At 42.1% G+C, this 72,089-nt stretch overlaps 1 pseudogene; it reads right to left on the bottom strand.

Moving 5' to 3' along the window:
• Window positions 1-28,005: 28,005 nt before the first annotated feature.
• LOC131747511 (small ribosomal subunit protein uS15-like) lies at window positions 28,006-47,183 on the bottom strand (annotated as a pseudogene).
• Window positions 47,184-72,089: the final 24,906 nt, after the last annotated feature.

Genomic DNA, 72,089 nt, shown 5'->3' with positions numbered 1-72,089 from the left:
AACAACAGAATACACTTTCTTCTCAAGTGCTCATGGAACATTTTTCAGGATAGATCATACCTCGGGTCACAAATCAAGCCTTGGTAAATTTAAGAAAATTAAAATTGTATCAAGTATCTTTTCCGACCACAATACTATGAGACTAGATATCATTACAGGAAAAAAATCTGTAAAAAATACAAACACATGGAGGCTAAATAATACACTACTTAGTAACCAAGAGATCACTGAAGAAATCAAAGAGGAAATCAAAAAATACCTAGAAACAAATGACAATGAAAACATGATGACCCAAAACCTATGGGATGCCTCAAAAGCGGTTCTAAGAGGGAAGTTTATAGCAATACAATCCTACCTGAAGAAACAAGAAACATCTCAAATAAACAACCTAACCTTACACCTAAAGCAATTAAAGAAGAACAAAAAATCCACAAAGTTAGCAGAAGGAAAGAAATCATAAAGATCCGATCAGAAATAAAAATAAATGAAGGAAATGATAGCAAAGATCCATAAAAGCTGGTTCTTTGAGAAGATAAACAAAATTGATAAACCATTAGCCAGAATCATCAAGGAAAAAAAGGGGAGAAGACTCAAATCAGTGGAATTAGAAATGAAAAAGGAGAAGTAAAAACTGACACTGCAGAATACAGAGGATCATGAGAGATTACCACAAGCAACTATATGCCAATAAAATGGACAACCTGGAAGAAATGGACAAATTCTTAGAAAAGAACAACCTTCCGAGACTGAACCAGGAAGAAATAGAAAATATAAATAGACCAATCAAAAGCACTGAAATTGAAACTGTGATTAAAAATCTTCCAACAAACAAAAGCCCAGGACCAGATGGATTCACAGGCGAATTGTATCAAAAATTTGGAGAAGAGCTAACACCTATCCTTCTCAAACTCTTCCAAAATATAGCAGAGGGAGGAACACTCCTAAACTCATTCTATGAGGCCACCATCACCCTGATACCCAAACCAGACAAAGATGTTACAAAAAAGGAAAACTACAGGCCAATATCACTGATGAACGTAGATGCAAAAATCCTCAACAGAATACTAGCAAACAGAATCCAGCAGCACATTAAAAGGATCATACACCATGATCAGTTGGGGTTTATCCCAGGAATGCAAGGATTCTTCAATATAGGCAAATCAAATCAATGTGATACACCATGTTAACAAATGGAAGGATAAAAACCATATGATCATCTCAATAGATGCAGAAAAAGCTTTCGACAAAAATCAACACCCATTTATGATAAAAACTCTCCAGAAAGTGGGCATAGAGGGAACCTACCTCAACATAATAAAGGCCATATATGAAAATCCCACAGCAAACATCATTCTCAATGGTGAAAAACTGAAAGCATTTCCTCTAAGATCAGTAACAAGACAAGGATGTCCACTCGCCACTATTATTCAACGTAGTTTTGGAAGTCCTAGCCATGGAAATCAGAGAAGAAAAAGAAATAAAAGGAATACAAATTGGAAAAGAAGAAGTAAAACTGACACTGTTTGCAGATGACATGACACTATACATAGAGAACCCTAAAGCTGCTACCAGAAAACTGCTAGAGCTAATCAATGAATTTGGTAAAGTAGCAGGATACAAAATTAATGCACAGAAATCTCTTGCATTCCTATACACTAATGACAAAAAATCTGAAAGAAATTAAGGAAACACTCCCATTTACCACTGCAACAAAAAGAATAGAATACCTAGGAATAAACCTAACTAAGGAGGCGAAAGACCTGTATGGCAGAAAACTATAAGACACTGCTGAAAGAAATTAAAGATGATACAAACAGAGAGATATATATACCATGTTCTTGGATTGGAAGAATCAACATTGTGAAAATGACTATACTACCCAAAGCAATCTACAGGTTCAGTGCAATGCCTGTGAAACTACCAATGACAGTTTTCACAGAACTAGAACAAAAAATTTCACAATTTGTATGGAAACACAAAAGACCTCGAATAGCCAAAGCAATCTTAAGAAAGAAAAACGGAGCTGGAGGAATCAGACTCCCTGACTTCAGAATATACTACAGAGCTACAGTAATCAAGACAGTATGGTACTGGCACAAAAACAGAAATATAGATCAATGGAACAGGATAGAAAGCCCAGAGATAAACCCATGCACATATGGTCACCTTATCTTTGATTAAGGAGGCAAGAATATACAATGGAGAAAAGACAGCCTCTTCAATGAGTGGTGCTGGGAAAACTGGAGAGCTGCATGTAAAAGAATATTAGAACACTCCTAACACCATACACAAAAATAAACTCAAAATGGATTAAAGACCTAAATGTAAGGCCAGTCACTATAAAACTCTTAGAGGAAGACATAGGCAGAACACTCTATGGCACAAATCACAGCAGGATCCTTTTTGGCCCACCTCCTAGAGAAATGGAAATAAAAACAAAAATAAACAAATGGGACCTAATGAAACTTAAAACCTTTTGCACAGCAAAGGAAACCATAAAGAAGACAACACTCAGAATGGGAGAAAATATTTGCAAATAAAGCAACTGACAAAGGATTAATCTCCAAAATATACAAGCAGCTCAATATCAAAAAAACAAACAACTGAATCCCAAAATGGGCAGAAGACCTAAACAGACATTTCTCCCAAGAAGATATACAGATTGCCAACAAACACATGAAAGGATGCTCAACATCACTAATCATTAGAGAAATGCAAATCAAAACTACAATGAGGTATCACCTCACACCGGTCAGAATGGCCATCATCAAAAAATCTAGAAACAATAAATGCTGGAGAGGGTGTGGAGAAAAGGGAACCCTCTTGCACTGTTGGTGGGAATGTAAGTTGATACAGCCACTATGGAGAACAGTATGGAGATTCCTTAAAAAACTAAAAATAGAAGTGTCATTTGATGCAGCAATCCCACTACTGGGCATATACCATGAGAAAACCATAAATCAAAATGAGTCATGTACCGCAATGTTCATTTCAACTCTGTTTACAATAGCCAGGACACAGAAGCAACCTAAGTGTCCATCAACAGATGAATGGATAAAGAAGATGTGGCACATATATACAATGGAATATTGCTCAGCCATAGAAACGAGATTGAGTTATTTGTTGTAGTGAGGTGGATGGACTTAGAGACTGTCATACAGAGTGAAGTAAGTCAGAAAGAGAAAAACAAATACTGTGTGCTAACACATATATATGGAATCTAAGAAAAAAAAAAGTTTCTGAAGACCCTAGGGGCAGGACAGGAATAAAGACGCAGATGTAGAGAATGGACTTGAGGATGTGGGGAGGGGGAAGGGTAAGCTGAGCCAAAGTGAGAGAGTGGCATGGACATATATACACTATCAAATGTAAAATCGATAGCTAGTGGGAAGCAGCCACATAGCACAGGGAGATCAGCTCGGTGCTTTGTGACCACCTAGAGGGGTGGGATAGGGATGATGGGAGGGAGGGAGACGACGCAGGAGGGAGGGGATATGGTGATATATGTAAACGTGTAGCTGATTCACTTCGTTACGTAGCAGCAACTAACACAACAATGTAAAGCAATTATACTCCGATAAGGATGTTAAGAAAAAAAAAGAATTGCTCATGGTATCTCCTAATCAAAAATTCTTATGAAGTAACCTGTCATGGCACAAGGCAAACCGAAAATTTCAAATTGTATGTTTCTTAGTAGCATTGGTGGCCACTGTGTAGCTTTTTCTAAACTTTTTTTCTTTCATCACTAGAGGGCAGTAACGCTCCAATATACAAAGTTAGTGGGCAGTGAAGTCTCTACTTTGAATATTTTGTGGTTTGTTGATGCTGTTGTAGACCTACTAGATAGATAATCTTCTCCCAGACTGCTACTGGATGATGGGGGTTGCTTATATTACTGTTGTTTTTCACATGAGATGTTTCTGACATACTATTAGAACCAGTGTCACTGTCCCCCATTTTCTGTCACATAGGACTTAATTCTTTTCTATACATAAAAACAAACCCACATTCTGATGACATCTGATCTTTTTCACTGTCGCCACTCAGGTTCACGTCACCATCATTTGTCACTCAGTGAGGTCTACTCCAACTACTTGCATCCATTAGGATAGCCCAGTAACAAATAATCCCCTATTCCCACTGGGTTAAATCAAATGAGTAGGGGCTTCTGCTCATCAGAGTTACTCAGGGATTCTGGTGCACAAGAGCTTCATTTCAGCATGTTCTTCTGCTGTGGCTTCAGCAGAGGGAAGGGCATGTGGAGAATCATGCACTATTCTTAAAGCTTCTGTCCAGAAATGACATGTCATTTCTGCTCTTCATTGGCCTAACTAGGTCACATGGCCATGCCTACCTTTAATATGGTAGGGAAGTACAATCCTAACATGGGCCTGGAAATGGAAAACCAAATATGTTTACTAATCAATAGTAATGAAACCAAACTACTCTGTTTTACAATTTTAAATAATTTCCATCTCCCCATTTCTGCCCCAGGACTTTGCATCTTCCTTACTCTCTTGCATGTTTTCCCCATAGCACTTATTATCTTCTAACTTATTATATACTTTATTATTATTTTTTCTACCTCTTCTCACTAGAGCAGAAGTCCCACGAGGGCAGGGATTTTGTATATATTGTTCAATACCATATTTGCATTGCTCAGAACAGTGTCTATCTTACAGCAGGCATTCAAAGAACACATACTGGATGAATGAATAAGCAATTGATCACATACCAGTTTTGTTCTCAGACAATAGCCCACTATATATGCTCTGGCTAGCAAGAGAGGGACAGTGGCATGAATTAGAGAAATTACTTCCTACAGTTATTCGAAACCATATTAATCAGGAAAGTCTTTGCAAGTAGGAAATCTTACTGGGAGAATTAATTCTTTTGAACTTGGGAGCTCCAAAAGCATCATGACAATAAACAGATTGATAGTATTACTTATTGTAGTATCTTGACAGCTGGATTCACATATAGTGGCAAACACATAATCAATTACTTTAAATACATGCTGTTATGGTCCCTGAAGAGGCACATGGACGTCCACCCAAAGTGTGGATTGGATGTCAAGACTGATGATGTCTCACATACACAAGAGGGTATAAAAACATTTATTACTGACATAATTGAGGTGTCTTGGGAGAATAGGGCTGGCCTCTCAAGCAGGTTTGAAATGAGTTTTAATCATAATTAGGGTGTGAAGCTGGGGTGAGAGCTCCTATGCAGGGCCAGGGACACAAGGGAGAGAGGGAGGGGTGAGACTTAAAAGCTGTCAGCAGTCAGACATCAAAAATGCAGTCAGACTCTTCATTACATAGACAGTATTAGTTTAGTATTGCTTAACTTGATATTTGTAAAGTGATTCACAATTTGTTAGTTAATGGATTTCATGGAAATGAAAGGATCTACTGTCATTTTCTATAGGGCAAATGCAGCACTGGTGGGAAATAGACAAAGACACTCTTGGCTGGCTTCCATCTTTAAGTGTTGTGATGGTTAGATTTATGTCTCAACTGGGCCATGGGTACCCAGATATTTGGACAAACATTATTCTGTGAGGGTGTTTTGGGGTGAGATTAACATTTAAATCAGTAGGCTCAGTAAAGCAGATTGCTCTCCCTAGTGCAGGTGGGCCTCACATAATCAGTTGAAAGTCTGACTAGAACAAGAGGGCTGACCTTCCCCCAAATAAGAGAATTCCTTCTCCCTGACTGCCTTTGAGCCGAAACATCAGCTTCTTCCTGGGTCTCGAGCCTGCCAGTCTTTGGATTGGAACCATACCATTGGTTCTCATGGGTGTCCAGCTTGGCAACCCACCCTGTAGATCTTGGGACTTGTCAGCCTCCATTCCAATACTACCTTTTAGAAATAATAATGTGAAACTTGAAATTGTTTTGTCTCCTTGCTTTCCTCTCCTGCTTCACCCTGTAAACCTGGACATAGGAGGTAAAAATAGTGGAGTGGAGAGGTTTGATGGTTACCTTGATTTCAAAGAAGTCACAGAAAACATTTTTTTTAATTTTTATATTTTAGGCAGACAGGATATGGGGTATGTGTGGGATCAAATTGAGACCAGGGCCCACTGGAACAAGTATTAGGATCTTTTTTTTTTTTTGTCCGCACCATGCAGCATGTGGGATTATTAGTTCCCTGACTGGGGATCGAGCCTGCTCCCCCTGCATTGGAAGCATGGAGTCTTAACCACTGGACCACCAGGGAAGTCCCATAGTATTAGGATCTTAAACGGCCAGATTTCCTCAAATTACTGACTGCCTGTTCAATAACAGCAGAAACACCTAGTAACTAAAATTTTGAGTTCCAATAAGACAAGCTTTTAAAAAATAAGACTCCTCTTTTGCCTTCACTTAAAAATATGTGAGCACATAACGCATATAGATGGTATCTAAAAAAATGGTACTGATGAACCTAGCGGCAGGTCAGGAATAAATATGCAGACGTAGAGAACAGACTTGAGGACACGGGGTTGGGGGAAGGGTAAACTGGGATGAAGTGAGAGAGTAGCATGGACATATATACACTACCAAATGTAAAATAGATAGCTAGTGGGAAGCAGCCGCATAGCACAGGGAGATCAACTTGATGCTTTGTGATAACCTAGAGGGGTGGGATAGGGAGCGGGGGAGGGAGGGAGACGCAAGAGGGAAGAGATATGGGAACATATGTATATGTATAACTGATTCACTTTGTTATAAAGCAGAAACTAACACACCATTGTAAAGCAATTATACTCCAATAAAGATGTTAAAAAAAAGAAAAAAATATGTGAGCATCATATAAAGTATGAATTCCAATCTCCACTTTTTTTTTTTTTGGCTGCATCACGGGGCATGCAGGATCCTAGTTCCCCGACCAGGGATCGAGCCCGAAGCCCCGTGTCCTAACCACTGGACCACCACGGAATTCCTCCCAATCTCCATTTTTAAAAATTGAAGTATAGTTGATTTATAATGTTGTGTTAGTTTCAGGTGTACAGCAAACTGATTCAGTTATATATATACATATATAGATATGTTCTTTTTCAGATTATTTTCCACTGTAGGTTATTACAAGATATTTAATATAGTTCCCTGGGCTATACAGTAAAACCTTGTTGCTTATCTAATCTCCTTTTTTAAAAGTAGCTTTCATTAGTGTTTCTGAAAAATTGCCCTGTATATTCCCTATCCTCTACTAGTTTTGGCCCATCTGATAATCCCCTACTTACACCGACCCAGCTCACTGTACGGCCCCTGGGAAACGGTCCAGTCATGGGACCTCCTCTCCTGTCTCTACTGTCTTCCATTCTGTTTCCCTCACTTCTTCTTTCTGCCTGTGGCCACTCCTTTCTTTTCTTTTCACAGTATTAGAGGGTAGGCTCTGGGGGAGTGTACATGACTAGGGTTGGTAGAAGAGCACAAGAGGTAGTAAGAGGGAGAGGAAAGATGGAAACATCAGCTCTCCTGGCTGCACCTCTCCCTACCCCACTTCCAACCACCATTGTCAATCACTGGCTCCAGCACTGGGAGTGGCCTCCTCTTTCAATCCCTCAGTCTTTTCTCAGTGTCTCTAATATGCCCCACTCCCAGGCCTCCCTTTGGGGTGATGACTGGCTCTGAGTAGCTGTGGGAGGGAAAGAGAGAGGAAGCAGTCAGGAAGCTGCAGAGGCTGTCCAGAAGGCGTCACCAGCCCTCACAAACCACGCCCCAGATTAGGTATAGGACTGGTTCTCTGGTCTAGTCTGGTTAGGAGGTCAGATGCCGAAAGACAATGCCTTATTTTTTTCAAACCTTAGGTCAAGGTTTTGTTCCCTCTGATATGAGGAGGAGAAACACGTGGACTTACAGCTGACAAATCAACAGATTATCATGCTGCTCCTAACCCACAGCTAATCTTAGTTATTTTAAAATATCGGGGTTACTCTTTTGGAAGTGTTTCTCAAATGTGACTTTTCTTCCTCAGATATGGTGTAGAGGAAAGAGTATTGAGAACCTCTGCCCTAATATATACTATATCCATCTTCCTTACGTACCTCTTAGTCTGATTTCCTCCCCATTCCAGGTGCTAGGCTGTTTTCTTACTAGTGACATCACTTATGATAGGAATTTTGTGAGAACAGGTGGGGAACATCTGGACGCCTAGTTCTCTCTCCTGTGTCAGATGTAGGCAGAGACCGAAACAGTGAATTCATCCTCAGTGATCAGTTTTACATTTTCTTGTGAATAGTTATTAACTTAAAAATACATTACAAAACTATCAAATATGAGAAAAGTATGGAGAAAAGTATATCAAATATTCTTGTATCTACTACCCAGGTTTATCAGATCTTAAAATTATATCTATTTCAGATCTATCAATCTATCCACCTAATAAATATTATAATCCATTATATATGTATACAATCTATATGTATCTATTATATATACAAACTATTATATAAGATATTATATTGTCGATGGTTTTCTTTGCTGTATGAAAGCTTTTCACTTTGATTTGGTCTAATTATTTATTTTTGCTTTTGTTTCCCTTACCTGAGGAGACAGATCCAAAAAAATATTGCTAAGACAGATGTCAAAGAGACTACTGCCTATGTTTTCTTCTAGGAGTTTTATGGTTTCCCAGGTCTTACATTTAGGTCTTTAATTTATTTTGAGTTTCCTTTGTATCAATATATGGTGTGAGAAAAATGTGCTAATTTCATTCTTTTACATGTAGTTGTCCAGTTTTCCCATTACAACTTATTGAAGAGACGGTCTTTTCCTCATTGTATATTCTTGCTTCCTTTGTTGTAGATTAATTGACCATATATGCATGGCTTTATTTCTGGGCTCTCTACTTTGTTCCTACGATTATTCATTTTTATGCCTGAAAAACTCAGTTCCCTTCAAAAACCCTCCAAAGGCCTGTGCATTAGGTTGAACTGTACTAAACTGCCATGATCGTAAGTCAAAAAACATCAAAAATCGGCAGTTTCATAAGGTTCGATCTAATACTTGCTTCAGAGTATAAATTCTATTTTGAAGTTACGAGAGGAAGGAACATCAGAAGGATGAAATTTTGATAACAGAATACAGATGAAGGCTCCATCTCTGGGGACAGACAGTCAAGGCCCCACGTACTGAATTTGTGTCCATTTGAATTCTTCAATTCTGGGCATTTCTTCAATTTTATTGTAATTTAGTGACTCAATTTTAACGTGGCCTAGTTTAGATAAAGTTTTATCAGAAAGTTACCGAAAAGTTACATATTTCAGTGTGTTGGATTGGCCCATGTATTTGAAATGTAAAAAATCCCATTTTGGAAGAAATCATTAGGAATAGGAGTCCGCCAGCTTGCTAGTTAGTTGGCCGGTACCTCATTAGTGAGCTGGTAAGGTGGCCTGCTGAGTGATTTGGACAAAGAATCGAGAGTGAATTTACGTACTTCTAGATCTGATCTTCTTGTTAACACCAGAGAGCTGATTAATAACTGTGGAGAAAATAAAGGTCCTGCCGGGTGGCCCACGGGGAGCAGTACTAATTAGAAGCAACATCCTTGCCAAACAGACAGCTCCTGCTGTAGGGTTGATGAATAACCTTCTGACACCGGGAGCTGGAATCTAGCCGAATTCTTGTCACTTGCTCCTATAATTTGACTGTGTGATTCACTGACAAGAAAAGTGGCTCCCCGGAGGTAAACCCTCCCACATCCAAGCCCCTCAAATGCTGTCAGACGCCTTTTGAATGCACTCCTCTTTCAGAGATTGGCGATTAGGTAACCTCTCTGATTCAGTTTTTATGATTAAGGTAAATTAGAAAATTAGTGACAATTAAATCTGCTATGGAAGAGGCTTGAGCCTCTCTATACAGCCTGTCAAGATGTAGTTATTATATTCAGTAGCACTTAATATGATCTCCTCAAGACTTGGGCCCATCTAGTTTCGTGGCTGGTGGAATTTAGTATCTATTCCGGCCCCCAAAGGGAATGGGAGCTGTATGACAGTGGTCTGGTGGGGGGAGGTATTACCATATCTCTAAGCCTGTCAGAACTTTTAGAAGACAATGGATCATACCTTTCTCTTAAATTATTCTGTTAAATAAGTATATAAGTAATCAGTGATAACTTCTATAATAAAGATAAACAAAAGGAAAAACCAGACTCAGTTGTCCCATGATCACTCAGACCTAGCTTATAAACACCTTGGGTGGACAGTCAGACCCTGAGTGGAGAGAAAATTCAGTCCAGAGCAGATATGAAGAAAAATGAGTTTCATGAAGGGTAAGGCACTTCCTCTGCATAACAGAAAGAGAAAGAAGATAGTAGTTGCTAATGGAGGTTTGGTGGCTGAAATACGAGGGACTTGGCTTGGAGGGCTCTATACTCTTCATGAAGTGTGAAGAATGAGTATCAGCTGAGGGTATAAGGGAAGGAGAAAGTCGGAATTTTAGTGGAGGGGAGTGGTATGAAATCATGAAAAATTGGAGAGGTCCTCTGCAGAGAAAGGAAGATTTGCAGCATGGTTGAGTGTAAGTTTGAGGTTGGTCACTATGATTTGACCTTTTACCATTCTGCCTAGTTGGGGTTTTTCTCCAGCAATAACTAGTGTTTCAGGTTGAGGCACAGAGGAGTTAGGTGGTATTGGATCCATGCATAGTTAGGGTTTTGATTTGGAAGCAGGAGATCAAGGAGTTGCAGGTATTTGCAAATGCAGTATTAGATTCTGGAATTGCAGCTGGATGAGGAAGAACACGCTGGATAAAATGTTTGGAAGTGTCGGTGTGTTCAGGACATTGATGAGGTCAAAGAACTCTTGTCTTGGGATTGGAGGAACTTGAGAAAGTGATGTGAAAGCAAAGGTTATGGTAGGCGATTGGGATTTTCGAATTAGTGCCTTTATCTTTCCTCCCTCCCTCCTTCCGTCCCTCTTTCCCTCCCTTCCTTCCTTCTTTCCTTTTTCTGAGAAGCTCAATGGAAGATGAAGTATCTTCTGCTGGGGTGATTAGAAAGGGTCAATCAAGGTGAGATTTGAGCTGGCCTTGGAAAGATTTGTATGGGCAAAGAGGCTGCAAGTTCTGTGGAGCTGTAATTTTGGTGAATGCATTGCACAAAGTGGAAATTCACAACATTTGCTTTCCCTTGCAACAAATAGCTTTCCTCAGTCATTGCTGATGCTGTTTTAAAGAGGAACTAATATGCTATGTCAGACAGGCTGTCAGGGGTGTGTGTGTGTGTGTGTGTGTGTGTGTGTGTGTGTACGCGTACGTGTGCATATGAACAGGATCTTGACATTTTAATTCATGACTTCAGTTTGTCATTTTATCAAGTATTTTGCCTTTAGGGGACTGAGTCATTCTAGGCAAATCTAAAAGAGATTGATAAATTACAAAATTCCTACCAGTAAAGTTTCAAGACAAGAAAGTTCCTGTGGGCTGATTAGCACACTCTTCACAGTAGGAGTCTGTTTCTTTCTTCTCTTTCTCTCTCTCTGTATAGGTATCTATTTTCTGTGCATTCAGTTATGTTTTGCACTATTTACTGAGTGCTTACTATGTTCTAGTCCCATGGTCGTTCTTTACTTTCATTAGCTCATTTAATCCTCATAACAACACTATGAGCAAGGCATGATTATTATCCCCATTTTTTACACAGGAAACTGAGACTTAGAGAGGTTAAGTGTTTTGCTTTCATTCACCTACCTGGTAGGGCTGGGTGTCAAATACAGCCTATGGACTAACCACAGTTTGAATAACTTAATCCTATGCTATGTGTGTGCACATGCACACACACACATTTAAAAAATTGAGATAAAATTCACATAACATAAATTCACCATTTTAATGCGTACTATTCAGTGGCTTTTAGTACATCACAAGGCTTTGTGACCATCACCACCGTCTGACTCTGACCATTTTCATCCCTCCAAAAACACACTCCATGCCCATTAGAGTCACTTCCTGTCTTCCCTTCCCACCAGCTTTCTGCATCCACTAGGCTTTCTGTCTCTGTAGATTTCCCTATTCTGGACATTTCATATAAATGTCAATATGTGGCCTTTTGTGTCTGGCTTCTTTCATTAGTTTTCAAAGCTCATCATGTAGCACAGATCAGCACTTCGTGCCTTTTAATGGCAGAATAATATTCCATTATATGGATATGCCACGTTTTGTTTATTCCTTCTTTAGTTAATGATATTTGAGTTGTTTCCACCTTTTGGTGGAAACTTTTGGCTATTATGAATAGTGCTGTTCTAAACACTTGTGTACAGTTTTTATTTCAAAATACATTTTTCAGTTCTCTTAGGTAATACCTAGGAGTAGAGTTGCTGGGTTGTATGGTAGCTCTGTGTTTAACTTTCTGAAGAGCCACCAAACTGTTTTCCACAGTGGCTGCAGCATTTTACATTTCTACTGACAATGTATAAGGGTTCCAATTATTTTATTTTATTTTATTCTATCCTAATTGTATTCTGCACTGCGTGGCTTGTGGGATCTTAGTTCCCCGACCATGGACTGAACCCAGGCTCTCAACAGTGAGAGTGCAGAATCCTAACCACTGGATCACCAGGGAATTCCCCAGTTTCCAAAAATTACAGCCATCCTAGTGGGTGTGAAGTGGTATCTCATTGTGGTTTTGAGTTGCAGTTCCTTAATGACTGATAATAATGAATTTAAAATTTCATTATTGTACTTTATTTTTTTATTTTATTTTATTTTTTTTGCTGTACGCGGGCCTCTCACTGTTGTGGCCTCTCCCGTTGCGGAGCACAGGCTCCGGACACGCAGGCTCAGCGGCCGTGGCTCACGGGCCCAGCCGCTCCACGGCATGTGGGATCTTCCCGGACGGGGGCACGAACCCGTGTCCCCTGCATCGGCAGGCGGACTCTCAACCATTGCGCCACCACGGAAGCCCTGTACTTTATTTTTAACTCCAGAGTATCTATTTGGTTCCTTTCTATAATTTTTAGGTGTTTACTGATATTCCCTATCTGGTGAGATATCATTCTGTTTCCTTTATTTCTTTGTATATAATTTCTTTTGTCTGCTTGAGCATATTTAAACTAGTTAATATAATGCTTTTGTCTAGTAAGTCCAAAACCTGGGCTTCCTCAGGGGAAATTTCTAATAATAATTTCCTTATTTCCTGTTTATTGGCTTCTTCTCTCTTTTCACACCTTATAAGTTTTAATTGAAAACTGAACATTTTGGATATTAGGACATGGTAACTGCTAATCTGATTCTCCCCCACTACCTAGGGTATTTTGTTACTGCTTGTTGGAGTTGTTGCTTGTTTAGTGACTTTTATGGACTAATTTTATCAAGTCTATATTCTTCGTCATTGTAGCCAATGAAATCTCTGCTCTGTTAGTTTAATGATCAACGAGTGATTCTACAGAGATGTCTTTCACGCCTGGAACCATAACAAAAATCTATTCTTTGGAGATGGTCTGGGTATGTTGGGTAATGTCTTCAGCACTCCGCCAGGGCATTTACAGCCCTGCTTTATCCTTCATTTCCTGCTTGTGCAGAGCCTGAACACCAGCCAGAAGTGAGAGATCAGAGCTTTCTCTGGTCTTTTCCAAATGCATGTCCGGCCCTGGACATGTGTGTAGCCTCCTAGGTTCCTAGGAATATGTGGGAGCTTTTCAAAGCCCTTATTCTACAAAGCATTTCATACGCCAGCCTTTCCTTCTAAGCTTTTCAGTTTGTCTATTGTTTATTCCAGTGTTTATTCCTTGCCCCAGGTGGCATCAGCTAATATATTTTCTTTTAAATGTTTTTAACAAATGAGTCCCTCACCCACTCTCCTGGCTCCAGGTAGCAGTCTCAGCCCTGGGAAAGTTGTGAATTTCTTGAAATAAAGGCAAGCCCTTTGAGCTAGTCTTTCAGGGAACTACCAGACAGGTTGAAACAAACAACCACAATCTTTAAGAATAAAGCTGCTCTTCCCCCTCCAGCACTAGGTACCTGTACTGGGAATGTGGACTGTTGCCTTCAAGGCCACTGCCAAGCTGGGCCACTCAAGGATGGCGCCAGGGTAAGTTAAAAGTGCCAGAGAGCTCTTTTTTCCAAGGGTCGGCCGTTTTTTTCTTGATTAATGGTTACTGTAAGCTGATTAGATTGCGGCATTCTGAAAAACTTGATTCTGACAAATTTTGCCACTTTATTCATTGCTTTTATGGAGAGATGGACTTTTAGATTTCCCTACTCTACCATTTACACTGATGTTACTCAGTAATCCTATGGAATCCTATGGTATATTGTCACTTTCAGGAAACTAAATTAATACCAGATGTTTACTTGATCTGCAGAGTCAGAATGTGGATTTGGATAATTTGGGGGATTCTGCCATGGAACCGTGAAGGCTTGGTCATTCCTATTTTATACAGACCCACAGTCTAGGAAGGAAGTTCTGTTCCTTGTAAGCAAGATGGACCCATTCTTGTTTCACCCTTTTTCTAGACGTTTTGTAGACTACAACTCAACCAATGATAAATGCACATCATTAGTATGCGATGATTACTTCAGTTATCTTTATATGATGACCTTCCATGGGCTGAGATAGAAATATAATTGCAATCTACAAGACTGGGGTATTTCAGTTAATAACTAATAACACCCATCTTATGTTAATGTTTGTTAGCTTAATTTCCAGAATACGATGTTTTCTGATTTAAAAGAAACTGTGTGCTGGTAGCTTTCAAAGCAGCTATAAAAATCCATCTTCTATTGTTATAGGAAAGAAGAGAGTAGGCAAGATAACTTTTTGGTTGATTTTTGTGTGTGTGTGGTTAATTCCTTTGATTTAGGGAAATATTTTTACCAACCAGTGCATTCCAGAGAATTTCACCCAAGGAACACATGACTTTGGCTGAAAGGTGAGACTTGTTTCCCATTAGGGTATAGTTAGAGGTGAAAGGCTGGTCCACTGGTGGCTAGTTGGATTTTTCTCATGTCATAAAGGTCTTATCCTGAAAGTCCAACTTTTATCCACTCTGAAAGTCAAACAGATGTGCACATGGTGGAGGACAGTGAATGAGCCCATTGAGAGTTCATTTTGTGAGGGCAGACATACCTCTTGGCAAAGAACTCATCCTTAGGGATGAACAAGTCATGTGTACATGCTTCCTTCAAAAACAATGGGCAAAGTGACAGAGAAGAAGGGATTCTGAGCACAATTTGAGGTCTGTTCTTTGGTTTGCTCCCGCCCCCTGCCAGCCTCATAGTCTCATGACTGAATTCTGTGGAGAAAGAGCTGCAATGGAAGAGCAAAAACGAACAAAAAAGTGATTGTTTCCATCAGTGACCTCGGCAATCTTGGGTCTCATTTGTTAAATGAAGGTGTGAAATTAAAGCCCCTTCTAACTCTAGGGGTTAGATCTGTGATTCTATAATATTATCTGTGAATATGTGATTCTATAATGCTATCCATGAATATGCACATTCTGTGATTCTATAATGCTATCCATGAATACACTCCCCTCCATTTCTTAGGTTTCTCTGTTAAGTTTCAGAGAGATCACCTGCTCCCTCTGCTCCTGGACTCTCCACACACACCCTTACTGGGTGGAGAGTCTTCTGTTCCAGCAGAAGCAGGAGGCAGGAAGAGTGGTCAACTACGGGTTCTGTTTCAGTCTCGAGGGCTAACCATTCCTCTATGGAACCCCCCTACGGGTTCTGTTTCAAAGTCTCGAGGGCTAACCATTCCTCTATGGAACCCCACTACGGGTTCTGTTTCAGAGTCTCGAGAGCTAACCATTCCTCTATGGAACCCCACTATGGGTTCTGTTTCAGAGTCTCGAGGGCTAACCATTCCTCTATGGAACCCCACTACGGGTTCTGTTTCAATCAAAAGTTCTTGCAATCCTTCAGTGACAAGTCTCTGCTTTGTGAGAAGCTCTTGCAGTCAGGCTTTTGTTGCTGATTCATGCAAGAAAGGCTTCAACATTGACATTCTTTGAAAAAGTGTGGCAGAGATTTCTAGGGCTACGTGATCTCCAGTTTTCTTCCCCCTTCTGGACACTTAGGAGGAATACTCTCCCTTTTCCCTTGCATCTGACTAGTTCTGGCTAATGGTATGTGAATAAAAGCAATACTTGTCACTTCTGGGCTGCAGCACTTATCTGTTGGTGTGAGGCACTCCATTGCTAAGATATATGTCTAGAAGCAGACTTGCTGGGTTGTGTTGTCATGTACAACTTCAACATTATTATATAATGTCCAGTTTTGCTCCCCAGACTGGTTGTAATAATTTACATTTTGACCAAGGTGATGAGAAAGGGCCATTTCTCCACATCAGTACCCAATTTGTGAAAAATTTAGAACATTTTGCAATCTATTGGCTATGAAATACTCTATTTTTGGTATACATCTGTATTTCCATGATTAGGAGTAAAACTGACAATCCTTTCACATATTTACTGGCCATTGAGGTTTCATTTTCTGTGAACCATTTGTTCCTTTCTGTAGGGATTATGCTTCATTTATCACTTCTCTAAGTATTTTCTCTACATCTTGATAACTGTCCACATGCAGAATCCTGCTTTCACAAGAATGATGTCAGAAAACCTGCATCCCCAGGCTTTCTTGCAGTGAGGATGCAGTGTTTAACCTAGATTTTTCCCACAGAAGACAATTGAGAAGTGAGCAACGTGAGTGGTATCCTTAGGGTAACAGTAGCTGCTGTATCAGATAAATCTCTTCCTCAGGACTGAAACACAATATACACTTGCTTCTCACTCATAACAAAGTCTGATATCGGAGTTCTTGGTGCAGCAGTCTTCCACGTGCGCTCTCAGAAACTCCGGCAGTTGAAGAAGCAAGAGAGAATCATTTTGTAGGAGGTTTTTACAGGCTCTTCCCAGAAGTGGTATGCTTCTTTTCTTCCTACAAACTATTGGTCAGAACTCAGGCACATACCACACCTAACAGCAAGAGAAATATAATCTAGTCATGGGTTTGGTGAGTGCATAGGAGTTCTGCTACGTGCTGGAATTGCTCTTTTGACTAGCGTGGTGGGAGATGGCTGGTTTCTTGGGAAAGTGATAGTGAGCTTTTGAACGTTCAGCCTTGAGAGCCATAGGAATGAGCCGTGCGGCAAGGGTGGTTCACCGGAAGTCTCTGCAATGTGGTTGGGTGTTGTTCCTGCCCGCATAGTTTCAGTGCCTGGCCTTCTACCCCTCCCAGGAATTCTCTTGGCTGTCTAATATACTTCAGCAAGTTCCTTTTCTGCTTAAGTAGGCTGAGTGGACTTCACAGGTTGTAGCTAAAAATTTTGAGTGTTATAGTTTTCCTTTTTCTTTTGGTTACTTGTATTTATCTTTGAGATAGGGCCTCAGAGACTATCTTTACTGAAATAAGTAATGGTGTTTTATTCCTGTCTGCATAGTAGCTTCCATGCTCAACTTGTGTTAAAACAAGCTGTGCTCACATGTGTACAAAAGCATGTCTCCAGTGGATCCATTCTGCAAGTTTCAGGCCCCAAGGCAGCTCTGTAAATCCGAACAAGGTACATTTTCATAATTCTTCTGCAGCTGAGGTAGGATAGGCTCATCTAATCATCAAGAGAAGTTTATTTGGAATATTATTATTGCCACAAATGATAAGAGGTGGTGTGGAGAAGGCAATTTTCATTCCAGCAGGGGAGCTGCTGCCTCTGCTTCCCTCCCTGTTGGGAGTCCTTCAGGCTGGGCAGTGAATTTGTGACAAATAGCCGTGAATCTGGCGTGTGATCTTGGAGATCAACCAGGTAAAGAATCAAGACTGACTAAGAGATCATGATTGATCTTTTATAGATTCCTGGGTTAAGGGAGAGACAAGAGTTGAAAAGTATTAAGGTGGATTACAACCCCCCCACCCCCCGATAACTGAGGTTCTTCAAAACCAGTGTCTCGGGCTTCCCTGGTGGCACAGTGGTTAAGAATCCACCTGCCAACGCAGGGGACACGGGTTCGAGCCCTGGTCCGGGAAGAGCTCACATGCCGCGGAGCAACAAAGCCCGTGCGCCACAACTACTAAGCCTGTGCTCTAGAGTCCGCGAGCCACAACTACTGAGCCCACGTGTCACAACTACTGAAGCCTGCATGCTCTAGGGCCTGCGTGCCGCAACTCCTGAGCCCGCATGCTGCAACTACTGAAGCCCATGCACCTAGAGCCTGTGCTCCACAAGCCACTGCAATGAGAAGCCTGCCCACCGCAACAGAGTAGCTCCCACTCGCTGTAACTAGAGAAAGCCCGTGCGCAGCAAGGAAGACTCAATGCAGCCAAAAATAAATAAATAAAATAAATAAATTGATAAAAAACAAAACAGTATCTCCACTTTTTGGTTCATATTGGATTTAAATCATATCCAAGTGTGACCTATTTAATAATGCAATTACTTGATTTTTTTCAGCTTAGGCAAATCACTTAAATTTTCTGGGTCTCAATTTCATCACTTATGAAAATAAATGGTCTCTTATAGTCACCACTTCTGGGATTTGATTTCACTAGCAGATTTTCACTGATTCTTATTTTTCTTGGTTGTTTTCAATATTCTCCACCAGGTGGCTCTATTCAATCAATGTAAACCCCTGCCCACAGGTGGCTTTTGAGCCAGGCTTGCTTTTGTGGGTTATTCCCCTCTGCACAATTTCTACTCTTCTCGAAGTCTTTAAACAAAACCACTTCATACGTTTGAAGGCATCTTCTTCTTCCTGTCTTCCATAGCACACTACTCTCCTTGCTTAAACCATACATCAACTCAAATAATAATCGAATAATTTATTATTATTATTTTGACGATACCAAGCTATTTTCTACCATAATTTCTATGGTGGGTTGTGACCAAGCCTAGTCCTCCACACCTGAAGTTGGCCCACTGGTGCTATTCGAAATAGAGGACAGACATATATCCCTCTGTGCAGCAGGAATTTCCCATATGGCTTAGGAAGTTCCTATGAAAGTCAACAAACTGAGATTCTGGGCTCTTCCATCTTGGTGGATTCCTTACTGTACTTGACCTGATGAAACCACTCAGTTCTGGGGGGCTCCCTGTGAGGAATTAGGAGGCAACAGGAGTATTCTACTCAACCGTAGTTTATTTTTGTGCGTATTCACTTCACTGCTCATTGGGTAGTTGGGTAGCAAACAAAAGCAAAAATAACCTTAAACTAAGTCCAAATCACCATTCTGAAAATCATATTTGTGATGTGGTCCAGCTCAGACCCTAATCAACTATTCCGTTAAAATAATCCTGACATGAAAGATATATCTGTATATATATATATATGTGTGTGTGTGTGATAAGCAATTGAAAAATTAACTTGAGTTTTCTTCTGCTCTGGACTCAGCTTGAAAGCATGAAAAACACTTTCCCATTTTCCACCCGAGTTATGCTGTTTTTGAAGACGCGGATCCATTAGGGGTGGGGGTCTGTTGGCAGAAGAATGGTGGATAGTATAAGGAAAGGAGGAGATTGGAGACCCGGCATACTCAGTTATTCATTCAACAGATATTTATCACTGGCATGTGCCAGGCACTTTTCTAGGCATTGGATATATATCAGCAAATAGGATTGGCAAAAATTTGGCTGTCATGGAATTTATGTTCTTCTGAAGAACCCAGAAAACCATAACAAAGTGGTTATGGAAAAAAAGTCCATAAATCAAATGGTTTCTGATACTGATCTGTGCTATGAAGAAGCTATGACAGGGCTGCGGGATACAGAGTGCCCGGAGGAGCTGTTTGAGCTGAAGCCTGGAAGGACGGGGAGGCAGTGGCTAAGTCCCCCAGGGCTGGAAAGAGGCTTGTGAGTGTCATAAACAGGGAAGAGCTGAGCTCACTTGAATTCAACATCTCAGAGGTTGAAAGACCTGCAAAGGCAGTGGCTGCTGGGCTGTGTGAGGACTCTCCCTCACGGTTGAACTTGGCATAAAGGAGGGATTAAGACTGCCTGTCACTGAATACACCTAGCATACAGCCTGGACGAGGAGCAAGGCAGTATACATCATCCTGGGGTGATGGGCAGGATCCTCTTTTTTTAAAAAACCATATAAGCTCCATGGTTTCTTATGCTCATGGGAGGGAAAAGAACCTTCTGAAATGACGGACACTAGACTTTTTATCACTTTTGGAAAGGAGGGTCTTATTAGATTTAATTTGACTAAAAAATAAATATGCATTTTTTATGCCTCTTGTGTCATGGAGCTGTGTGAACCAGCTACACATATATTACCTATAGCTGCCCACCTGAATTTTCTTATGAGAACATAGATGTCTTGAGGTCAGGTACTTCATTTCATGCACAGAAATTTCCAGCGATTTGAAGATTTGAAATTTAAAAGCTAAAACTCAATAGCCATTTCAATAGAAAAAAAAAAATCTTTTTTTTTTTTTTTTTTTAAATCCAAACCGTTGCGAGTGTGGGGAGAGCTCTGTGAAAATTGGGCATCATTTGGCTGGTCCAGGGTGGGACAAGTAAGTGGTTCGATTTGGAGACCTGTATTCCAGAGGGTCCCAGAATTCTCCTTTTGCTATTGCTGTTGTCCTGCCCAGGCATGATGATTTTCCTCCTCGAGGCCTCCATGATCTGGGTCTCTCCTGTACCTGGTTGTCTCTGTGACCCTCAGGAGCTGCAGGCAATGAGGCATAGGCAGAGGTTTCCATGACCTAGAAAACGCAGCGCCCAGTTCCTGTGGGGTGAGTGCCAGATCCTGGACGGTTATGCTGAAGGGGCTGGATCTCGCCCCAGGAAGCAAGCTCCTGTGAGCGCCTGGCTCAGGAAGGGCCGGAATATGCCAAGAAACCTGCAAGGAGAGTGACGCTGCATCTGCCGTTGGGCGCTCAGCGCATCCGCCAGAGGCCGCGCTTGCCACCTGTTTCTGTGCGCCCCACTGATGGGGCCCGATGGGACGGGGGCCGAGGCAGCCGATGCAAATGTGAGCGCCCGAGGCAGCCACGTGGCCGGGGGACCAGTCCACTGGGCCGTGTTCTTTCTCTCCAGCATCTTGGCATCGCGGGAAGGTGCGGTGTCAAAATCGTAGATTCTGTGCCGGTCCCTTGACGGCGCGCCAGGTTTTTGAGTAAGCAGGTGTTCGGAGCTAGTTGCTAAGGTTTGAACCCAGACCGGGAAAAGGGTGGGAGTGGAGGAGGGTAGGATGGGGAGGGAGAGCAGCTGCAGGGGGGGAGGTGAGTCAGCCGGAAAGAGCCTCCCCCTTCCTCGCCTGCCCACCCCGCTGGCACTGGAACCGGGAGGCCAGTCCAGCCTCCCTTCCTGGCCCTACCAGCCCTCGACCGCCCAGACCCCCAGACCGGCTCTAGGCTACACTGGACGCGGAGACTCTTCCGTGCGCTTAGGCGAACCCAGACCTGCTAGTCCTTTGGGGTGTAGATGGAGCTCTCCCCAACCCCCCTCTTTCTTGCAGGCTCCTAACACCCGGAGAGAGGAAGCCTGCAACCAAAGCTTAACCTGATCCCTTGCTTGGGAGGCTGCTTTCCCTGTTTCCATTAGCTCCCGGCTCTGTGTAGGGAGATGGTGGCCCCATGAGTGCACGTTTCCTTCCTGGCGTCCTGTCTCCCTGAGGAGTCATTTCACTCACTGCAAGTCATTTAGCCCCATCCCCACCAGTGAGCAAGTTTTACTGGGCCCCCGGCAGGGTTAAATATATTGTCATCACAAGGCTGCCAAGTGGATTTATGGATGATTTCAAAACACACAAGGCTAAGTGGCAAGAGAAACACACTCCCATCTCTGTAACCCTCTTTCCAAAACAGAGAAAGTTGGAGCCACCGAGTTTGGGCTGCAGGGGGGATGAGGGCCCTTCCCACTTCCAGGAGAGGTGGCTTTAGCTCTGTGTCGTTGAATCTCTGGGTGTCCATTTCTTTACTTGTAAAATAAAGAGGCTGGTAAAAGGTGAAATCATGGATGACCACAATGTCTTCCATCTTTGAACTGCATGGTTCTATCCTAGCAGTTGGCATTGGTAAGAGCTTGCAGGAGAGTCTGCTGGGTGGGTATGGGGTAGCATGGGTGGCTTCGTTACTGGCTCTGAGGTTGATGGTCCTCAGGGCTGAGCAGATTGATCAAGACCACAAATAGCCAGAAGTCTCTACTTCTGGGTCAACCAAAAAAATTAATCTGACCCTCCCTAAAAAATTAATCTGAACTCATTTTTTCTGCTCTTTTCAGATGTCTTTCCATTAGAGAAAAATAATTTGGGCAACTTAGAGTAAAATTTTGTCATTCCTATAGTAAAGAATATTTATTAAGAACTTGTTTGAGCTGGAAATAGATGGAACCAAATTACGGTTTTCTTTTATCGGAATGTTTTTCCCCCTAGTGATGCTGAGCTGGATCCTGCTGATAAAGTGTTGAAGTCGCAGGAAGACTTGGTGGAGGTGGGGTGGCTACTGATGCTCTCAGGTTCTAAGGCCTGAATAAATTCAAAATATTCGAGTTTCATAGTACCAGCTAAAGCAGCTGCCCCAGCTACCTAAGTCAACCCACAGCAATAAAATTTAGTAATTCCTCTAAAGAAAAGGTGAATATATTTTTTTGCCTGATGCTCAGAGGTACAAAATGGGCTTTTTGTTTCTTTTCATGTGCTTTGTAAGTCAAGGAATGCGTTTGAGATTTTTCAGACAGAGTGGCATTTCTCCTCCAGTCTTTGATTCTCCTTTTTTTTTTTTTTTTTGTGGTACGCGGGCCTCTCACTGCTGTGGCCTCTCCCATTGCGGAGCACAGGCTCCGGACGCGCAGGCTCAGTGGCCATGGTTCACGGGCCCAGACGCTCGGCGGCATGTAGGATCCTCCCAGACCGGGGCACGAACCCGCATCCCCTGCATCGGCAGGCAGACTCCCAACCACTGCGCCACCAGGGAAGCCCTGATTCTCCTTTTTGAAACAGAGTAATTGGTTTTGCTAAGAGTGGTGACTGGTACAGTAATGGAACCGGGTGGTAGAGAAAACACAGTTTTTTAAAAAGTTTTAGTTATTTGGTTGTTGCAACAGAACTGCTAACTAATGTATGATGCTTATTGTGCCATATCTCTGTACTATATCCTTGGCCCTCAAGCATCAAAATCACCCAGGGGTTTTCTTAGAAAGATCACAAGCCTACACTGGACCTACTATAAAAATTTTTTTGTGTGTGTGATGGTTTGTATTTGTTTTTTATTTTATTTTGTTATAAATAAAAGTTTTAACCTGTTTTTATTAAGTTTTTCAGGTGGTCTGATGGGTGCTAAAGAAACACCGATTTACATGCAATTCTTAACTGTTATATGCCCTTATGCTATTTATTCCGGCTCTATTTTATGTGGGCCACTCTTGCTTCTCTAACTGGACTGTAAACTTTGGAGAGAAACACACCACCAACTTCTTCTGTAGTGTTTGGGATGTACTTGTGCTATTCACCTACGAGGTTTAAGTAAGGATCTGTAATTTGTAATCCAAAGGTTTGGCGCACTTGGGGATTTTGAGGAGTGGCTGCTGGTCCTAGGAAGGAGGATGTGGGGAGGGAAGGAGAGGTCAGGCTTGATGGTTCCAGATGCATCTGCAGGTTTCCCCTTCCTTCTCGGAAAGCATCTGGTGTACAGATTCTTCCTCTCTCTGGAAGTGTGGGTCTCAGGTGTTCTGGCATCAGAGGGAGGGTCTGTTAGGACCAAGTTTGGGGAGTATGTGAGAGTGGAGGAGGGCAGGGGTGGAAATGGTGGAAATGACTACAGGGCCTTGTGGTCCTGTTGGCTCAAAGCCTCAGGAGCTTCCAGGGTGTAATCTGAAACCGGACCTGAATACGGAGGGCAAGGAGAGACCAAGAAAGAGGCAGATTGCTAGGTGGCGGGTTCAATAAGCAAGGGAACTTACACACGGGTTGGCCTTGGGCTGCTGCAAGACGAGTAGATCTCGGCATCCCCCGGCAGAATCTCAGTCAGAAGTTCCGGACAGGAGAGGGTGTGAGAAGCCTCCTGTTGCGCTCGGGCTCACAGGTCAGCCGGCACTCAGGTCCTCTGCATGACCTCTTCCACCAAGTCCCTGGGACGGTGACCAGTGTGCAATGGCCTTTGGCTCTTACCCTGAGGAGGTCCCGAGGTGAGGGAGGCACGAAAATGCGGAGGCGCGAGGACCCTCAGCCCTTGGGAAAATGAGCTGAGCGGCTCCGGGCCGCAGTCTCGCTTTAAGAACGTCACGCGATAGTGTGGCTTCTCTGCTCTGCACGCAAGTTGGGTGAACTTCTCCGCGTCGGAGGCGAGCCCAGCTGGACCAGGTAAGAGAACTCGGGGGCAGTGATGGAAGGGGGTCGGCGGCAGGCGCAGGGTGGGCGCAGCGGCCTTTGCCGGTGGGGGCGAGGGGGCAGGCAGCGGGAATGGGGTCTTCGGGGGCCCATGGCCGTGTCTGTGGCGGGATGAGAGCTGGCTGCGGGGACTGGGTCGCTCAGCACCGTCGCGGACCCAGAGACCGGGTGAGAGGAACCAGATGGGGAGACGCGGTGACTGGCCGCTGGGGAGACGCGGCGACTGGCCGCTGGGGCGGCGGGCTGAGGCCTTTCCGCCACAGTGGAACCCGCCCCCGTGGCTTCTTCCAGGGTCGGGCCTCCTCCACAGAATTCACCGTCGGGGCCATAAACGTTTGCAGGGCAACTTAGGTCAGTGGCTTAGGACTTCTTTCGTAAAGAATGTGCGTGAGGGAGTTCCTGGGTGGCCCAGCGTGAGCTAAAGAGAGCCCGCAGCCTGAGCGTCTGGGCCGTGATGGCGGCTGAGAAGATGGCGGCTGAGAAGGCGCCGCCCGGCGTCTGGGTGGGGCGGGCGGACGTCGGCGCCGGGCGCCCGCCCGTTTTCTCTTACACTTCCAGGTTTTCTCTCAAACCTCTGGTTAGTGGAATCCATGTAAATTGTGTGGGACTATTTTATATTATATATAAATATACATAATAAATAATAATGCGTATTTTCTAAACTTTCCTATTTTTAAGTAGAAATAATATACTATAATGTATAATATAGTATATATAACATACTATATTATAGTTATATAGTAATAAAGTATATCATGTAATTATATTATTATATAATCACACAATAAATTATGGGATTATAATATTATGTAGTTATAATATATATTATTATGTGATTGTATAATATAATTAACATACTATATTATATATTATGTGATATGATTAATAATAGACACACATATTTATATAATATGGGGTGTATGATATAATTAATATAGATATACATCTTTATATTATATAATTATACCTATTATTATAGATTATTATATATGATTATAACTATATAATAAGTTATCTTATCTCCAAGGTGCTTCAAGTTCTGTACTATCTGTTTTACCCTTTCTGTGAATCTAAGAGATGGCCAGAGGGCAGAAATATTGATTCTACTCATATAAATAGGAAAAAGTAGGTTAGTGAATCCAGGAGACTTCTTGGAAGATGACAACACATTATTGGTAGAAAAAGGAACAAGAGATTGTGTGTGGTCCATGGCTGTTTGATGCCACAGGGCCACTCCCTCAGACTCCTGTCACAGCAGCCTCCATCAAGCTGGCCTTGCTCTTCTGTTTTCAGAGTGATATCCTTGTTGGTGTTTCTCAAAGATGAGGCCTGACCTCTGGGAGGTAAGGATGCCTTAAGTGAAGTTTAAAATTAACTGGGTATCAGCAACCCAAGACACTCGGAGAAGTGTGGTGCATACATGGAGATGATGGTTGCTTTTGACATCTGGGTATCTTTTCTCCTCCATCTCTGTTCCTCTTCTTCTCCTGGAAGCCCAAGACCTATCTTCTTAGGTTCCCAGAACCCTCCTGCTGTCCTCTTGTTGTTTAAGCTCCTCTAACTCCTCTCCAGCTGCTATGGCAGTGACCAGGCAAGAGACACCTTTCTTCTAAAGGTCAGTTCTTGGTCTACATTAGCCATTAAAATTAAAATAGACATTGGACCAAACCTCTCACTGTCTGGGCACTCATGTTTCTAAAATCAATACACGGGCTGCTGTATGTTTATTCCGTTCTCCCTTCCCCATTCCATCTGGATAATGGTAAGATCAAGGAGAGGAAGGCACCGACTGCTAATTTTCTGCCAATATTTGTTCTCCCCATCTTCTGTGGTAACAGAACTCCCAGTTTTTAGCTCGGCATATAGCTGTCTGGAATAAACACCGCATTTCCCAACTTCCTTCACAGCTGGGTATGACGTGACTAAATTGTAGCCCAGGGGGTGCAGGTGGAAATATTGAGAACCTTTGTTCATCTTGCTGCCTGGAAGGAAGGTGCTGTCATCTTGGACCACCAGGTCAAGGCTCCACGTGGTAGAGCAACAAGATAGAAGGAACCTGGGTTCCTGTCACAGTGGAGCAAACTTTGAAATTTGGATTATTTACCTGGATTTGTTGAAGCCACTGTTAACATTTTTTGATTGTTTATTTCTTTGTTGATTGCTCCAAGCTAATTTCTAACAAACAGAGTACAATCTAACAGCAGCCTGTATAGATTGCTTCTAACCCAGACCAATTACCCAGGACCCTGGGAGAATGATGGTTCACCATTTCCCAGACAATGGTGCCTTCCAGGCTGATGCTCATGTGTAGAACTAGGAGAGGTTATGGATGTGTAATCACACAACTTATTCCCTGGTTGACCAGTGGGAGGAGCAACAAGTCAGTGGCCCTCAGAAGTCCAACTTCTCCCTTGAGTACACAAGTCAGAGTCTTCTGTTCATTCTTTGCCCAAAGCACAAACTCTTCCAGACTCCTCTCCAGAACAACTCCCTCTCCATCCAAGATGGAGCCAAGTAGTCGGCACAGAACCTAGACTTACCTTACTGTTTTCTTCTTTGGAATGTGTTTTATTCTGACCAGAAAGCCACTGCCAAAAGAAGGGGGATGGGCACCAGGTCCATTAGCAGTGAGCAAATGCTGTTCAGCCGTGGTTGGATATTCCTCTGACTTTTGGAGTCACAGATGCAAAGCATTCCATAGTTCTGCTTTTCATCTTTTCCTTTTCCCCACTTCCTGTCTCTTGCTACATGGTCTGGCTGTTCTGCTCAGTTTCTTCTACATTTAGTAATTTAACCCAGTTTACTTCTGCTGGCTACCTTGAGGCCTTTTTCTCTTCCTACATAAAAGATCCCCTTCTAAACTTCCCCTCTGTCTTGGGGCCACCCACTTGGCACTGAGTCCCTCACCCGCACCCATTGCTGTCAGCTTTCCAGGTAAGCCATTTAAAGTGAGCTTTCAGTGATGTATTTAAGGGCAATGAAAATAGCTTTGAAAAGATCCAGGCCCTTGCATAAGATTGGAGTCTGTCCCAAACACTCCCATCTGGGATTCCCTACTTTTATAGGTTTGGATGTCACAAGAAGGAAGGAGGAGAGGAGTCTGGAACTGGAAGGAGAGAGAAGCAGCCTAGAACTCTGAACACTGGTTCTGAAGTAGCAGAGTGGAATTTATTTCAGCAAAAGACAAGAAAGCCCTATTTTCCCCTGGGTATAACCCTCATGGAATTTTACACCATGAAGCTAAAGGGAACTCCCGCTCAGATACTCAACCCACTGGGCAGGGATAGTCACATATTACATTTTCCACGACTGTAATCTTTTCACTGGCAAGTGGAATGCATATTCTTACATGCTGAACTAGTCCTATTTCCCCAGGGGTTTATTTCTAATTATAATGTGTTCATCTTTGTGAAGCCTTTTTATTCACTTTGATTGTGAATAAGCTCCATTTCCCCCCTTATCTTTCTACTGTTAAATTGATTTGCATACATATTTCAGCCAGGAAGACATCTATGAGGACATTAATGTTATTTGCCAAATTGATTTATTTGTCCCTGAACCATAGTCTGGCCTGCTTTGAGGACATACCTTACATTTATTTGTTCTGCCTTTGGATGGTGTGGCTGTTTCTGAAACATTCCCTGGGGCTGGGTCTCTATCCCCACATCATGAATCTAGAGCTATTTGGATGGTTTTTTGTTTTTTTGTTTTTTTTTTAGTTAAACAATGATTTTGCTTGAGTACAACAGACAAATTTATGCAACCAGGGCAGAGGCTGTGGATGACTCGTATTTCCAACTGGGGGGGGAAGACTCGTTTGGTCTTGTAATATCGAGCCAACCGGTGAACATGGCTCTCAATCAGAATCAGACGGAATTTGGCATCTTTATCCTTTCTGTTTCTCTCGAGATGCTTTCGAACAGCAACAGCTTTCTTAATTAAATGATAGAAATCCTCAGGAAGATCAGGAGCAAGTCCCTTGGACTTAAGAATTCTCAAGATTTTATTGCCTGTCACAAAACGTACTTGTGCAACACCATGCGAGTCTCTCAGGATTACACCTATTTGCGAGGGAGTCAGGCCCTTCTTGGCCAGTTTGTAGATCTGCTCCTTCACGTCGTCAGATGTCAGCTTCAGCCAGGTGGGGACGCCGCGGCGGTAGGGTAGAGCCGACTGGGACAGGCCCTTCCCAGAAGTATGCATGCCACCCAGGATGGCGGTGGTGCGGTAGCGGGGTGTGGTGGTGGTGGGGTGGTGTGGTGGTGGTGGTGGGGGAAGAGCTATTTGGATGGTATCTCGTTAGTTTATATTGTATGGGCATGAGCCTGACTTGTGATTTCCAGTCTGTCCTATGACCACTCCAGGGGCTTAAATCAAACCTTCAGGGAGACACCAAAACCCTGCTTGCAATGTTTACCTTTGTCCCAAATCCTGAACTGGATGTTACTGATGCTCTCCCAGAGGCCATTGTCAAGCTGCCTTTCAGACTCTCACCTTGTTTTGGCTTTTACTTCCCTGCTTTTGAAAATACTCTGGGTCTCTCGAGAAATTGCTGGGACCATGGGGGCTTCCAAGTCGGGAACAGAACTGAGCACAAGCGTGCGTGACCGCAGTGTTGCTTAATCTCTTGGCTTAGTTGTCAGAAATTCTGAGCTGCAGGAACTTCAGAGTCAAATGAGAGTAAACATGAACAATTTCATTAACAGGAAGCAGTTCAAATCTGTCTCTGATCTGTACGTACATACCAGTGACTAAACTGTCATGAATAGGTATGAATATATAATTTTGTGTTCTAGTAATTTTCTTAAGATTCTATTCCAATTTATTTGTATCAACATTACACTCACTTAGACATTCAATAATGACCAGCATTACAATCATCCCTGACAGCCATGTAATTCATATAATGTGATTTTTATTGACAGGCTGTTTTGTTTTTAGTAATTCTTTTCTTTTCTTTTTTTTTTTAGACATCTTTATTGGAGTATAATTGCTTTACAATGGTGTGTTAGTTTCTGCTTTACAACAAAGTGAATCAGCTATACATATACTGAATCAGCTATACATATACTCTTTTCTTTTACTGTGTGTTTACTGTGTTCTCTCTCCAATTAATAGGGTCCTTGACCTTTAGAAGCAAAAGCCTTGAAATGATCATTTCGCCCCAAGTACAAGCTGAGAGTTAACAGCTTAGTCTTGGCTGGGGAAGGGTCCTGTAGACTTAAAAATTTTATCCTAAGCTAAGTATCTTTTAATAAGCAGTTAAAATGAAATTAAAAATTAAAAACAAAACAAAAAGCAAAAAACTATCAATCATTTAACACAACTGTTCTCATTATTTTATATTCCAAGCAGGTATTAGTACATATCTGTACAATATACACATTTTACAGTTTGTAATTATACTGTAATGTAATTTATAATCTGCTCTTTTCATTTCACATCAAACCACATACAGAGGTTTGAAAGTCATTATTTTAATTGTATGAGTAATATAATAGTGAAAAGCTGTTGCACATAAAGTTGTGGTCCACGTTCCTGTCTATATAATTAAAAAAATTCTGTTGCATTATTTCCTGGAACCAGGATCAAAAGGTAGTATATTTCAAGATACTTAAGCATACTGTCATGTTGCTTTTCCAATATATAATGACGCCAGCAAAGTATGAGTTTATCCGTTTTTCTACAATTTTGACAGTACTGGATGTCACCGTGAAAACATTTTCTGGGGTTAGCTCACAAATGTAGAATGATACTGCTCAGTGTTTAAACATGGTAACTGCAGCTAATGGCTAGTGAATTAAATGACCCAAGGTACCTTAAATTTTTTTTTAGTTTATTCTGAATTATTTGTTAATTATTCAGAGACAGCTTTTCTTTGTGTGACCTAACTTGGTAACAGTAATGCAATGAAAAATTAAGATACTGTGAGAGAATATCCATTGTGTATCCACGTATTGTTTTATTCCTCTTGTCAGGTCGTGGGGGAGTTAGGGCCTCTGATTGAACACTAGAGGGCGCTGGTGGCCACCGAATAGCTCTGCTGCTTCCCATTCCTCTTTCCCTAGCATCGTCTCAGGGAAACTGGCCGTGGCACCAATGCACATAGCCTAATAAATGGTGCTTCATTTACTCCCTGGCATGATAGTCTCAGACGATCAGAAATGCAAAGGGATGTTCACCCTTTGGAGGCTTGTGTCTTTTCCTTTTCTTCTGGCAATGCACTATTTGGGTGCTTTCAAGAACAAAGATATCGAGAGTTTGCAGGGGAGCATATGAGGCCGCTCAAACAAAACCTCTGTGGGGGGATCTGGGCCGCAAGAGCAAACTGGAAAGATTGCTCAAGTGCATGGGAGCTGAACCTGGACCGTGGCATCCGGAGATCTTAATTGTTCCTTTGGGTTGGGATGGGGACTGGACCAGGAGGGGACCAGAGGAAGGCCGAGAGGCAAGGAAGGAATAGACACATGGGCTCCTGGGAGGGATGGAAAATGAGGGAAAGGGAAATAGCTTTGAGTCCCTGGAGCCTGGATTGATCATCCTACAGGAAGCGAGGAAGAAACGTGGCCCATAATTATTTTGCTCCGATCGAAATAATTAGAACAATATTTAGTCCTGAATCTAGGTAGCCTTTTTCTCTGAGGGGCTCAGAGGAAGTGCTCTCATTAGCCCCGAGGCCAGCTGTGTGAGGATGACTCCCCCTGTGCCACCTGGTTTCCTGAGCCGGAAATCAGGTCTCCCAAATGGGAGGGCAGCCAGGCTGGACAGAAGCGTTGCCGCGTAGTAGTTGACCCTGATTGAGTACGGTCTTCCTGGGGCTGTTGTCTGTAGGCTGGGGCTCAAAAACATCACCTTCCGCCTAAACTCACACTTTTTCCAGAGCCTTCCTCTTTCAGTGTTCTGTCTCAATTTCTCTTGGCTTTGTCTTCAAACAAATTCAGTTTTCTTTTGCGTTAAAAACAAAATCCTTCAAAATCACTCTTCCCCACAACCTGCTATACCCTGGAGCAAAGTTCCTGTCTTTATCTTTCTTTCCAACATCAAGAAAGATGGATCTTTATGTATAACAGGAAGGGATTTGAAACAACCCTGACTATCCTAGCTGTTGACATACATTTTGGTTTAGGCAAAAGGTGGACAATTACTCAAAAAATTAAACACAGCATTTGAAAACTACTTAATTACACAGGAAAATACTCCAGATAGAATTTGAATGAAACAATCAGGAATAAACCTGCATTAAGGTATGATTCCAAATAAAAAAATACAAACCTCCCTAAAATATGCATAGAAAAAAATGTCAGGATGTTCATAGTGTTTATCTCTGGGGTGGGAGTATGGGAAATTAAAATTTTCTTCTTTAAATGTCCTTGAAATACAAAAATTGATATTAATTTTAATAACCATAAAAAGGCCATTGTATTGTTTGTCTTGTTTTTTTCCACTTCCTCTAACTGACTATTTCCATTGCTAAGCCTTGCCATGCACCTTTCATTCCCCAGTCTCTCCTGAAGTTGTTCTTTCCAGGGTTGCAAAGATCTCCTGCTTATTTAATTGAGTGTTTTTTACCTCAGCTTTAGCCTACTCCAGTAGGCATCATTTCTACCTTCTCATGATCTTCTAGACATTTCCACCTGGGTGCCTAACCAAGATCTCAAGCTCAAAATGTCCAAAATGGAATAAATATTCTTTACTTACAGACCTCAGTCCCTCCCCACTCCCATCCCCCAACCTAAATCTCTTTCTCATTTTTAAGTTACGTGATCCAGTAGACTTGGACTTGAAAGAGTCCTGACTCCTTCCTCTTTCGTGTTCCTTTCTGCCATCCACTCGGTGGCTGAATTCTACTTTCATAATGTCTCTTTCATCACATCCTATTTTGGGGGGTTCTCATCACACCTTGTGTAGTTCAGATGCTCCCTGTCTGGTACTGCGGGCATTTTGATGGTGTCCTAACCAATTGCTTTGTCTCTAGTCTCTGCCCTGCACTTATAAATCCATCCTCTGACAGAGGACCACAGCCCAGCCCTGAGCAGGTCTGGATTCCACACACAAGTCTCCATGAGTTCCTCATGGTCTTTCGAACCCCAAATAGACTTTCTTAGGCTTTCTGAGGCCTAACTATCCCTTTCAGTTTTGCTTCCTGCTGTCCGCCTGTGCTTCAGTCAGCTGATTCAGACTACACACCTTTACCCAAACCTATCCACCGAAAGCTTGCTTTCTCCTGCTATTCAGAGAAACCCAGATTCAGAAGCAACCAGGCTTAACACATCTAATTCTTTCTTTTTTTTTTTTTAATGATTTTTTTTTTTTTTTTGACTGTGCCACGAGGCATGCGGGATCTTAGTTCCCCCACCAGGGATTGAACTCAGTCCCCGGCAGTGGAAGCATGGAGTCCTAACCACTGGACCGCCAGGGAAGTCCCTCTATCTTTTTTTTAAAAAAATAAATTTATTTATTTTGGGCTGTGTTGGGTTTTCATTGCTGCGTGCGGGCTTCTTCTAGTTACGGAGAGTCGGGACTACTCTTTGTTGTGGTGCGTGGGCTTCTCATTGTGGTGGCTTCTCTTGTTGTGGAGCACGGGCTCTAGGCGCACAGGCTTCAGTAGTTGTGGCACGTGGGCTCAGTAGTTGTGGCTCGCGGGCTCTAGAGCACAGGCTCAGTAGTTGTGGTGCATGGGCTTAGTTACTCCGCGGCATGTGGGATCTTCCGGGTCCAGGGCTCGAACCCGTGTCCCTTGCCTTTGCAGGTGGATGGATTCTTAACCACTGTGCCACCAGAGAAGCCCCTATCATTTTTTCTTGTCCATTCTCTTTTGAAAAAAATATGCACAAAAACTCCAGCTTGTTCACCACCCTTTAAAATTTGGCCCCCAGAACTGATTTCAGTATCTGCAGTTGAACAGGCCTTTGGATGGGAAGGGGATGGGAGATGGAGTTGATTCTGGAAAGTAAGGCTGACTATTTGCAGCCATATCTTTACATGTGGCCCTGGGACATCCCTGGGAGAGGGTACGTGACTCTGACTCCCACCTTGGTCCAAGGGTATAAAAACATGTCTAACAGACTGAGGAGGCTCAGATGAGGAGAACGGGGCCTTTGGGAGGAACTCGCTGTAAGGACAAGAAGAGTTGAGTTGCAAGTGACCCTCAGTGTCAGGCCAGATGCCTGGAGGGGTGGATAGTACTGGGTAGGGAGCCCTTCCTGACCTCCCCAGGGTACGGCCGACGGAGCTGGTGTTTCTAGTTCCATGGATGTGGTTTACGAGAGGGATGACATTTAGAGGCACAGGCAGCGTTGCGATGGGAGGCTCCCTGCTTAGGGAAGCAGCATGCTCTGCTCCACTTCAAAGACAGGGCACAACAGCTACTGAGTCTGTGCTCTAGAGCCCACAAGCCACAACTACTGAGACCACGTGCCACAACTACTGAAGCCTGTGCACCTAGAGCCCGTGCTCCACAACAAGAGAAGCCATCGCAATGAGAAGCCTGTGCACCACAATGAAGAGCAGCCCCTGCTCACCGCAGCTAGGGAAAGCCCATGCGCAGCAACGAAGACCCAATGCAGCCATAAATAAATAAATAAATTTGTTAAAAAAAAAAAAAAAAGACGGGGCACAGCACCATAAGGAAAGACTGGCTGTGCTGGAAATTTCCTTTGCAATTAGTACTGAAGCCATTGGTTGTAGAGTCTGGCTCCTTGGACTAAGTTTAAGTCCCTATTCTCCTGCCAAGAAGTGAGAAGAAATGGGGAGTGAATTGTGGACAGTTATAAACCCTCCTGGAGACTGTTGGAAATGCCTTGAGTGAGGAATCCTAGGGAAAGGTTGGACTTCTTGTGAGGCAAACATGGAGATCAGGAGCATCAGAACCTTGCGTAGTATTTGTAGCATCGTCCTCACGTGCACCCACAGGCTGGCGAAGCCTGGGACACCAGCTATGCAGGCATGGCCTTTCTCCATTAGATTGTAAGCTCTGTGAACACAGGACTCGGTCTTTTAATTGTAAACCTGGTGCCCTGACTCTTCAAAGGCACTTCATCAAAATTTAATGAATGAATAAACAAAAAGGTTTTATCTATGTACAAGAAAGTAGGATCACCTTTGTTTTAGAGTCTATATTTCTATCTATATTAATGTAGCCCAAGATGACCTTGATGTTTCTGGGCACCCTGCTGCGTTTGTGACTGACCCTCATCTTGCTGTTAACTGGTGGCCCTCAAATTCGGGTGTACTTCTGAATCACCTGTGACATTAGAAAGCATACTGATAACTGGGCCTGTTGGATCTGAATCTCCTGAATCGGGGTTGGGGCCCAGGCTTGTGTATTCCATTGGGTTTCTCTGGTTAAACCTCTGCAGTAGCCTGAAGCACGCCCGTAGTTTTCATGAGCATTGCTGCTACATCACATTTCCTTCCTATGTTTTTGTAGTTAAATTTTGAGACTCCTGCTAATTTTTATCTTGTCAGTTTTGGTTCATTGCTTTTACTCATCATCTTTTTGATCATGGTCCTGTCATTCACTATATTACCTATTTTCCCCCAAGTTTATGTCACATGCAAATGAGAGAAGCTTGCCTTCTTTTTCTTTGTGCAGGTTGATGAAAAAGATGTTGAACATAAAAGGCTTAGGGCTGAAATGGATTCACCAATTAACACCCAGAAATAAAATAAGCTTAACAAGTTTTTTAAAAATAATTTTTTTTCTTTCACAAATGCCCTTTGGAGGGAAATAAGCCCAGGACACAGTGAGCGGTTTGGTTTGTATTTCCAGCTCTGCCAGTAAATATGTCTGTGACCTTGGGCGAGTCACTTACTCTTCCTGGGTTTAACTTTATGAGGAAAACCACAGGGAGGAGAGATTGGTGCTCTGAGCTGCTCTGAGTCCTCTCCTATTTTTCTCTCTGGACTTGCTCCCCGCCCCGCCACCTCCGTTCCATTCATTCCTTCTAGGACCTCAGCCTGGTGTGGCCCCTGCTATCACCAGGCTTGGCCTCTCAGGGGATAATTTCTCTGCCCTCAAGCCCAATGTAGACAGATCATTTGTTCCATTAGACCAGCCTGGATAAGGTAGAAATTTTTCAGAAGGACTTTCTAATGGACAAAAACAAATCACACTAAGGAAATTGCAAGGAGACTATATAGATAGAGCAATGGGGGGTATTATTCACTCATCAAGGATGTGTTGGGTTTCTGTGATGCATCCATCATTGTTCTGGGTCCAGGGGTTACGGCAGTGAAACAAAGAACTTGTCCTGATGAAGCTTACGTTCTGTAGTGGGAGCTACAGATGAGAAACACAGATACACTGGGTGGTGAAATGCTTTGGAGAAAAAAAGTAAAGTCTGGCAAATGGGATGGGGAGTGTGGGTGGGTGATGACTATTTTATGTAGGGTGTTAAAGGAAGGCTTCTCTAATAAGCCAGCATGTAAGCAGAGATCTGGAGGGCGTGAGGGAGGGTGCATGCCTGGGGGGCATAGGAACAGCCAGGAGCCGTGGGAAGGGGAAGGTTTGCTCAGTGGACAAGGAGATGGAAGAGGCAGCAGAGGGGCCAGGCCCTTATAGGCCCTGGGAGAGACTCTGGGTTTTACTCTGAATGAAATGAGAAGCCATTGGAGAGTCTTTGGATAGAGAAATAACATGATCTGACTTAAGTTTTCAAAGGATCATTCTGGCTGCTTTGCAGTGAATTGACTCTACTGGGGCGAGTGTGGAAGGAGACCAGTTGGTGGTGGAAGTGTTGGGAATGTCAGGGAACTAGGAAGGTCAGCCAGCAGGAGGTGCTGGTGAGCTGGGCGTAGGGTGTGTGTGTGTGTGTGTGTGTGTGTGTGTGTGTGTGTGTGTGTGTGTGTGTGTGTGTGTGTGTGTGTGGGCAGACACAGTGAGCAACTGAAATGATAGGATTTCGGTTGAGATGGGGGTGGTGAATGTGAATTTGATTTTGGACATGTTAATTTTGAGATGACTTTTTGACATCTCAGGGAGTCAGGGGTTGGTTTGGAAACAAACCAATATGGCTTCATCAAGGAGGATTATTATCTCCACAAGGGGTGCTTCAAAGCTAAACTTACATATCTTCATGTTCCCAGGTCCTAAAATCTGCACATCCAGCCTGTCCCACTCATTTCGCATCAGTATCCATATTTGCTGCTTGCTGAGGCTGGGTTTTCCCTTTGGAGAAGCCTGGCTTTCTTTAGCTGTGATTTTCCTGAACGAGCCTCCATCTCAGGTATTCCTGGCATAGGCTGGGCCCATCTGATGGCTGAGAGAGGCTTCTGGGCTTTTTCTTAATTCAAAACTGGAGTCTTTGCCTGTCTGCTAAATTCTTGTTTCCTCCAGAGGGTTCCTGCTGTCACTACCTCATTTACAGAGTGAAGATGACTTAGATACTGGAGGCCTGGGTGTCTTTCCAGAAGTAACCACTTCCCCAGGCTCTCTGGTGACTCAGAAAAGTGTCCCCCTTGTCTCTTCACCTCCTTCCATTGCCCTAAAGAATTGGAACACTACAGGTTTCCAATAGAAAACTACTTTAAACAGAGACAAAGTCTCAGTAAGAGAAGATTCATCCTGTTCCTACTCCTTTCTATAAATTGGAGGATAGATTATCATTAAGACAAATAGTATCCCCAGATTCTGAGTATCAAGGGTCATAACACAAACATTTAAGAAAAAAGAGAAAAATGAAAGGAAAACAGGAGGAAACATTATTTCTTACCTTGATTTTACGGAAAATTCTAGATCTATAAGATTGTTATTTTAGGTGGGGCCTAAGATATCAACTGAACCAGTTCTCTGTCTCAGGTCAAGTTGTGACTCAGCATTTTACCCCCATCCCTTTTCAGTTTCATTCCTTTTCTGTGAAGGTGCTAATGAGCAGTTAACTGCTTGAGGAAGGGCTTGCAGACAAAGAAGGATGAATAAAGGCAGGAAGCCAATGACAACAGAGAGTTTCAAACCTGTTAATAGCAAATTATCCTTGAACTCTGTAGACCCTCTGATTAAACAGGTTAGAGGGGAGCTGCTCTTCCAGTGGCTCCCGTGAAGACCCACACCCCATCCCACCCCGTTTCCCTCTCTGGGGTGTTTGCGATAGCTGTTGGCATCGTCCTCACACACCTCCAGAGGAGACAGCCTGGTGTTCTCTAGTTGTTGGTGATAAAGGGCAAAGAGACTTCCGGCTAATCCCAGAGATGTATTCCTTCATCTAGAGGAGTTCCGTTCATGGTTAGGCCCTATACCTGAGAAATTGAGAGCCAGGTGGAGGAGCACCTGGCCTAACCCTAGATGCTGGTTTAACATTTGTGGACCCCCAAAGCATATGCATTGCTTGTGCCAACTTGAGAGTGAGTGTGTGACGTTCATTCATTCACCCTGCGACCGCGGAGCAAAGTCAGCACATGTGAGCAAGAAAGGAAGCAGCGGGAGTGTGTGCTCTGTACTCTTGACCTTTGCAGAATGCCTTGACCTTTCCTCCCCCACTTCTCCAGAGTTTCCTGTCTTCGTGCTCTCCCCCCACCCACCAAGACTCATCATTCCAGTTATTTTTACTCTGAGAGCGCACTCTCCTGCCCGGTGGGGCTTTGAGCTGGGGACCCACGCAGTGATCTGACAGAGCCCGCTTCTGCTCTGTGTGGACGCGACTCACACCCAGAGTTTCCATCCTCAGTGCTGGCCGGTCAGCCCGTTCATTACCTGTGGTTTGTCCATCCTTCCTAAGCCTATTAACTCATCTCTCTCTCGGCCCAGTTGACTCTTGGTTTTCTTCCTTTGTTCGCACCCCTGGGACCGTCTGCGGCATCACCTTCTCAGGGCTCGCTGTCCGTGCGCTGCCGTGTGCAGATACCATTGACATGCCATTTACACTCTCTTGGATCCCTAATAAAAATGTTAAATGGGTCAGAACCTGACACGGCCGCTTTTGCCACCTGCCGTGTGTTGACATTTGTCATTACCACAGCATATGGCCTTTTAAGGCAGGAATTAGACCCTACACTCCTAGCAGTCCAGAGTAGACCCATTCGAACTTGACTTTCAGCACATTCAGTGATAAACACTCCCATTAGCCATAATCATTAGCTGTATCACTCACAGGGTCAGCTTAGGTAGCATTCAAGGAGCTGACCAGGCTGGGGCTAGGGGCCAGTGGGAGTGCGGAGATCTGAACCCACGTTGCTAGCTCTGAGATCCAGTGGGTTAGGTTCTCTGGGTGCTTGAAGTCTGCAAGCACATACCAGTGGTGTCTTGTCACGGGATCAGGTGGGGGAAGGGAGTGCTGACACAAGGCTAGCTCTGCTGTGTCTTTTGGGATGCAAAGCAGATTCTTTTTGGTCTGAATTATTGGCTGCCCTGTCTACTCTGATGACATTGATGCTTTAGCACATACACAACCTAGAGATTTCTAGAACATTATTTACCTTATTTCCTTGGCTGAATTAGTAAATGCTAATTTATACATCTTCTAATTTTGTGGTTTGACTTCTCTCTTTTTAGAAGTTATCCTGGTTATTTAAAATTTTATTTTTGAATCTTCTCATTAATTCACTACTTTCTTCATTGATTAGCTTGATTTTCTTGATAGGAAAATCTGTTTCTTTTCTTTCTTGAAAATGGAACTTATTGTGTGTGTGTATAACTCTGGACTATAGACATGGGTAGAACAGAATCTTACAGGTTTTCATGTATTTTCTATTTTGGGTGTGAGTTGTTCTTTTTTTTTTTTTTTTTTCTATAGAGGCTTGAGTAATCCTTCAAAAGTCCACGCTGCAGTTGTTCTTTCTCAAGATAATTGAAATTTCCTAGTTTGATTTCTGCGCTTTTAATATTCTCTACAATGGACTGTGATTCTCCTATTTTTGACCAGAGGAGGGATGAGACATGGGCGTAAGTGACATAGATGCAAGGGGCAAAGTGATAAGTGGCATCATGCTGGTGCCAGTGGGTGCGGCAGCGATCCAGTCTCTGCCACGGAGGACACGGACAAACCAGTGTCGTCAGAGAGGGTGCGGTGGGGACGGAGAAGCCAGAGAAATTCTGTAATCGAAGATCCATTTACTCGAAGCCCTAGACGAACTTGGAAGGTCTGTGTAGGGAATCTGAAAGCAGGAAAAGAGAGTTTTAGAATAAGTAGCTGAATGTATCATTTCTCGGAACAGTTTCCTGGCAGAGGCAGTAATACAGGCAAGAAGAGGGTGAAAAATCAGCCTTTATGAACTTTGAACCATTTATTTAACTGTGATTGATTGAGCCAGGCACTGAATTGAATGCAGTACTTGCATTAATAATAGTAATTATGATTATCTCAATAATTATGGAGAATACTATTTCTCAATAATCCTCACGTGAACCAAGTCAGCTTAGAGAGGGGAAGTAACAAAAGCTTTCCAAGGTTACACAGCTCATAATAGGATCAGATACCATCCTATCTGATCCCCAAGTCTGATCCCTGAGCTGTTGCTCTAAATGTTAGAGACGCAGACAGGAATCAACGGTGCCTGCCCCCAAGGATCTTATAATCGAATGGGAAGGAGGTGGGATTTATGTCAGCAAATTAAAAACACATTGCGATAGTTGCCATGATAGAAGCATGCACAGGGTCACAGGGTCTCTGGGGTACAGAGAAGGGCAGGTTCAGTTCTGTGTAATAGCGGTATTAAATCAAGATAGAAGGAGGTGGCAATGGGCTGAGTTCTGAGAGATGAGTTGGCCTGGAATTTCTCTCAGACCAACTTTCTACACTTTTCTTTGGCTCCTGAGTCACCAGCAATCCTGGATTCAATTGAAATTTCGGGACGTGCCTTTAATTCAGCAAGTGCTTATTGAACACCGGCTACACAAAAAGCTCCTTGTTAGAAGCTGGGCTGGGATCCAAATACAAGATTTGGCCTCAGCTATGATGTTGGTGTTGAGAGAGGACGAGGGGCAGAGCCTGCAGCACCCAAGCAATTTGGAGCTGGGGGAGGATGGGTGTGGGCGGGTCTCTCGTGGAGACCTCCGTGGAGAAGGTGGCCTCGGGGATCGGGGTTGGTGGGACATGAGTAAAGGCTCGTGTTCAGAGGACAGGCGAGCTGGTCGGAAGCTGAGGATTCGGATATTATTGTTAATGGGGGTTGTTGATGTGAATAGGAAGGCTGGAGCCTGCGTCTGGAAGCTCTTTCCTAATGTCAGGCTGAGGGTGTTGTCCCTTCTGACACCGTTGCCCTCCAGCTGCCTTGCTGCCCCAGAGCTCACTTCCTACCTACCCCATTTGGCCTGTGATTGGCCTCCTCCACCCCTCCCAGTGCTCGGTGGGGACAGTCAGCTCCTTGTTACCTGGGTTGCCTTGTCACTATCTTCTTAGCTCATTCCAGTGTGGCTTCAGCTTCTGGAATTGGTACTTTAAGATCATACATCTCTTTAGCTTAGGGACTCGATCTGACTATCACAGCTTCTCTTGGCCCCAGACACTGCGTCCGGCACCCTTGTGCCCTGTCTCTGTCTCCCTCTCTCTGGACATGTGCTCTGTGTACTTTACATCTGGTGCATCTCTGACTATAAACATGAAAACTGGCACATTCCTCAGAGTGGTCTCTCTTGGCACCTGTACTGTGATGGAGGGTAGGTAGGTTTTCCCACTTGGAGGGATTGCGCTAAATACTGAATTTTCAATTCACTCATCTGTAAGTTTGTGGTAGTTCCTCTTATTTTCAAACATAATTCAGAGTATTTCTTCATCACAGAGTTCATTATCATTATGTAATAGTAGGTCTTTTCAGTGACATCCTTCCATTCTCCAGCAGTCTCAAGTCTCCTCTGAAAGTGACTTTTGGAGAGGAAGCAGGAGGTAGTCTTAGGTAATGTCGTGGGAAGTGGTTTTGTTTTCCTTCTGGTCCAATCTTAGATTTTCAGATCAGTTTACTAAAAACAAAGTTCAGTGGCCTTTTGGGCAGCGTCCTATTCTGGGTGCTGCGGGCAATGCCAGTGCATATAAACCAAGTCTCTGCTTTAACCTACTTTTAGACAAAAACCAAATTATGTTAAATAAGCATGACTCAGTGGGTTGAATGGTGGTTCCCCAAAAATGTAGATCCACACCCTAATCCCTGGAACCTGTTACCTTATTTGGAAAAAAGGGATTTACACATGTAATTAAGGATCTTGACATGAGGCAATCATGCTGGACTATCCAGGTGGGCTCTATAGTACATCACACTCAAAAATCAGCTCAAAGTGGATTAAAGTCTTGAACATCAGACTGCAAACCATAAAACTCCCAGAAGAAAACACAAGCCCCTTGACATTGGTCTTGGCAGTGCTTTTTTGGATATGACACCAAAAGCACAAGGAACAAAAGCAAAAGTAAACAAATGGGACTACATCAAACCGAAATGCTTCTGTACAGCAAAGGAAACCATCAACAGAAGGAAAGGGCAACCTATGGCATAGGAGAGAATTGCAAACCACATATTTGATAAGGGCTTAATATCCAAAATATACAAGGAATTTATACAACTCAATAGCAAAAAACCAAATAATGCAATTAAAAATGGGCAAAGGACCTAAGTAGACATTTTCCCAAAGAAGACATACAAATGGCCAACAGGTACATGAAAAGAGTTCAACATCACTAATCGTCAGGGAAATTCAAATCAAAATCACAGTGAAACATTACGTCACACCGTTAGGTTGTCTATTATAAAAATGACAAGATATAACAGGTACTAGTGACGATGTAGAGAAAAGGAAACCCTTGTACATTGTTGGGGTGAATGTAAACTGGTAAGCCACTGTGGAAAACAGTATGGAGGTTCCTCAGAAAATTAAAAATATAACTAACAGATGACCCAGAAATCTGACTTCTGGGTATATGTTCAAAGGAAACTGAATTATTATCTTGAAGAGATATCTGTGTTCCCATGTTCATTGCAGTATTATTCATAATAGCCTTCCAGGTATGGAAACAACTTTAGTGTCTAAGATGGACAGGTGAATGGATTAAAAAGATGTGATAAAGATAACATGGAATATTATTCAGCCATAAAAAAAGAATGAAATCCTGCCATTTGCGACAACATGGATGAACCTGGAGGACATCATGTTCAGTGAAATAAGCCAGAAAAAGGCAAATACTGCATGGTATCACTTATATGTAGACTCTTAAAAAAAAAAAAGTCAAACTCACAGAAACAGAGTAGAATGGTCATTGCTGGGGGCTGGGCAGTGGGAGAAATAGGGAGAGAGTGGTGAAAGGGTACAAATTTTGAGTTATAAGATGAATAATGTCTGAGCATCTAATGTATTACATGGTGACTATAGGTGATAATACTATATTGTATAATTGAAATTTGCTAAGAGAGTAGAACTTAAGTGTTCTCACCAAAAAAAATAAAAATAAAAATAAATTTGTGAGGTGATGGGTGTGTTGATTAACTCCATGGTGGGAGCCCTTTCACAGTGTCTATGTATATCAAGTCATTATGCTGCGCACTTTAAATCTATTACAGTTATTTGTCAGTAATTGTAACGTAGCTGAAAAAAGTTAACATTGCTGGGAAAAAAAAAGAACCTGAGGATGAAATGGGACTTATTATGTTGGAGCACTGAGTAGAAATATGGTCTCAGACAATGAATTGTCTGAAAGATAAGGGAGATGTTATGGACTTGAAAGGATCCTTTGCCAAAATGTTGGAGCAGGTTTTGCATGTCAGCTTAGATACTAGGATAATGTGAACTGCTATTACAAACTCCAAAATGTATAATGACTTCAACACAGTAGAGTTCATTTCTCCCTCACTGTGGTCCCAAACAGGTGTTCCTGGTCAGCAGGGGCTTTTCTCCAGGCACTAATGAAGAGACATAGGCTCCTCCTTGGAGGCTTCACCAGCTCTAACACATAGCTCCCAAGGTCCCCGTGCTGGGTTCCCTCAAGCCAGCAGAAGGGGAAGGAAAGGGAGAAGAAGGCACACTAGCCTTAATGACCTCAGCCCAGAGTGGCACACGCCTCATGCCCCATGTTTGTGGAGGCTGGACACTCAATTGCGCGCCCCATGAAGGAGCTGGAAGTGCAGTTTTGGCTGAGGAGACTGGAGTGTGTGAGAATAGCAACTGGGGACATCTCAGTCTAAGGCTTTTGCTGGACCACCTCTTTGCATCCTTTGGTTTAGCAGCCCAACTGGTCTTGTTCCGGGTCCAGCATCCTCAGGTGTGGCGAGCATTGCCCTCTGAGGAAGGCGCCATTAAGACCCTCATAAGCCTCAGGGCCCGATTGTACTCTCCTTGGTATGCATCCTGGACTTTATGGTATGAACGTAAAAAAGGAGATGGCCTTTGGCCAAATCGCTCCAGGGACCTGCTCAGTTACTGGGAGTCCCTGGTTGTTCCCTAAAGCTAGGAAAAGCAACCCTGGAGGGGAAATTGGTGCCTTTGAGGGAGAAGCCGAGAAGCCAATCAACCAGCTGATGCCGATAAGGCGTGACTAAGCAAATTCCCTGCTTTAGGGGTATATATACAGCTACGCTTTGTTATTAAACTTGCCTTGCAACCATCAGTTGCTTGTGTCCTTCTGATCCCATACCTTGGTGCGTTCAGTTCCCTACCCCCTCTCGTCGATTGCTGCTGCACTTTGAGGACCCACCGCGGCTGGCAGCACGCGGGTACTTGGGACCATCTTTCTAGAGCATCTTGGGTGATTGGGATTGTGGAGGCTCACGGGTACCATGTTTCCCTCTGGTCCTCGGCCCCTCAACCCAACCCTTTACCCTGGTATCCTCAGGAGGGAGTAGATAAGAGAAGACCTGCCATTTCACCTCACAAAAGGTGGCTTTTCCCCGGCTGTAGGGCATCAACCAACCACAGGAGAGCAAAGCATTAAAACTAAGGTGAGCAGGCAGACATAAGCAGTGGTTGAAGAGATGCTAACTCTGAATGTTATTAAAAACATTTTCAGTGAGTCTCTACTGACGTAGAAAATGGCCTTAGGTTCTAGAAAAAAGTTATTTTTGCATTTACTGGGTCCCCTTTTTTTATGAGAAGAGTAATATATGGATAACAGTTTAATGTTGCTCCCTGCAGTGCTAATTTGTTATAGCGCTATTTCCCTCTGGAACAGTTTTCTAAAATAGATGTGTGTTTATGTAAAACAATCAATTACAGAAAACAGTACATGATGTATGTTTTCTATATAAAAAATTCCATTTTCTGAGTGTTATCGAACCATGGAAGTAACAGTATAAGCTTTAAAAGAAAGAAAGAAACAAAAAAACCACTACAACTTTGAATCCACCTTACGTAAAATTAGAAGAAATTATGGGTAACAATTCTCCTTTATGGAAGGCTGGATAGCATATGTCTTGTTGAGGGAAGTCCTTTGAAAATTTAAGTGCAGGTTGCTCTATTGTGTCTCAGCGAGGTAAACTAGAGAAGCTTAGAGCACCTTACATTTTGTTAACCACAGAGTACAGTGAACAAAGGGCCCCGTTAGGTTCTAGCCTGGTGAGGCAAAGGTCCTGTTTAAATTTAAAATTTTCTGGGGACTTCCCTGGTGGTCCAGTGGTTAAGACTCCGCTTCCACTGTTGGGGGCACGGGTTTGATCCCTCATTGGGGAACTAAGATCCCACGTGCCTTGCGGCCAAAAAACAAAAAACAAAAAAAACGGCTTTCTCTGCTTTATTTCTTGTCATCATGGTGCACTTCCTTTCTTTATGTTTGTGGGCATACAAGGAGAAGAAGTAATAGGCTTTCTAAGTCATTCTATTTTTTTTTATTTTCCGGTACGCGGGCCTCTCACTGCTGTGGCCTCTCCCGTTGCGGAGCACAGGCTCCGGACGCGCAGGCTCAGCGGCGATGGCTCACGGGTCCAGCCGCTCCGCGGCATGTGGGATCTTCCCGGACCGGGGCATGAACCCGCGTCCCCTGCATCGGCAGGCGGACTCTCAACCACGGTGCCACCAGGGAAGCCCAGTCATTCTATTTTTTAATGGTATTCTTATAATTTTACTTCCTGGGAAAGTAATGTTTTAACTGGAAAGTTGGTGATAACCAAAAGTGTTGAAAAATGTGTGTGTTGTAGGAAACTGTAGTTGTTTACTGAAGCCATAAATTGTATAGAATATTGAATCTGCTTACTTAAGCTATATATGAACGCGCAAGTCCTATGTTAATTACTCACCACTCTCATAAATGAATTCACCAGCTTTATGTTAATTGACTTTCTACTAGATATACTGTGTGTATCCTTGTTAGTCAGAAAGCAACCATTTCTAGTCTAGCTCTTTCCCTGTAGACGTGTTTGAAATAACAGCTGCCTGCTGCAAATTTTGACCCCAACGTAGTATGCTCTGTGCCAATGAGAGCTAACCCTTCTAATGCCACTTTCTTTGTATACATTGGCTTTTCTATATAAACCTGGCATTAATGTGCCATGCTGCAAATATTTTCAGCCAGTGACTGCTCTACCACTCTATCTTGAGTTGACTGTATTTTGCAGTGTGTGTTGTTTACTGTGGTCTCTCTTTCTGCCAATTAGTTTGCATTCTGGTGGATCAACTTGACCCATAACAGTTGTCAAAAGTGAATTAGTGATGGTGCTGGCCTGCCATGAACCAAATGAAAACATCATGGCGGATATTAAAGTTTGGGTTCCATGGTGCCTGGAAACACCATTGCAGAAGCAGGCGGTAAAATTTAGTACGCAGTTAAGAATTGGTGGATATCATTTGACATTAAGAATAACACCATAAAAATAATTGCACCCTTGGAATGATTGGTTGACAGTTGAATGAATGAAGATGAATAGAAGTTGATCGAGTTGGAGAAAGGTCCATTTGACTTCAGAGGATTAGAAAGGAACAATCTGTAGTTGCCAGTGGATGATTCTGGGGTCCCATCTTCACTTAGGTGATGCCACAACACCCTTGGGAGCTCTGAGGGAGTCAATATTCCAAATTCCAGGAATGTATTCCTTCCCACTACCTCCACAAGTGAAAGGGGCATTTATATTATTGCACCTATCTCTTGCTCATATCAGGGCCATTTGAGAATCACCTACCTGGAAACAGAAGGGACAAGACAGGAAGGGAGATTTGCTATCAGGGCTGGGGAGGACTTTCACTAAGACAATAGAGATTGACGTGTATAAAATTCTTAGCACGGTGCCTGGACCATGATACACACTCAACAGATATTGCTGTTTGATTATTGGTCTTGCCTCTAGGTTGATATAAGTCCGACGAGTGGGGAAAACTCACCTCCTGCCATCTTGTTGGCTACTCTCTTAATGTGTGAAGACTCCCCAGAGGATCTTTTTCCGAGGAGAACCTGTGGAAGAGCAGCTCAGGATTAAATTGAATGCAGCTGTTTGTCAAACCAATGAGATGGAAGAAGGATGGTTTTATAGCAAAGGAGATGAGATCAGGGAAACGGCATATCTCCTCTCCTTCTCTCTGACCTTTCTGGCTAAGAGAAAAACAGGTACTCTCATTACCTGAAGTAGCTGAACTTTAATTCACTTAGGGACCCCGATGTGTAATAGACTAAAAGAAATACAGACAAATAGTTCAACCTCAAATTTAGACCCCCATCTAAACTTGCTGACAAAGAGGTTTTGTCTCCAGATTTACACACAGAAAACCTGCTCCACCCTGGGAATAGCCAATAAATTGACTTTGCTTTTCTACCAATTGCCAGTGGAAGACATTTTGCCTGCTTTTATTCGCCAGTTCTCCCAGTTTTCACCCAGAGTCTCCCAGCATGACTTGAGTTGGTCCCTGTTCCTACATATTCGAAGTTTGGGAGAATTGGAAGCACTCAGGAAAAAAATGCCAACCTCTCATCTCAGATGTGGAAGACTTCAGCTAGGAGAGCCGTTAACATACTCTCTGTTGTTTCCAACCTACCTGTACTAGTCTTCTCTGGCTGCCATAACAAAATGCCATAGACTGGGTGGCTTCAACCATGGACATTTATGCTCTCACAGCTCTGGAGGCTGGAAGTCCAAGATCAAGGTGCTGGCAGGGTTGGTTTCTGGTGAAGGCTCTCTTCCTGGCTTGCAGATGGATGTCTTCTTGCAGTGTCCTCATGTGGCTCTTCTGTGAGTTATGCTCAGAAGTGGGGGGCAGGCAAATAAAGGGAGGCAAAGGTCACTACAAATAACAATACCAGCTTTTCTTGGCTTATTACAAGCTAAGTGCCATGCTACTTTTTACACACACACACACACACACACACACACACACACTCACACTCACTCACACTCACTCACTCACTCACACATCATTTCATTAAAATCTCACAATACACTTCCAAGGTATTATTAACCTCATTTTACATGGGAGGAAATGAAGGTTCAGAGAGATTTAAATAACTCTTCCAAGGTCTCACAACCAGTGCATTACAGATACCCAGATCAAGCTCATGTCTGTCCAACTCCAGAGTCTGTCTTTGATCTTCAAAAGTAAGGGGGGAAATCATGCACAGCCCTGCCTTCTCAGCATGAGCAAACATTTTGGTGTATCACTTTCCAGTTTTCTCTTTCTCATTTAATTATAGACTTCTATTGCTGGTCCTTTTACAATGATAAGGCTAGATTGAACTGGACAGTCAAAATGGGATTCTTCTTTAATATATATAGCAATATTTCTGTAAATTCAAAGAATTTCTTTCCTTTTTGTTAGGGCTTACCCCACCTTTAAAAAAAAAATTTCTGTCTTTCTAATAAGCTCCCTTTTGATGAGGTGAGATCCCTTTCACTAGTTACTCTTTATTCATACCAATGTGTTTCTTTGTTATTAATTTTTTAAAAATGGAAGTCTTTATTTATTGATTTTGGCCATGCCACGTGGCTTGCGGGACCTTAGTTGCCCCACCAGGGATCGAACCCCCACCCCCTGCACTGGAAGCTCACAGTCCTAACCACTGGACCACCAGGGAAGTCCCTTTGTTAATAATTTTTATTATGAAATATATCATACATAAAAGAGAATATATAACACATTTGTTTCGTTTAAAGAATAGTAATGAAATAAACACATATGTACCTGTCATACACAAAGACGGACTCTCAACCAATACACCACCAGGGAAGCCCTGATATACTGTTCTTGAATTAATGAAGACCAAGAGCAAGATAATTATTTTTCTAGGATCCATGCAGCATTTTTGGCTCATATTAAGCTTGTGGTTAACCCTATTTCTGTTTTAAATGAGTTACTGTCTAGTCAAGTTTTCTCCTAAACTTAAATTAATCAAGAAGATTAAATTTTCAAACCTAAATGTAGGTCTTTACATTAACCCTGTTTCATTTCATATTGGTAGTTTTGGCCCAGAACTCTTGACTGTCAAGATTAATTTCGAATTTTGACTCACTTATCCTTTCAGCTCTTTTTTCTAGTAGTGCTGTAATAATTGCAGACGTAGTATGCAAGCCTCTGATGTCTTTGTTTCTCGGCCTGATTATGTTTCTCCGTAAGGGGAAAGAAGGGATGCTGATGAACACTTATTTACCCCCTACTCTTTGTCAGGTACTATGCCAGGTGCTTGATATATATTTTGTTATTTAATCCTCCTAATAACTGTATACGGTCATAACTTTCTCTTCTATAAAAGAAGAATGAAAATTCTCAAAGAGTTTTGGAGAATAAACACGATAATTTATGTACTTATTACAGTGCCTGGCAGATAGTAAGCACTTGATGAGTATAAGTTGCCTTTATCTCTGTCCCTCTTCTTTCATCTTCTCTTTGGACAGATAGGGACAAGGACAGAAAACTGTGGCATTCCAGTAAAGAGCTCATCTCTTGGTGCCGCAGAACCACCAGTCAGCTCCAACTCCGATTTTCATACCACGTGAATATTATTTATTTCTGCATTACAAATTAACCCCAAACTTAGCAGAGGACCCAGCAAGCTATGCTTGGATTCCTGACCCACAGAAAAATAGATGTGTGTTGTTTTAAGCTGCTAAGTTTATTGAACTTCACCAAATTGTTCACTGCTGTACCCCCAGCACCTATAATAGACATGCTTTTCTTTGTTGAGAGGCTTTGACTACTGATTCAGTCTCCTTACTTGTTATTTGTCTGTTTAGATTTTCTGTTTCTTCATGATTCAGTCTTCATAGATTATATGTTTCTACATGGATGCATACAATACATGAATAAATGGAATATGCCCATTTCCTCTGGACTGTCCAATTTGTTGGTGTGTAATTGTTCATAGTAGTCTCTTACAATTCTTTTTATTTCTGTAGTGTCTGTTGCAATACCTCCTTTTTCATTTGTATTTGTATTTATTTGTGTCCTTTCATTTTTTTCTTGCTTAGTCCAGCTAAAGCTTTGTCAATTTGATTATTCTTCAAAGAACCAACTCTTAGTTTTGTTAATCTTTCTTATTCTCTTTTTTATTTATTTCTGTTCTGATCTTTGTTATGTAATTACTTATGCTAACTTTGGGCTTACTCTGTTCTTTTTCTGGTTCCTTGAGGCATAGTGTTAGGTTGTTTATGTGGATCGTTCTTTTTCCTTGATCTATGCGTTTATAGCTATAAACGTTCCTCTTAGAACTGCTTTTACTGCATCTCATAAGTTTTGGTATGTTGTATTTCCATTTTCATTGAGCTCAGCTTGGGGTACTGGATAGGCTGGCTGGTAGCACCTGTTGGCAGGTGGGCTTGCTATCAGGCTCTTTAGTTGGGCGAGGGCACTGCCCACACTCTGAGGTTTAGTGAGGAGGGTGCTGCTGGCTGGACTCAGCTCTGGCTGAGCTGCCTGTTCAAGCTGGGGCCCTTGGGTGGGCTCCCTGGTTGGGTGAGGCTGCTGGCTGTTTTGCATTAAGGTGGGGCCATTACCTGGGCTCTGCAGTCACCTCTGATCAGGCAGGGTCGCAGGCTGTGTTCACTATCAGGGCAGTGCCACTGACTGGACTGCACACTGGGGCAGGGCTATGGGCTGTGCTCCACCATTTCTCCCGGTCGGAGGCACCTCAGGGAGTCTGCCTTCATGTGGAGTCACAGCCTATACCCGGAAGTCGGGCTGGGCCACTGGCTGGGCTTTGCAATTGGGTAGGTCTTTGGCTGTGCTGTGCTCTTAGGTGAAGTTGCTGGCTGGCCTCCCTAGTGGGGTGATGCTTCCAGCTCTATCCTGCAGTTGGGTTGGGCTGGAGACTGTGCTTCACAGTTGGGTGGGGTCACTGTTCAGAGCTCCCTGGTCAGCTGGGGCTGCAGGTTATGCTGCATAATTGGGCACAGTCACTGGTGTGGCTCCCTGCCTGGGCAGGACCAGGACTGTGTTCAACAGTTGGGCAGGGCTGTAGGCTCAGCTCCGCCAGGGTGGGCTTGTAGGCTGGGCTCTGAGGCTGCCCAGGACCACTGTTCAGGTTCCCTGGTTATGTGGGGCCTGAGCTGTGTGCTCAATAGTTGTGCAGGGCTGCCTGCTTGGCTCTCTGCCTGGATGGGTTGTAAGTTGTTCTCCGTGGCTTCCAGGCATCAGTGGCCATGCTTCTTGGAGGGGTGGGATTGGGGGCTATGCTTAGCAGTTGAAGGAGGGCTGTGAATTTTCTTCCCTGCCCAAGCAGGGCTGTAGAATGGGGTCCACACTAGTACACCTGTTGGCTGGATATCCAAATTCAGGCCGAGCTGACAACCAAGCTTCCTGGCCAAATAGGACTACTCGCTCAGCTCAGCAGAGAGGCAGATCACTGGCTGGTATCTCTGCTTGGGGTCTCCTGCAAGAAGATCTTAGTCTACCGTGATCTGGATGCTGGTTGCTGTAAGCCCCACCCCCTTCTCCATCTCGACCTGATCCCCAGTGGTCAGACTCCGCTCATTCCCCCAGTGAGCCACACGAGGTGAGACCTGAGTGGACCTTCTGGGAAGCATCCTGCAATGCAGGGACCCTGGGTGTCCACCTTGGGCTCTCTTTTTCCACTGGAGGGGCTGTAGGCCCAGGGGGGCCCTCTCAGTGGGGCCCTGTGCTGGCCTGGGGGATGGTCGATGCATTCAAAGGGAAGGCACTCCTCTGCCTTGTAGCGAGATCCTTCTTGGTCTCTGTGCTCCAGCCTCACCCCCAGGTTGTGGGATTTTCATAATGGCATCTTGTCTATGGAGAGTTGCAAGTTGGTCTTCTGGTGATGGAGACTGAAGTAGGGAAGGACCTATGTCACCATCTTGATCCGGGAAAGTGAAATGTCTACAGAAAAGAAACTGGTTTACCTTGTTTAACCCAGAGTTTCTCAAGCACATCTTACCAGGAAACTCTCTTTTCACAGAAGCCCTTTTAATATCCATGCAATCCACTTCGAGAAATGTTGCTAAGATGATTCCCTAATGTAAGACAGAGCTAGAATCTCATAAAGCTTACTCATTTATGTTTTCCCTATAAAAATTTAATGAATAATTATAAATGATTCATATAAAATTTATATTTAAAGGAATAGAGCCTTTATAGAAATATTGTGATAATTTCTCATTACATTAAGACTATTTTCACTACTTTAATTTTGTATTGTGTCTTTTTATAATGTATTTAAAATTATATTTCCCTCTAAGAAGAAATGTTTAACTGTCACTCACTTATTCAAGGTGTGAAAAGACCCTAAGCCTTAGTCACAGCTCCTGCCTTATTCTTGCAACTCCCTTTTGTTGCTGGAGTTGCGTGTCTTTGCTGCAAATTCTAATGGCAATAGCAAAAGATTCTAATCTTATGTTCTGATAACCTTAGACTGCCAGAGTTTCTGAATACTTTTTGGATGTCTGAGCCCGAGTTTTCCATTCAAACAGCTGCTGGCTGCTTCCTTTAACTTGGCATTCTTTTGAGAGACAGAGAGTACTGAGGTCACAGTGTTTAAATTGGCAGTGGGCTGGGTCCCTCACAATGGGCTCTTTCAGATAGAAGATTCTTGAGCACCTGATTCCTTGTCATACCTGCAGTGATGTTATTCCTTAATTTAATTTAATACATCACACAGTGGGATCCTTCTGGTCCAGCTGTTCTCTAGTGCTAATGTCAGCTTTAGTCATTGATTTTTAATCTAACTAATGCTTTGTGCACAGACTGCTTTTTTTCTTTTTCTCTCTCGATCTTTAAACAGATTATAGACAGATCAGGGGGGAAAAAGAATTTATAGTTTGTTTGTTTGTTTTGAATATGTTCCTAGGAATATGGCACTCTGTGCATTGATCAGTTCTACAAGGGATCTGACCTGCTTCCTGCAGATGCCTCTGGCCTATCACTACCATCTCTAGTGTCCCACCCTGGGGATTCTCTGTTGATGTTGCAGCATGGGGTGCCATGGAAACCCACCGAGCATCTACACATGTGCAACTTGGAAATGTTGGGTATTAATACTGATGGGGTGAACTTTGATCAGTAGGCATTGGGAACTGGTAGATAAATAGTTTTTCTCTCTACTCACAGCTCTCAAACATATTTCATATGACATGTCAGACAGTCCTGTAGGACCAAAAAGCCAGTTGTCAATAGTGGAGACCAACTCGTTGATGTACGTTTGTAATGGCTCTTCTTCCTGGCCTGCTTTGCGGACACTGTCACTCATACCTTTTCCTTGGAATCCTGAATCTCCGTAAAGGACTCCCATGAGTCTTTCTTCCAAGCTCTGCTTTCAGGGGAATCCATGTTAAGATAGTGACTAAGTTATAGCTATGTTTGCTATATTTCACAAAAATATGGGTTAATAAAACGAATTCTCATTTTATGATTCTGCATTTATTTCTGAAATAAGGTTAGAGACCTATAAATATTGGATCAAATTGGACCTTTAACAATTCTCCTTTTAAAGAAGTGGAACAGCCTTAAAACTATATCCATCAATTCTTCCCTCCATGCCCCGTCTTTAAGACCATTCTGAGGAAGCATCTTTAAGACATTTTATAAAACTCACATTCAGTGAGTGACCAGAGGATGTGGATCCTGGCACTAGATTCACTGGTACCATTATAGACTTTCTCCCCCAGGACCCTTGTTTTCCTGCTTCACAGCAGATGGTGGTGCCATTTACAAACCTGCATAAATTATAGACAGATGTATATCAACATTTATTTTCCTGTCTGGGATTTTATTTTTTATATCTTACAGAAATAAGAAGGTAAAAAATAATAAAATCAGGGTGAAGGAAAAATGAGGGGAAAAAATATAACACCAGATACATGCCTTAGGGCCTATGTAATGACTACAAGGGCATGTCAGTTGTATGTGTGCATTATAATTGTATGCGTGCTTCCTGGTAGCCAAAGCAAAAATATAAATAGGATGAGTAATGATAGTCACAGTGCCCATAAAATAAAAATTTACCTTCTTTCCAGGAGATGCAGAACCTGAATAGTACCAAGATCTAAGAAAACTTTCTCTGGAGTTTCCACAGAAAAGGTGAGTTTTATATGTTGGCTGATTAACATGCTCCATGACATACCTGCCACACAGGTAAGAAGGACTTCATAGGACTGTTTCTTTTAGCCTCCTTCAGTGTTGCCTAGGCAGCTCTTTGACAGCCTCAGTGACTGAGCAAGCTGAGGGCAGCTTGTCTTTGGGGCCGTCTTCCACAAATAGGGTTTTTCTCACGTGAACTTTTTTTTTTTTTTTTTTTTTTCACGTGAACTTTTGATGAGAGTTGAGCCAGCCTGGAGTTTGCTGGGAGTACGCTTTAATTCTTACTGGACGCCATATCATTTAAATATGCATATCCTGATGTGATAAGGGCTTAAACTTTCTAGTACTGCTTCACGTTTTTGGGTGAAAAGTGAGTGACTTGGTCAACGGTGAAACAGGACCACATTGTCTGGACAGCAGAGAGTCCTTTAATTTTTTTTGACAACTCTCACTTTCACCTGTGGTATCTCTCCCCTCCACTAACATGTTGATTAGGTGGCATTTGCTTTTAGTTGAATGTTATATACCTCTGTCTTTGTGATGCATCTGTTGGGGTCTGGCTGTCACGCAGGCTCACCACTTGAAATATTTCCTAACTTTTCAGAGCTGTTTGGTTGGTGGGTCCCCTTGATGACATGGCGGCTGTCAGAGGACGGTAGTTGTCTGCTGCACATCTGTGTTCTGATACTGGGCTGGAAGTTAAACCTCCGGGAGTGGGTGTGATGTGGGGAGCGTGGACACGTATGTTGCGCTCCTGCTTTGGAAATGATTTCCATTCTATCAGGAGTGTCACAGTCATTTTTCACAGTATCTATTTGAAGGCAGACGATGTCAGCCTCCCTTTACAGATAAGGACCTGACAGTTATTCATACTGAAGAAGAATTCTGAAGTCAAACTTCTCATTGAGGAAAATGCTTTAAAAAAAATTTCCAAGATAGTCCTTTTCTTGACTTGTGTCTATGGTTTTAAACCTTTTAAAACTAACTTGAGAAGTAAGTCAGAAAGAAAAAAACAAATACTGTATGCTAACACATATATATGGAATCCAAGAAAAAAAAGAAAAGGTCATGAAGAACCTAGGGGTAAGACGGGAATAAAGACACAGACCTACTAGAGAATGGACTTGAGGATATGGGGAGGGAGAAGGGTAAGCTGGGACAAAGTGAGAGAGTGGCATGGACATATATACACTACAAAACGTAAAATAGATAGCTAGAGGGAAGTAGCTGCATAGCACAGGGAGATCAGCTCGGTAGTTTGTGACCACCTAGAGGGGTGGGATAAGGGAGGGTGGGAGGGAGGGAGATGCAAGAGGGAAGAGATATGAGAACATATGTATATGTATAACTGATTCACTTTGTTATAAAGCAGAAACTAACATACCATTGTAAAGCAATTATACTCCAATAAAGATGTTTAAACAAACAAACAAACAAACAAAAACAAAACAAAAAAACTAACTTGAAGCTCAAATTTTCTGTAAAGCTTTTCCTGACCTCTTTTTTTTGGGGGGGCTCTCACTGCTGTGGCGTCTCCCGTTGCGGAGCACAGGCTCCGGATGCGCAGGCTCAGCGGCCATGGCTCACGGGCCCAGCCGCTCCATGGCATGTGGGATCTTCCCAGACCGGGGCACGAATCCCTGTCCCCTGCATCGGCAAGCAGACTCTCAACCACTGTGCCACCAGGGAAGCCCCTCCTGACCTCTTTTGATTGAGCAAAATTTTTATTCCTTCAGGCTCCAGTGGAGCTTTATGTAAGCGTTTAATTTTAGAATGTGTTAGGGCTTCCCTGGTGACGCAGTGGTTGAGAATCTGCCTGCCAATGCAGGGGACACCGGTTCGAGCCCTCGTCTGGGAAGATCCCACATGCCATGGAGCAACTGGGCCCGTGAGCCACAGCTGCTGAGCCTGCGCATCCGGAGCCTGTGCTCCGCAACAAGAGAGGCCACAATAGTGAGAGGCCCGTGCACTGCGATGAAGAGTGGCCCCCACTCGCCACAACTAGAGAAAGCCCTCGTGCAGAAACGAAGACCCAACACAGCCAAATAAATAAATAAATTAAAAAAAAATAGAATGTGTTATAGTTAACTGCTATTGTGAAATCCTTAAGGTCAGAGGTCAGTCCCTTTCCATGTCTGTGAGCCTGTTGTCTTGCATGATATTTGAACATAGGCCCTATAGAGTTCTTTAATGTGACCTGCCCCTAAGGATCAATTTCTGCTAAGAGATAATCATATGCATGTGACCCCTGTTGTAGAAACCAATAGTTATTTTTTGATAGACAGTGAAAACCATTTTGAACTTCTTAACTTTCTAGGAAACTAAGAAATTCCACTGCTCACACAAGAACCCTACGGTAGTGCTAATGAAGTCATGTGTTTGCAATGGGAAAGATAATCAATTCCATATTGCCCTTCCCTCTCCTGATCGATACCTTAAAAGCAGATATTAATAAGATGTAAATATTATTTTAAATAGTGTTGCATTAGCGTGCTGGATCATTGCCTGTGTGTTGACAGTTGGAACTCATAAGGAGCTATAGTGACTGCAAAGTAGCCTCTGTGCAGACACTAAATGGGCGTTACTACAAGCAGTATTCCAGCTATCAGCCGGCCTGTGCCAAACAGTAAAGAGGACTTCTATTGAAGACTAAAGCCATGTACCCTAAGTCTTTGATCTGGAGTAGCTGTGTCCATCTCCGCTTTCCTCTACCAACTGAGTAGGGTAATATAGGACTATCACTACCTGAGAGTTAATGGTAGGCTTAGTAGGGGAGAATGGTTATGATCGTTCAGATTGAGAAATGTGGGTGGATTAAGTGGCTAGTCATTGTTAGAAAATGAGAGACTGAAGTGAGAAAAGCAATTTCAGTAAAAGAAGATGGAAAAAGGCATTGTAGCTTGATTGAACCAATGCTTAGCCTGTTACCCTGAGTGCTGAAACTGCTGGAAATAATCTAAGAGATTCTCAAAACCAGGGCCATGCTTTGCTCACCTTTGTATCCCTGAGATTAAGCAGAGATTATCAAGCAGATGGTAGACACTGTGAAAGATGTATGAAATGGCACAGTGGATCATGGGCTTTGGGATCAAGCAGATTTGTGTTCAGATCTTGGTTCTACCACTTATTTTATTTTAAATTTATTTATTCATTTATTTTACTTTTGGCTGCATTGGGTCTTCATTGCTGCAGGCGGGGTTTCTCTAGTTGGGGCGAGAGGGGCGACTTTTTGCTGCGGTGCGTGGGCTTCTCATTGCGGTGGCTTCTCTTGTTGCAGAGCACGTGCTATAGGTGCACGGGCTTCAGTAGTTGTGGCACTCAGGCTCAGTAGTTGTGGTGCATGGGCTTAGTTGTTCTGCGGCATGTGGGATCTTCCTGGACTAAGGCTCGAACCCCTGTCCCCTGCATTGACAGGCAGATTCTTAGCCACTGCACTACCAGGGAAGTCCCTCTACCACTTATCATCTGTGTGTCCTTGGGAAAATTACTTAACCTATCTGATCTTCAGTTACTTTGTATATAGAAATGGGGATAGTACATATTGCATAGCTTTTTGTGAAGATTAAATGAGATCCTGTCTGGAATGTGCCAACATAGAGAAGATGCTCAATAAGTGATAGTGTATTTGATGAGTGAATTTTTGATGACTAAATAGAGATCAGTGTCTCAGTTTTTCCTTGTGTGAAATATGTTCTTTTATAATTTTTTGTGAAAGATAAAATGATAATAAAAATGTCTACATAGCCCCTTGGATAGCTAAACAAATCTAAAAAAGAATAAAGTGGAAGGAATCACTCTACCTGATTTTTAATACATATTAAATATCTACTGTAATCAAGGCAGTGCTATATTGGCAAAAAGATAGACACATAAGGACTTCCCTGGTGATCCAGTGGTTAAGAATCTGTGCTCCCAATGCAGGGGGCGTGGGTTCATTCCCCGGTCGGGGAACTAAGATCCTGCATGCCTCATGGGGCAGCCAAAAAAAAAAAAAGATAGACACATAGATCAATGCAATAGAATAAAGAATCCAGAATTAGACCCACACAAACATGCCCAACTAATTTTTAATTGTTTTTTGCATTTTTTAATTGTGGTAAAAAACATATAAGATTTATCATCTTAACCATTTTTAAGCATACAGTTCAGTAGTATTAAGTATATTCATGTTGTGCAACAGATCTTCAGAACTTTTCCTGCCCAACTAATTTTTGACAAAAGTGCAAAAGCAATTCAATAGAGGAAAGCTAGCATTTTCAACAAATGATAGTGGAGGAGTTGGACATTCATAGACAAAAAAACTGAACTCAACCTCACACTTTATACAAATATTAATTCAAAATGGATCATGGGCTTAAATGTAAAATGTTAAATTATAAAACTTTCAGTTAAAAAAACATAGCAGAAACTCTTTGGGATCTAAGACTGGGTGAGGATTTAATAGATTTGACACCAAAAGCATGATCCATAAAAGGAAAAATTGATAAACTGACCTCATAAGAATTAAAGACTTTGTGAAAGACCCCATGATGAGGATGAAAAGCTACAGGCTGCAAGAAAATATCTGCAAATCACATATCTCACAGAAGACTAGTATAGTATCTCGGATGTATAAAGACCCTCAAAAGTCAACAGTAAAAAAACACACAATCCAATAGAAATGGGCAAGAGACATGAACAGACATCTCACTGAAGAGCCTATATACATGGCAAATAAGCACGTGAGGAATGTGCTTAGCATCATCAACCATTAGGGAATGCAAATGAAAACCACAAAGAGATATTACTATGCACCTGTTAGAAGGTGCATAGTAATATGAAATTTTAAAAATGAAAGGGAGTGACCACACCCAGTGCAGGTGAGGAGGCAGAGAAACTGTTACTCATACATTGCAGATGGGGAAGGACAATGGACAGCTGCTCAGGAAAAGCATAATGGAGATTCTTAACAAAACTAACACGCGCACTTACCATACGACCCAGCAACTGCACTCTTGAGAGCTTATCCCAGAGAAAGGAAAACTTATGTTCACACACAAACCTATACACAGATATTCATAGCAGCTTTATTTGTAATAACTCAAACCTGGAAACAAGTCAGATGTCCTTAACTGGGTGAATGGCTAAACAAACTATGGCAGATCCATCTCATGGAACACTACTCAGTAATGAAAAGGAATGAACTATTGACACACTCAATAACTTAAATGAATTTTCAAGGGAATTACACTGAGTGAAAAAAGCCAATCTCAAAATGTTAAATACTATGTGATTCTATTTATATAATATTCTTGAATGACAAAACTATGCATATGGAAAACAGATTACTTGTTGCCAGCAGTTAGGGAGAGAGGAGAGAGTGAAGTTGTGACTGTAAAGTGGGAGCAATAAGAGATTCTTGTGATGGAATTGTTCTGGAGTCAGAGGCGCTACCATTGTGCAATGAGGTCGCGTGATGGAATTGTTCTGAATCTTGACTGATTGAATCTGAATCTAAAATTGCCTGTAACTAAATACACACACACACACACACACAGACATAAACACAAGTGAGTACGTGTAGCACTGGTGAAATCTGAATAAAGTCAGCGGATTCTATCAATGTCAGTTTCCTGGTTGTGATATTGTACTATAGTTGTAGAAGATGCAACCATTGGGGGAAACTGAATGAATGTGGGATTTGGGATCTCTCTGTATCATTTCTTATATTTATTTATTTAAAATATAACTTTTTTTTCCCCTTTGGCCACGTTCTGCGGCATGTGGGATCTTAGTTCCCCGACCAGGGATTGAACCTGTGCCCCCCTACATTGCGAATGCAGCGTCTTAACCACTGGACTGCCAGGGAAGTCTCTGTATCATTTCTTAGAATTGCATTTGAATCTACAATGTTCCCAAGACAAAAAGTTTTTCAAAAAAGAAAAAAAAAAAGGTCTGGGCTAGGTTGTAAACGCCTCTTCTACAAATAAAATGCAGGTTTAGTGGAATCCCCCTTTGGCAGGGACTTAAAAATCAAAAAGCAAATGGCTTTCAGAGTCACAGTGTTTGAGAAGACTAAGGAATTCACAGTCTAGATGGGAAGAAATCTGCATCTTCTAGTGCAGCGTTGTTCAATAGATTTTTCCTTTATGCTGAAAATGTTATGTATCTACGCTGTCCAATTTTGTAGTCATGATTCACATGTGGGTCGTGAACACTTGACATGCAGCTAATGTGACTGAATATTAAATTTTATTTAATTTTGAGTAATTAAAATTTAAATTTACATAGTGCATGTGGCTAGTGCTGCTGAATTGAACAGTGTAGTGATAGAGAAGTGGTGAAAGTAGCACCAGTAGAAGAAAGCAGAAAGAAGCAGAAAGTAGCAGGAAGCTTTTCCAGCATAGGCAGCTAAAGGAGCTTGATCCAAACCATGTTTTCTCATTGAAACATGGCAAATTTAGATCAGATCAAACAAATTTGTGGTTGGAATCTTGGAAGTCACTGAGTTAAGTGGCTTTAAAAAAAAAAAGCAGACCTGGGATGGAGAGGTGGACACAAAAGACATTACTTTCCCCATGACCTAGGGCAATAGCTTTGCACTGGATTTGGGCATAGTGGTGACCCATGGAGGAGAGCTGAAAGAGACAGTATGAACATAAATTATATGTAAACAGTATTAGCCAAAACGGAATAACATTTGAATCCCCCAATTGGTAGGTACATCACACGTCATGAGATTCTTTAGTCCTACAGGGGTAAGGGGTAGGTGTATGGAAAAGATTCTGGTCTGCCAATGACCTGAATCTGAATTTCAGGTATTGGTGGCTCTCGCCCTAACCATGAGATGCTGGGCCCCTCTCTGGGCCTCAATAAGAGAGTTGGACTAGTGACTTTTAAGGTTCTTTCCAATTCTCAGGTTTTGTTTATCTTTTATTTTTATTTATTTAGCAGGCACACTTTAAAAAAATTTATTTATTTATTTGGCTGCACGGGGTCTTAGCTCTGGCATGTGGGATCTAGTTCCCTGACCAGGGGTTGAACCCGGGCCTCCTGCACTTGGGAATACGGAATCTTAGCCGCTGGACCACCAGGGAAGTCCCTAGCAGGCACACTTTAGTCTCCATCCCAACCCGCCCCCTCTCAAAGTGATGAAAGTGGAGTGCTGCACCAGTAGTTAGAAAGTCAGAAGGGAGATCTTCTGTTTGGGGTCTGATCTGGATTGTGATACCATGAATGCAACATTTGATTTTTTTTTTTCAGCTGTGCCGTGCAGCTTGCAGGATCTCAGCTCCCCGACCAGGGATTGAACCCGGGCCAAGGCAGTGAAAGCACCGAATCCTAACCACTAGGTCACCAGGGAACTCCCAATATTTGATTAATTGTTAAAAATTATAAGATAAGAAAAATAAGATTTGACCCAGGGATGACTTATTGTAGAAGATGAATTTTTCCTCGAGCTCCTTTGAGGGTCTTGGATTCATTGAGAAGTGTTAAGCTTAAAAAACAGTTTGCATCTGTTGGACTATTTAGGTTTCTTAGGGTAAGAAACTCTGTTCCTGTCCCTCTAAATGCCTCTACAATAGTGCTAAGCAAGTGCCCTCAGTGTCTCTATGACTTGAAAGAACCAGGAGACGTAATTTCTGCTGGCTTCTGGGATGACACTTCTGGGATTTGGTTTTCAAAGGAGAATGCTTTCAAAAGAGAATGTGTACATTAGGCCTCTTTTCCCCTTGGACCCAGAGCACTTAACTGTCAGTTTCCTGCGAAGGACACAAATGGGACTGAAGCTCTTCTCCCCATTGTGCACTTTGAGGTCCCCAGCCCTCAGACTGACTTGTTCAAGGCCCCTCTGCTCTCTCTATTAATTAGACTTCCCCTCTTGAGTTAGAAGTCTGGGCATTTAACAAATACAATGGTGAGTAGATGGAGAAGACTGAACTCTTTGATGGAATTAAGTCCCAGAGATCCCCAAGGAGAGGTTTGGTGAGGGAGCCCTTGGTAGGCAGACTTCATTTGGAAATTTTCACATCTAAAAAGCCTTACTCAATGGGAGGCTGTAAGCACAACCTGTCACAGATAAACACAGAGCAGTGAGCAAATTGATTTCCCATGTACTGCTTGGTTTGTGTGTTTACCTCGGCCTGGACAGGTGAGTTTGGCTTGTCCAAGAGCTGAGTGCATGGATAGCTGAGGATCTCGGAGTAGTTGACTTCATGTTAGTATAATTTCATTTAAAATTTAGGATTTCATTTTAGATTCTGGCCAAGACAATTCATAGATTCAATATAACATGGTAGGTCAAACATTCTACCCAATTCAGCTGTTCCTCCCACAAAAATGGGTGTTTTAAGAAAAGAGAATTAACTATGAAGATTAGCACAGGACACATGGGACTTGACCTCATGTTTCTCCCTGTTTTTGTTTTGTTTTCTCCTGAGGCAAAAGGAACCTAAACCAATGACCTAGTCACCTGAGACAACTGCTGCTTTGTCATTTCCTGTCTTGGACTTTGACGTTTGCTTTCGTGTGTGTGTGTGTGTGTGTGTGTGTGTGTGTGTGTGTGTGTGTGTGTGTGTGTGTGTGTGTGTGTGTGTGTGTGTGTGTTTTGGTGGTAGACAGAGCCTGAGAGGAAATCTCTCTGCATTTTTCTCTCTCTGAGTTCACTGGTTTGTATCTTTTGATCTATTAATTTCTTCAGGCCAGTTTCCTTCTTGGCCAGTATCTTATCCCTGTTCAGTACTTAATCGTTACATGATACCGGGAATAAAGCAATGTTATGAAGAAGTCCAGTTGTTTTAATGGTGTAGAAACCTTTTTAATATTTGACCTTCTTTCATTAAGCAACTTTAGAGGTTATGAAAAAGTATAGATTATTGCTGTAGGATACCTTCAACTTGTGTCCTAACAATGAATTTTTATGCTGAAAAACATCAGCAGTGAGGTACCATTATGAATTGTGGGCCTATATACATTTTCCACTGGTTATTCTTTTATGTTACCATCATGCATTCTTTACTGTGTTACTGGAATAAAGCTATGTGAATGTAGGGACCTCATATCCAGCTCAAGCCATTAATTCTCATTGCTATGGACCTTCTTCATTAATTACCTTTTTAAGAAGTAAATTTTCTCATGTCCATTTTTAATCTTACAGAGAATTGTAGTTGAAGTTTTAGGAAAATTTGCTCAGTTGTTTGGGAGCTATCCAAATGCAAAAGCAGAAAAAGTATTTGTCAGCCATTCAAAAAATTATTCAAATCCTCTGTTGTACTCAGAAACCTTGAAAATAGGTCAATTTACATATGACATTTATTATAGCTATTTATAGTTTGACTTACAAAATATGCTCAGCATGCAAAGTTGCCGGATGCATACTAAAAGAATGAACACTTGAAGGAATTTTTAGTTAAAGTTTAACTGAACTCTTGCTTAGCCAGGCTTGGTTGAAATGTGTCTTTTTTAACTTGGATATGTTTTGTCTCTAAAAAAGATAAATGAATATGCCTTTATTAAAAGAAAGTATTATATATTAAAGGATTCAAATATAGGTTTTAACCTTGACTTTTATTTCTTCTCTCATTAAATTCTAATTTAGAGTAAGTAATCCCATGTACTGCAGAAAATACAATACAAGGAAACTATAAGACATGATCTCTTCATTTGGAATCCTACAGTTCAGTTAGGGAGATATGGCTAGCATGTGTGAAACCACCATCACTGTCAGCAAGACAGTATATAATTGTGAGGTATGGATTGTAATTACCAAAGAACTTCAGAGAAGGGAGAGAAGAATGTGGGTTGAAATTATAGTAGAAAGAGTTAGTGTACCAGTTGGGCCAACTTGAACAACTTAACATTCAAGCTTCCTAGATTCATTTGAGTCTTCAAAAACTAAAATCCATCCCGTATTTCCTTTGTTTGAATCCCCTTGAGGAACTCCTTCAAGATATTTGTTAGTCCTTCTTTATTGGATCCTCTGTCTCTTAACCTCTGCCTAGTATTTTCATCTCTTTTTGTCTCTTTGAGATTCATGTTGAGCAGTTTCCTCAGATCAATCTTGGCACCAGTCCTCTTTTCCTGTTTTAATGCATTTGCTGAATTTTGTAATTTCAATAGCAATATGTATGTGTTATTCCTAGAAATTTTACTTCCTTATTTTCAGTGTCTCTTCTCTCTGAGCTTTTTCTTTCCTGATTTTAATTTTTAAACAGTATTCTGTTCTTAAGCTTTTCTACATCTTTTTTAATGTCCTTAATCATTTTAAACATAATTATTTTCAAGCTTTTCAGATTGTTTAATTATCTGTATTTATTGAGGATCTAATCCTGCAGTTTATTGTGCCCATGGTGGATAGATTCCTAGTGGATTTATAAAATATTGCTCATGTATTTACAGTTATTGAGCTCCAAGTTCATTGTCATTGGTGCTTTATCTGTGGGTTCCTATGTGGCCAGGACTGGGGACATGGCCTTTCAGAGTTGGTTTACATTAGCATTCCAGGGGCTTAACAACCTGAGACAAATTTTTATGTTAATTTCTTGGATTGAGAGTTAGCACATCATGTGCTAGTATCAATTCAAAAAACAAAATCTGTGTGTTGCCTGGACCCAGATATATGCATTCTTAGGAGAGAATATTTTTTCCACTCAAGGTTAGGCCTGACATAGACAACTTTTTTTGATGTCTGTGCCTCTGGTTAGTTTGTTTTTTCCTAATTCACCTTTCATGAGAGTGAATCTTCAAAGGGTCCTGGCTTAAATCAGAGGCCTGAATTCTAATTCCAGCACAGGCAAAAAATCAACACCATTAGGATACCCCCAAAACAATAATGTCCCCTCTTTCCTCCATGCCTTGCAGAGTGATGCCAATGGGAAGGCTTACCTCTGTGGTTTTCAGCTGCTTCTTGTTTCTGGCATTTGAGAATTTTATTTTCTTGCACACTCACCTATACTTTTAAAGATTGCTTGCTGTATTTTATTCAGAATCTTTAGATTGTACTATAGAAGATTTTCAGAACTTTTTTTTCCTCCATTTTTCAGAACCAAAGATCCTTAATTCCTTCCTATTCTCCTCAGAAAGGATATTCCAAACCTTCTTATCCTCTTGAACTTCATGACTGCAATTACCTCTTTGTTTGCCAATATTATCAGTCTCTCTTTTTGGGGCATCTTCCTGTCTGCCTGAAAAAAGCACAGATCTCCATTTTGAAAAGGTTTCCACTTGACTCTACATTTTCTTGTATCTGACCTAATTCTTTTTGGCTTTTTACAGTTGAAGCCATTGGTGGAGTGTTCTATTAATATATTGCTAGCTGTATGGTCTGATTATCAACTCATTTCTGAATGTCTTATATTATCACTTTCCTCTCTAGCTCTCCACTGAAAATGTTCTGTCCACTGTCACAATGACAACGTATATGCCGAGTGCAACAGGCTTTTCTAACTCCCCTAGATCTCACACTGTTTTGCTTCTTGAGATTTTTGTATTGACCATCTCCTGCTTTAAACTTTATTTCTTTGAGCTTCATGCCATAATACTGTTCTGATTCTCCTCCGCTCTTCTCCCGTCTAACCACGAAGCAGAAGAAAACTGCAAGTCTACACTCCAAAAAGAATGAAAGATACTGAAACAAGCATTTGAGGCTATGAAAAACCATTTTAAATCTGAAACCCCAAAACTAAAAGCAGAAATGGACAAGAAAAAAAAGGAGAAATGAAAAAAGAGTTAATTAAACTCAGGAAAAAAGTGGAAGAAAAAGACAAAATTATCTCAGAAATGAAGAACAAATTACAAGATGCACAAGGGAGAATGGACTAAATGAAAATTCAGTGAAGGGCAGGAAAACAACCAAGGGAAAGGAAATGAGTAAAGAAACAAATAGAAAGGCTCAGAAAGTAGTAGAAATGGAAGAAAGGCAAAGAAAGAATAGCATTCATACCATCTCAGTCCCGGAAGAAGAAAAATAAAACAATGGAACGGAGCTAATATTTAAAACTATAATTCAGGAAAACTTCCAGAAGTAGGAAAAGATCCAAATCAACACATTGAAAGGGCTCGTCTGGCAAAATTAACCCAGAAGTATCAATTCTTAGACATAGCCTGGTACAACTATTAGTTCTCAGAACTAAAGATAAAATCCTCAAGGTGTCTCTCTAGACAAAAAGATAGAATTATGTACAAAGACAAAAGAATTAGACTAGCTGATGACTGATGACTTTAAAAACCAATACACAAAGCAAGGCAACAATGGATATTTTTGTCTTCCTATAAATCTCCTTGAGCTTTGTTCTGGAATATAAAGTTAAGTTACTTAGGAATAGTTTGATCCTTTCCAATCTTGCTTTTATGATTCGTTAGGTGAGTCTGGAGGGGTACTCAGTCGAGGACTGATTATTCCCCACCATTGAGCTAAGACCTTCCTGGATATTCTACTTAATGCCTAGTGAGTTATGAGTTTTTCTTGGCCCTGTGTGAACTCAGCTCTCTCTAATCCTTTTGCATGGTCCTTTCGCCGTCTTGGGTAGCCTTCATTATGCGTGCATTGATCAACACTTGCTGAATACTTGAGGGGGACCCTGGAGATTTCTGGGGCTCTCTCTCTGTGCAACCGTCTCTGCTGTAGCATTCTGTTCAGTGAACTCTAGCTGCCTTGGTCTTCCCAGACTGTCAGCTCAGAGCATCCTCTGGGCTCTGCCTCAGTTATCCCCTCCTTGTGCCATGGCCTGGAAATTCTCTTAAGGCAGGAAGCTGGGACAATTGTAGGGCTCACGTTGTTTGTTTCCTGACTCTTGGAGATTACTATCATTCATTGCCTGATATCCAGTGTTTTGAGAACTAATGTTTCATGTATTGTTCTAATATTAATTTTCTGGATTGGGGAATTATACTAGGGTTATGTAAAATGTTAACATCAGGTAAAACTGGGCAAAGGATACACAGAAATTTTCTCTACTACTTTTGCAACTTTCTGTGAATCTAAAATTAATTCAAAATTAAAAGTTAAAAATATTTTTAAATGGGAGGTTTAACTTGATAATTTTAAAGTTATTTAAAGTACTTAGAGTCTTTTTATTTTTAACTCTACTGTGTATTAGTCTTCCATGTAGGCCTTATAACTGAGCATATGTTTTTTATTTATTTTATTCATTAAAAAATTTTTTTTTGCGGTTCGCGGGCCTCTCAGTGTTGTGGCCTCTCCCATTTCGGAGCACAGGCTCCGGACGCACAGGCTCAGCGGCCATGGCTCACGGGCCCAGCTGCTCCGTGGCATGTGGGATCTTCCCGGACCGGGGCACGAACCCGTGTCCCCTGCATCGGGAGGCGGACTCAACGACCGCGCCACCAGGGAAGCCCTTATTTATTTTATTTTATTTTATTTTATTTTTTGAGCATATGTTTTAAAATTTTTATCTCTGCTTATGGATCCAGAAAAATGCCATTCTTAATATAATTTTCTCCTCTGAATATTCCATCAGCACCTTTTCACCTTAAGGCCCAACTCAAACAACCCCTGTCCTATGGTGTCTCGAATAATCAGCCAGGTTGGAAGAGATTTAACTTCATGTAAATACTAGAATCACCTTGCTTATCACTATGTGAAATGTAAGACTGCAATTTTAATCAGTATAAGGGATCTATATGTGAATGATCACTGCATTCACCTCTTTTTCACATAGTTTGGTTGAGCCCTGATTGAATCTTGAAGGATGGATTATATTTGGAAGGATAGAAAGAAGGAAAGAAGATACTTCCAGTGAGGTATTATCATGGGCAAAGGCATGTCACAGAAATAAATACGGCAGAAGCAGGGATAAGGAGTCCTAAGGAGAGGCCTTCTGTGGGGTTGGAATCCCATCTCTTTCGAAAGAATATTATAAAGAACACTGATTTGGAAGAGGAGAAGAGAAGTTTTGAATTTTTTGTTTATGTAACCCTGGAAAACCACTTAACCATCTCTGAGCCTCAATGTTCTCATCTGTCAAACAAATAATAGAACATACTTCATAAAGTATTTGTGAAAAACAATGTTTAAGATATAAGTTTAAAGTACTTTGGCAACTATAAGGTGATGTATGATTCCTTTTTCTTAACCTCTGATTTTATATCCAGAATAAAATGTCTGTGAAATCACTTGCTTTTATTTATTTATTTATTTTCCCAGAATTTAATTAGGTTTATTTGTTTCAACAGTTTTCAAATTTTTTTAAAATTGAAGTATAGCAGATGTACAATATTATGTAAGTTACAGGTGTACAGTATAGTGATTCACAATTTTTAAAGGTTATACTCCATTTATAGTTATTATAAAATATTGGTTATATTCCCCGTGTTGTACAATATGTCCTTGGAGCTTATTTTATGCTTAAGTTGATTTGCTTTTAAAAAATGAGTAAGTCATCGAGTCTTGTTTGAAGATAGTCATTTCTTTGGAGTATTGAATTGTAGCAGGTTGCCTGCAAAGATTAAAATTATCTTTTCTCTGCCCCTTTTTTTCTTTAGTAAATGAAGAGCCAAGAAATCATCATAAAGCAATTGGCAGTAACCACTCCCCTGACTGAGGACAGTGAGAGCAAACATCTTGAAAACACTCAGTGTCTCTCTTGGAACAGTAATTCAGCTTGGGGTCATAGACTGTAGTCTTTTTTTCAGAAGAGTGGGTGAGGCCTCCCCAGGAGTATTCAAAGGTAGGGGTAAGACACATAGCACCCCTAGCCAGGAAAATGAGCTTTTTGTGTTTTAAAGGATTAAAAAGAAAACCTGCCCAATATCTATGGTAAATTCCTGGGGGTGAAAAATGGGGGTCCTGGAATCACCAACATGGCTGTGGATGTGGATCATAGGAGCCCAGTATGCAGAGCTGCACCTCTGGTGTCCAGAGGTAGGGCTGTTGGCCAATCCAGCACTCAGCCTATGGGGTTGTCCTCTGTTGAGGAGCTGTGCCAGGTGCCTTATGCTGGAATTTGGGTCAGAGAGGAATCATCACCAAGTAGATTAGCATCCTCAGGGACACTGTGGCAACAAGAAGTCATGGCATCAGTGCATTGGACTGTTCCCATTCTCCCCCATCCCCCAACTCTGTGGCTAGACTGTCTCCTCCAACCCAAAAAGGTTTGGGATGGCACACATCCAGTGGTATGCTCACAAATGTTTAACAACTGGCTCTCTGTGGGGGAAAAAAAGCATTGCCAATCTTTATAGTGTCAGTCCTCCCACCATGGCTGATTGCAAGATACCAATGTGGTGTCACTGAGCATGGTGTTGGGAAGGTCTGTGCAGCAGTCCACCATGATGTAGTATTTCCACTGTACAGATACAATAGACATCACTAACTTCAAAAGCATAACGTAACAGTGAAATGTAGTGCAATAATTAGGAAGTGATGAGTTTTGAATATTTATTACCTTTGTTTTTTTTTTTTTTTTTTTTTTTTTTTTTTTTTTTTTTTTTGCGGTATGCGGGCCTCTCACTGTTGTGGCCTCTCCCGTTGCGGAGCACAGGCTCCGGACGCACAGGCTCAGCGGCCATGGCTCACGGGCTTAGTTGCTCCGCGGCATGTGGGATCTTCCCGGACCAGGGCACGAACCCGTGTCTCCTGCATCGGCAGGCGGATTCTCAACCACTGCGCCACCAGGGAAGCCCTGTTTTGTTTTTAACATAATTTATTTCTTAGTTTACATAATTTAATTTTAAATAATGGATGTATTTGACAACTGCCTTGAAAAATTCCTGAAAACTTAACCTCAGCCCTCATGAGCTGATGAGAGCTAGCTCCAGCACATGACTGGATAAATCCCTAAGGATCTGGGATGGAAGGAACCTCAAGGTTGAGTTAAAATTGGAAAAATGAAAGATAAAATTGCTTTTATATCCTGGGTTTGTAGAGTATTCATATAGATTGTACAGTTCTGGGTCCAAATTCCCCAAATCTGAGATGAAATAGTGAAAAAAGGACACGGCTTTGAGGATTTAATGATCCCAGAAGTCTAGATGTATTTTTTCTTAAGTTCTGAATGTTCAGAATCTCTGAGCATTTGGATAGAATTGAATTGCCTCCCTCATTGGAATGAGGTCTCTTTATTATCTGAGTTCCTATCCTGTTTATTCAGACTGTTTTTCTACAAAGGAGACATGGCAATGCATATTTTTGTTATGGCTAATGTCACTGCTTCCTTAGGACAATGGCCAGAGAAATAAATGGGCTGAGTTGACTGAGCCAGAGCCAGTGACATATCTGTTCAACCCGGGTTGTTCTGTTTATTCCTTCTGTCATTTACTCAACAAAGAGCTATTGAACCCCTACCAGGTGCCAGGAATTGTATTAGCAACAGGAATACAAAGATGAATAAGACATCAACTGGGCCCTCAAGGTGTTGGCGGTGTCCCATACAGCCTCTGTTCACCTTGTACGAGAACCAGCACCCCTGGGAAGCATATGTGAAGTAATGGAAATGTTTTTACGGAAAAGGAACTTGCTTGGGTTGCCATTGTTGTCCTAGCAGATCAGTGTGTTTTGTTTTGTTTTAAAAATTTATTTATTTGTTTATTTATGGCTGAGTTAGGTCTTTGTTGCTGTGCACAGTCTTTCTCTAGTCGCGGTGAGCGGGGGCTACTCTTCACTGTGGTGCATGGGCTTCTCATTGTGGTGGCTTCTCTTGTTGTGGAGCATGGGCTCTAGGTGCGTGGGCTTCAATAGTTATGGCATGTGGGCTCAGTAGTTGTGGCTTGCGGGCTCTAGAGCACAGGCTCAGTAGTTGTGGTGCACGGGCTTAGCTGCTCCGTGGCATGTGGGATCTTCCCAGACCAGGCCTCGAACCCGTGTCCCCTGCATTGGCAGGCAGATTCTTAACCACTGCACCACCAGGGAAGCCCAGATCATTGTGTTGTAAACATTAGGATGGAAACATCCTACTGTTCTCAGTATCAAACTTCCCCTCACTCTGTCACAGTGACCTTTCTAGGATTCCTCCTTATTTTTTTTTGATTTTTTTGTATTGAAGTATAGTTGATTTATAATGTGCCCATCTCTGCTGTACAGAAAAGTGACTCAGTTATACACATAGAGACATTCTTTTCCATTATGGTTTATCCCAGGAGATTGGGTACAGTTCCCTGTGCTATACAATAACCTTGTTGTTTATGCATTCTAAATGTAATAGTTTGCATCTACCAACCCCAAACTCTCAGTCCATCCCTCTCCCTCTCTCCCTCCCCCTTGGCAGCCACAAGTCTGTTGTCTATGAAAATTTCTTCTTTTTTTTTTTGGCCTCACAGCATGTGGGATCTTAGTTCCCCAACCAGGGATCAAACCCACGTCCCCTGCATTGGAAGTGTGGAGTCTTAACCACTGGACCACCAGGGAAGTCCCTCCAGGACTCCTTTTTTAAAACGCTACCCCTCCCAGGAGTATTTGGAGCAAGTATGAGTTAAGTTTTCAGAGGTTAAGCCAACCAGGCAAAGGGGATGGAGGCCAAGATGAGGGCTGAGTCTGGAGCAGGGAGCAAAACCTGGGAGAGGCAGATCCAGACTGGGTGGTATTTGGGGACCTTGGGTAATTGTGGACCGCAAGAAAGTGCTGGAGGGGTGTGAGGTGGTGGGAAGGAAGAGTGGAGAGGCTGGTGATGAATTTGCCTGTTTCGCACTGTTGTCTGACTCAGGTCCTGCTTCTGGTTAATCAGGGCAATAGATGCACTGATTACAATCTGCTTTGAAACTCAGAAGATGTGTTCAAGCCCTGAGTTTTTATTTATAAACTTCACGGCCTCAAGGAAATTATTTAACCTCTTTGAATCTTTATTTCTTTATCCATAAAATGGGAGTAATAATGCCTGGTAAAGATTACTATAAGAGTTAAATGAGTGCTTCTATAAAGTGCTTAGTATGGTGCATAATTCATTCTATAAACTCAATAAATGTTTGTTCCATTTCTCTCTACACATTCAAAAGAACAAGCACTGAGACATAAAAACTAGCCCTGAATCCTCCATACCATCTAGCAGTATCCATACAAGTAGTTATATGGATGAAATCAACTGTTCACTTGGCTAGGATTGCTCTTCAGTCAAGTGACTATTAGCAGAAATGAGTTACCTGCCACTGCTTCCACTGTAAAAGACATTCTGATTATGGTGCCCTGTGAGTTTCCCGATTAAATAAATCTAAGTTATCATTTTCATTAAAATGTTCCTCTATTATAATGCATATATGATGTAGGGAAGTAGATTTGGATTGAATATAACATAGCAGAGATTTTCTAATTATGACTTTTTTCTGAAAGTACAACACGCTGAACTAAGTTCAGAGTCCTGGTTGTGTTCAAGAAGTTGGAATCCTACTTGTCCAAAATGGAACAGAGAGTTCATCCAAATTACTGTCCAACTATGATGTTTCTTAGATGGATGATTTGGCATTTATTAGATCCAAAGGAGGGAAATCTAGCTATCTGTTGAAAAGGTCTTTCTGTTAAGTAAAAATTATCATAAATAGCCAATTTTCAGCCAATGGGTAATG

Source organism: Kogia breviceps, chromosome 20 (genome assembly GCF_026419965.1).
Source record: "Kogia breviceps isolate mKogBre1 chromosome 20, mKogBre1 haplotype 1, whole genome shotgun sequence".
NCBI lineage: Eukaryota > Metazoa > Chordata > Mammalia > Artiodactyla > Physeteridae > Kogia > Kogia breviceps.
This window is presented reverse-complemented; position numbering and strand designations above follow the sequence as displayed.